This window comes from Mytilus californianus, unplaced genomic scaffold (assembly GCF_021869535.1).
Source record: "Mytilus californianus isolate M0D057914Y unplaced genomic scaffold, xbMytCali1.0.p SCAF_2, whole genome shotgun sequence".
Classification (NCBI taxonomy): Eukaryota; Metazoa; Mollusca; class Bivalvia; order Mytilida; family Mytilidae; genus Mytilus; species Mytilus californianus.
This window is the reverse complement of record NW_026262668.1, coordinates 101,831,853-101,903,138: the sequence shown is the minus strand read 5'-3', so window position 1 is coordinate 101,903,138 and position 71,286 is coordinate 101,831,853. Positions and strand designations below refer to the sequence as shown.

Genomic DNA, 71,286 nt, shown 5'->3' with positions numbered 1-71,286 from the left:
AACACAGCGAGAAAATCCCGCACCCGGAGGCGGGCTTCAACTGGCCCCTAAACAATAATGTTTACCAGTTCAGCGAAAATGGACATCGCACTAAACTCCGAAACATATAAACAAACCAAAATTACAAAACGCATGCAAGACTAACAAAGGCCAGAAGTTCCTGACTTGGGACAGGCGCAAAAAAGCGATGGGGTTAAATGTGTTTTGTGAGATCTCAACCCTCCCCTATACCTCTATCCAATGTGGAATAAACAAACACACAGCAACACGCACAGTAAAATTCAGTTTAAAACAAGTCCGAGTCTGATGTTAAAAAAGGTAACAGAAGAAACTAAGCAAAATGACAATAATAAACACAAATGACACGACAAACGTCATGATTTTGGTTTCCAAGGCAGCATGCCTACACAAGATATAATAAGCATGGTATTACAGTTTGCTTATCAACAGCCTGCATTCTGTATACAGAGTATTCTATTAACGTCTCACTTTTTCTAACTCACTTCAAACTGATATGTCTAAAAAAAATCCGACAAAATCTTAAATTTTATAATCTTAAGATATGTTATATGCTAAATCTATTCTTAAGTCATTTCGAGAACCATTACATACCAAAATTAAATTTTGCCATATTTCATTAGTTCTAAGGGTGGATGCATTTGTAAAAAAAAACAACAACATAATAAATAATGAAATGACATGCGACTCAAGAACCACTTGATTAAACATTTACCTGCTTTTAAGTACAGTTTTACAATTTATGAACAGATAATTTATCATAACTATGTTTCATATAACTTCCCCGAATACCAACTGACTGACTGATAGGAGGATTACACCGTGTGGGACCGAAGTCCACAAGCAGCAGTACCAACGAAATGATGCTATAATATACAGGTTTGATTCTAATGTTAGTGCTATTTGTTTACAGTAACAAAGTGAACATGATTTCAGTGATTTACGATAACTACGTATATGTAAGAGAATAATAATCCCTTTCTTCATGATTAAGTACGAGCGTTAGCGAGTATTTATCATGAAGTAAGGGATTATCATTCTCTTACAAACTTAGAATATTGTAAAGTGCTCAAGGCTCAAATGATCTCTAACTTGATTGGTTGTATTCAAGAATTAGTGTCTTTGTCAGTGCAATGTTTATAATTGATGCATGACTTCCCTTTTCGGCATTTCATTTATGAATTAGTTTTAGTGATGTAAGGACATTCTTATAATTTGGGAAATATTAAAAAAAAATGCGTTATAGACATTAGGTGACAACAGTCCAAAGAAAAGGTAGGAATTTTATATGTTTCCTGATTGTGAGCATGAATGTATATCATGTATTATTTTAGTGAGGAATTATCCTTTTTTTTATTTACAGTTTAAATTTAATAACTATATTGGAGTTACAACTAATTTTATTTTCACAGCCAATATTTTGGTCCGGCTTCTTAAATCAAATACTATTTCATTATAACAGGGGAATGTTCAAATAAAATGCCTTTAAAAGTTTGAAATATATTCAAAACTTAAATTAAATTCCTTTTTTTTAAATTTTAACGGAATATTGGAAATAACTATTCTTCCCAACCGCTAGTCCAGTTATCAGAGTTTTTGGAAAGCTAAAGATTTAGGTTGTTTTTTATTTTAAAACTTTTTTTCTTTTTTTTTCTTTTTTTGCATTGCTTTGATATTGTTTAATTTTTTAGTAATTTAAAGTTATTAATATTTTCATAATAACATTAAAGGTACCAGTTTTACTGCACCAGTAGACTTCAACTTATTTTGTTTTTTTTGTTTCACAATTTAACTAAGTCAGTTTCAATCACTTTGTGATAAATCCTTTCAATCTGATCAATTTGCTTAGGGACAGTTGTAAACCATTTATAGAAACTCTTTGTTTTGAACTGTAAATAGACCCAAATAATAGGATAATCCCTTACTAAGAACATGATTTACATTCATTCTTCACAATTAAGAGACATCAAATCCTACAATTTCATTGGTCGAGAGCACTTTGCTATATTCTAAAGTGAAATAGCATGGTGAATATCATTTCATCATCACTTGATTAACCATAAGGGAATATCTATGACACTGATCATTAATTGGAACATCCAATCATGATTGTTCATGATACATTTATGAATTGGTTTGTCCTTTCACAGGATAAAGCTAGTGAAATGTATTCATCAGATATTGATGTCGATGAAAATTCAAAATAGATTTCTAAAAGAGTAAATTCCAATACCTCCTGGTCATTATCCCACACTATTTACACATGAAAGAAATTACTATTAATCTAATTATCGTTATAGACATAGTTATATTAATAATAGAAGCAAGGTATCATTTAGTCAATACTGGAGTCTTAGTATATGTAAGAGAATGATAATCCCTTTCTTCATGAATAAGTACGAGCGTTAGCGAGTACTTATCATGAAGTAAGGGATTATTATTCTCTTACAAACTTAGAATATTGTAAAGTGCTCAAGGCTCAAATGATCTATCAATTAGTTTCATTGTCAGTGCAATGTTTATAATTGATGCATGACTTCCTTTTTCGGCATGTCATTTATGGATTAGTTTTAGTGATGTGAGGACTTTCTTATCATTTGGGAAATATTTTTAAAAAAAAGCGTTATAGATATTTGGTGACACAACAGTAGAAAGAAAAGGTAGGAATTGTATGTTTCCTAATTGTGAGTATGAATGTAAATCATGTAATATTTTAGTGAGGAATTATCCTTTTTTTATTTACAGTTTAAATCAACTAATACATTTGAGTTACAACTAAATTTTATTTCGCAGCCAATAATTTGGTCCGGCTTTTTACATCAAATACTGTTTCATTATGTCAGGGAAATGTTCAAAAATAATGCCCTTAAAAGTTTTTAATATGTTCAAAACTAAATTCCTGTTTTTTTTTTATCGGAATACATGTATTGGAAATAACTATTCTCCCCAACCGCTGATCAAGTAATCAAAGTTTTGGAAAGCTAAAGATTTAGGTTATTTTTTATCTGAAAGATTTTTTTCCTTTTTTTTTTTGCATTGCTTTGCAATTGTTTAATTTTATAGTAATTTGAAGTTATTAATATTTTCATAATAACATTCACGGTACCAATTTTACTGCACCAGTGAACTTCAACTTATTTTGAGATTTTTGTTTGTTTCACAATTCAACTTTTAGTCAGTTTCAATCACTCTGTGATAAATTCTTTCAATCTGATAAATGTGCTTCAGGGCAGTTGTAACTCATTTATAGAAACTCTTTGTTTTGAACTGTAAATAGACCCAAATAATAGGATAATCCCTTACTAAGAACATGATTTACATTCATTCTTCACAATTAAGAGGCATCCACTCCTACAATTTCATTGGTCGAGTGTACTTTGCTATATTCTAATGTGTGTTTTGTTATCACAAAGCAGATAAGCCAGAATGTGTAGGTGTTTTGTTTCATGACTTGCAACCATGGTCACTTGTTATCCAACATCCAACAATCTCAAACGAAAACACGTGTAAATATTTTGCCTTTTTGAGGATTGAACTCTTTGAATGAGGTTTATTCTGAAGCTTTTTTATTCTATTATTACTAGCAGCACTATGCCTACGCATCACAGTTTACTCTCTTCTCAACATCTAGTATTACAGAGAACACTAACCTATGTCAACTTGAATTTAATGATATCAAGAAACATTCCAGTCTTTGTCGAGTTTTGTATGGTTAGTCTGGAAATCCTATGCGATGCTATCTAAGTCGTCTTAGTTGTACTACTTATCATTCTGTACGCCTCTTTATTCTCATTCCAATCTATGTTTTTCTTCCTTTACGTTTCACTTTTCCTGTTCCTTTTTGAAATAAAATCCATGTCAGAGGCCCAAAGAATAAATAACCAAACTGGACCCCCTCAAAAGAAGAAAAAATTGCAAATAGCTAACAAAAAATCATAAATATCAACGCATTTCAATGCATTTCAACGTACCAGAATAAGTAGTTACTGTATTATATAAGATTGTTTTTAAATATCAAAAGAGTTTAAACTAAATGCCCTACTACGTACTTTAATGAAACCAAACAACAACTACAAATCCAAAAGAAAATGAGTCAAATAAATATAAGCGATTTCCATACATGAATTAGTCCATCACAACTTACATATATAGATTTAAGAAGATGTGGTATGAGTGCCAATGAGACAACTCTCCATCCAAGTCAAAATTTAAAAAAGTAAACCATTATAGGTCAAAGTACGGTCTTCAACACGGAGCCTTGGCTCACACCGAACAGTAAGCTATATATACATGTTAATGAATGCAAATACGCTTCGATGTGCACCGAACGGAAAAAGCACCTTACGTTTTACCTTGATTAACAATTCATGGTAATACTTATGTCAACCAGAAAAAAAAGAGGACGAACTTTTTCACTCGTCACTTGTTAACTATTTGCAGTCAACAAATGAATTCTCTTGAATTCATTTAAAATCTTCCATACCTATAAAAGCTGCACGAAAGAGGCAGTGTTCTTAAAAATCGTTATCACCAATTAATTGAAAGCTGAAGTAAAATGAAGGCTTTCTGAGATAAAAAAAAAACAGAACTAAGAGTGACGGAGCGGATATTATAATTAGCAACCAGTCTTGTTATATAGACAATTATATTTGTAATTATTGTGAAAAATACAGGAGCCCAAAAATCATAATGTCAGCAGGTATATAAAATGCAGCTGTTGTATGAACCAGCAGAAATTATGTCAAGTACTGTTTACTAGTAGTTAAAAATCTATGCAGATTGAATAACCCAAACTTTGCGAATGGTAATCTTGTATAGCTATTTATTTCGAACAATCTTGTTTACTGAAAATGACGAAAATCTCTAATAATTTGGAGAAATGGATATAAATTTATAAATGCATAGTTGACAGGTGTAAAATTGAATGGCTGTAAACATTTATGACTTTTCTATTGTCCCTCGGTATCTTCTCTACCCTTTTTTTCGAAATCTTCATCTTTATAGCAATATTTAAAATTCTGCAAACGTTTCTAAATCTTATAGCAAGTTCGATGTAAAACATAATCGACTTCCATAATAAATAAGGCATATCGACGTGTAAAATAATAAGTATAATTTCAGACGAACAGAAAGTAAGTAATGATTATATACCTTGATGAACATTATAACCTTTCAGTTTGTCACATTTTACCGGTTATATTTTTAAGGATTATTGTAATCAGAGATAAGGAGAACCTGATAATCGTGCCTTCGCACGATAAAAGAATCTATTTATAATCACCATAACACCTTTAATCAAAATTCATCACGCAAAACCAAAATTACATCTTCATCAAATATCCATTACCAAAGCATATCTTGGTATTATTACATTGTTAATTGAGGATCACACTTCAACATTTTGGTTTATTGTCCAGTCTGTCAAATTTGTGAATTGCTAGTGAATGAAAAATAACAATTAATCTGTATCTGTTATTGTTCTGAAAAAAAGAAAATACTAGTATTGAAAACCGAAAATTTATCGGTCGTCCAGAACATAAAATAAAATTGAGATTGGAAATGGGGAATATGTCAAAGAGACAACAACCAGACCAAAGAGCAGACAACAGCCGAAGGCCACCAATTGGTCTTCAACGCAGCGAGAAAATCACGCAACCGGAGGTGGTCCTCAGCTGGCCCCTAAATAAAATTGTGTACTAGTTCAGTGAAAATGGACGTCACACTAAACTCCAAAACATATAAATGAACTAAAATTAAAAAAACATACAAGACTAACAAAGGCCAGAGGCTCCTAACTTGGGACAGGCGCAAAACTGCGGCGGGGTTAAACATGTGTTATGAGATCTCAACCTTCCCCTATACCTCTAGCCAATGTAGAATAAAGAAACACATAGCAATACGCACAGTAAAACTCAGTTTAAAAGAAGTCCGAGTCCAATGTCAGAATAGGTAACAAAAGAAACTAAGCAAACTGACAATGATACATAAATAAACAAATGACTACTAGCAGTTACTGACATGCCAGCTCCAGACCTCAATTAAACTGATTGAAAGATTATGTCTTCATCATATGAAAATTAAGTACAATCCCTCACGTAAGGGGTTTAGTGTCATACCATCATAAAATACATGAGACGAACATAACCCGTATCATGCCAATAATTGGTTTTTGAATAAATGTGTTTATTTCCGATGCAAAGACCCTATGAGTGAACCAATATTAATACCAAAATATGCAATCCTGAATGACTTGACAACGGTATCGTAACTATATCCTTTCCGAATAAGTCTGTTTAAAGGTTTGGTTAGGTTTTGAGGCGAATGCCGACATTTTTGTGCTTTGTGAAGAATATTACCATAAAATATTGGATGTGAAATACCCGAACGTATAAGATGTCTGCGTGTTTATTTATATTTACGAATGATGTCATTGTACCGATGATAAAATTTAGTAAACGTTTTGACTAGTTTGTCATATCGAAAACTCTGGTGTAATAATGCATGAAATATTTGCCACTGGATGTCAAGCAACCTACAATGACTGAATGTAGATGATTGGTCATTGCTTGGTACAAAGAATTTTACCACAATCAAATTGTGCCATACCAATACTAATTTAAATCCTGTTATGATATTATCTAACTATGGTTCTGATAATACCGTAAACAATATACCATATTTGCAATTTGATTGTACACCTGTTAAAACATATACACCTTTCTTTAGTTCTAACTAACCATGTATGTTGAAACCGTCGCTTTCGATTACAAGTTGTAAGCCGATGTATGAAGAAGACCAGTTGTATTTGTGTTATCCTTTCAAGTTTAAAGGATAATGCTATCGTGTGTTCATTCTTTTTAAGAAGCCATGGTTTGAAATCTTTCTTATACGATTTAAAATGGGTCGTCGACATTGTTGTACTTATTGTTCTATTTGTCTGTAAAGTTAGAAACGTCTGTAAAGTTAGAAAAGTCTGTAAAGTTAGAAAAAGAGGTAAAAGAAACCAAGGACAGTGTCAAAAAGAAAAACAACTACCTTCCAGACACTACACAGAAAACCAATGACTAGCAAAACGACACCCCCTAAAATGAAAACAAAAAACAAAACAAAAACTAAAACATTAAATCAAAAACAAATTCAATAACAAAATAAACAAATTAAGAGAGATCTCGGAAATGGTAAGCAAATCCTGCTCCTCGTGGTGTTATTCAAGTCAAGTAAAAATTAGTCACAATCGATGATTTCATAATCGATGAAAAAAGGAAGGATTGTGGCTTCTACCATTAGAACATATTCAGGGTCCTCTGTGACACAGATGCCCATAATGATCAACCAAATTATAAAGCCGTTCTTAAATTTAAACTTTACAAATAGGAACCATTTGTCCAATAGCTTTCTTGTATCAAGGAATTCATGACATGAAATACTAAGTCTGGAATGTTGCTACATATATAAAGTTGAAAGTTAACATGAAACTAGTAAGCTGAAATCATCTCTTTTGTCTCAAAAAACTCTCATTGTCAATTTATAGATGCAAGTCATGGGATAAAGGAAACTTTAACTTGCCATAATCAAAAAGCTAATTATATCCATGGTATTTAAAGTTCAATATTATAGCTGTGTTTAACACAGTCAAAAAAAATCTTCTTTTCATTTGTCCTGAGAAGATCATGAATGAAGTCAGCCTCATATGGATACAACAAGTCAGTGGGAAGAATTAAGAGAAGCGAAAGTTACCAAAGGCACATTCAAATGTATAAGTCAAAAATAAATTGACAACGCCATGGCAAAAAAAAGAGAGAAAAAAACCAAAAGACAGACAACAGTATACAAAACACAAAATAAAAAACTAAAGACTGAGCAACACGAACCCCACCAAAAACCGGGGGTGATCTCAGGTTCTCCGGAAGGGTAAGCAGATCCTGCTCCAGGTACCCGTCGTGTTGCTCATGTAAGTATAAACCCGGTGATAAGTCTAATTCGGTAGGTCTCATTCGGAGAAAAGGAGGACGGGATTTTGGTCACGACGATTGGAACATATCCAACTCGTGATGGCGTCCGTAAAATTTTCGAAGGGATGATTTCAACTTCACCACTTGGAACTCTTGGTTTAATAGCTTCTTTGTGAGCAGCAACCCTATATCAAGGAAATCGTGATAGGAAACGCAAGCCATGGGATATCGTATCAACTGAGATATATATACTCCATATGCAGGCACTGCTGGAATGAGGTGTACAGTTCGTACTCATGTGAATGCCGTTTGTCTATCAAAAACTCGTCTTTCAATTACAGCAAAAAATATGTTTCAGTCAGTGTGTTTTTTTTTTCTTACAAAGACTGATATATTCCATGAAACAGAAGCTCCGGAATATTGCTACATAAAAATGTAAAGTTCACACTAGTAAGCTGAAACTATCTCTTTTGTGTCAACAAAGTTTTAATCCTCATTGTCAATTTCTAGATGCAGGTCAGGATAGGAGGGAAACTTTAAGTTAATTACATCTATGGCATCATTTATTTAAATTCGATAGTATAGCTGCGTTTAACATAGTCAACAAAAGTTCTTCTTTTTATTTGTCCTGAGAAGATCATGTATGAAGTCGGCCTCATATGGATAAGGCACAAAGTCGGTAAGAACAGAACAGTTCGTTGTCATGGGAATGCCGATTGTCTATTCAAAAACACGTCCTTCTTTCAGACCACTCGCCCCTTGTGTTTGAAGTTGGTATCAAAACTCTTACAAAAGACTATTTGCCTAAAGTATCCAGCTTTATAAAATGGGACAAAGATAACGTGGAAATATGTAAAATATAGTTGAATTTACACAAGAATATTTTGACGAAGATTGTTGAAAATTTGCAACAAGTTGGTGATGCAAACTCGGCGGTAAAATCATTAACAGATATTATATATGATTGTGCTTTTGAGGTGTTCGGTATTTCAAGGTTAACTCATGAAAAGGAATTTAATTCGACAGTAAAAAATAATGAGTGGATCAACAAAAAATTTGAAAATTAGAGAATATTCATTTTAATTCAGTTCGTAATACTTTTCTACGTAATGGAAATGAAGCAAACAAACAGTTATATATTCAGGCACGAACAAAATATAACAAGACTATACGTTCTGCAAAATTTCAATACAAAAAGTCGAAAGGTATTTAATTGTGTAAACTAGCAAAAACGGAGCCAAACACATTTTGGTCAAAAATCAGACGAAAAAGTAAATCATCGTGTAAAGTTGATGCGGATAGTATGTACAAACATTTTAAAGCCGTTTTAGGTGGTGACCAAAAGGAAATATTGTCAGAAATTCAAAATTTATTGAAAGATCCAAATATGAACAATTTATCTATCGATGAACTGGACTGCGCTACATGTATCACAGATTTAGAAATTAAAGACGCAATTAACAACCTTCGAATGGGTAAAAGTGCTGGATTCTATAAAATTATTGGATAAATGTTCATGTCTGATTCCGAACTTTTTGTGCCTATTCTACTGACACTTTTTAACTTTTTGTACGATAATGGTTATTACCCTGAAAATTGGAATGATAGAATTGTTTTATCTGTTATCTATTATGGTATAAGCTTTATAATTCTGTAATAAGCAGCAAAACGATTAATATGATAAAATCTATATATACAACTGTACGCTTCCGTGTGAAATCTGAAGGAGAATTTTCTGAAGTGTTTGAAAATATTACTGGCGTAAAGCAAGGAGAACCTTTATCACTTTTTCTTTTTATGTTTTTCATCAATGACATTGCTGAGGAGCTTGAAACAAATAAGAACGACGACTACGTTAGTGTAAATGGTATTTTGATTCCTCTGCTACTTTTTGCCTCCGATACAGTTTTATTCGGTGAAACATCAGCGGCACTACGGCTACTTCTTGATAAACTTCAAAAATATTATTTAAAATGGAACATTAAAGTGAATAAAGATAAAACTGAAATAATTGTATTCCGTAATGGATGGCAACAAGTTAATCATTATGATAGTTGGTATTACGACAAACACGAGCTTAATGGTGTGAACTCTTTTGTTTATCGAGGGAATCTATTTCACTACAACGGAAAAATTCAGCAAACCCAAAAGAGATCATCCCAACAAGGTGATAAAGCACTTTCGTCACTCTTTAATTTATTTAAAATGTTATATATATCAACTCAACAGAAATGTGAAATGTTCGATAGCATTGTTGGGTCGATCTTGAGCTATGGTGCTGAGATATGGAGTTTCCATCATGCCAAAGACATTAAATTGATTTATAATAAATTTTGTAGATTTGTACTTAAAGTTGGTTCACTAAAACTCAACATTGAAATTGGAAGATATAACAACGTACCTCGTACTGAAAGACTATGTCAATGTTGCAATATGAAAAATATTGAAAATGAATATCATTTTGTAATGATCTGTCCAGCCTATAGACATTTGCGGATAAGATTTTTGCCTAATAAAATTGAGAATGGAAATGGGGAATATGTCAAAGAGACAACAACCCGGCCAAAGAGCAGACAACAGCCGAAGGCCACCAATGGGTCTTCAACGCAGCGAGAAAATCCCGCACCCGGAGGTGGTCCTCAGCTGGCCCCTAAATAAAAATGTGTACTAGTTCAGTGAAAATAGACGTCATACTAAACTCCAAAACATATAAATGAACTAGAATTAAAAAAAACATACAAGACTAACAAAGGCCAGGGGTTCCTTGGGACAGGCGCAAAAATGCGGCGGGGTTAAACATGTTTTATGAGATCTCAACCCTCCCCTATACCTCTAGCCAATGTAGAATAAACAAACACACAACAATACGCACAGTAAAACTCAGTTCAAAAGAAGTCCGAGTCCAATGTCAGAATAGGTAACAAAAGAAACTAAGCAAAATGACAATGATACATAAATTAACAAAGGACTACTAGCAGTTACTGACATGCCAGCTCCAGACCTCAATTAAACTGATTGAAAGATTCTGTCTTCATCATATGAAAATCAAGTACAATCCCTCCCGTTAGGGGATAAGTATCATACCATCATAAAATATATGAGAAGAACATAACCCGTATCAATATGTTTGTTCTTGGTCTAATATGTCAAAATTTGTATCACTTATTCAAACATGTTCAAAACTTTAGTGTATAAACTTTGTTGTTTGTTAAATGAAAATTGGAAACTACGGTCACAATTGATAAAGTAGTTTGTACGGTATTAATTGTATTATATTTTTTGCTTTCTGTTTTCATTTATATTTTGTCGCTTACTATATTATATATGATATTAATGCTATAGCATTTTCTTTTGTGCTGATTGCAATAAACTTATTACAAACATAACAAATATGTTGATTATAAAAAATAAAGCATCTTTATGATGTCAATTTTAGAGAAAGGTATGTTTCAGTCAGACTTTTTTTTCTTACAAAGTATTATTTATTCCTTCCAAAAACAAGATTTTTGTATCTGCGTTGGCCCTCTTGTTATGAAACAAGATCGGGCTTATTCGGTCTATGGAAAGTGCGAATCTTATGAGGAGTCGCGATATTTTTTAATATGAAATTGTAACTATGCAGACACTCCATGAGGAAAATGATGTTTTTAGAAACAAAAAAAAAGTTGAATATTAAAAATATATAAATACGGTAAGTTTGGAATTAATTCACGCGAGAAACTGAAGAGTTTTATGTATTACCATTAATCAATAGAGCGTGAAATCGATTATAACCAGCCTTTCAAGGTCGATTTTAAGGCGAAAATCAAGTGGATCAGTCAAACGAACAACAAAGTAAGATTTTTTATGTCCATATACGCTGTTAACCTTTCATTTCAATATAAATGAAAATAAGTCAACCATTTTTGATTTGTGTTAAGGTAATTTTTTTATAAGGGGGACTACTAACGACAAGTCAATGGATATTTAGTATGCATGTGTATTAGCATTGGCATTTTTTATGGAGATTATACGACCTCGCCCTGGAACGATGGTCCATTGACTGCGAAAGTTTTGCATCGCTTGCATTTAAAGTTTGTGATTATGTCCGTTTAAGATGAACCATTAACAATAGGTCAGTTATATTTGTTATGCAGTTGTAACAGCATTATCATGTCTCATTTCCAGGGAGATTATTTCACCCTGCAACTTCAGTCATGTTTCATTGACTTTGAATGTTTTGCATAGTCTTCATGATTAAGTATTGTCTTTTTAATTTCAACAATTGCATTTGACTATTAAAATTACATATAGACATGACAGATGATCCATATATTTGTGCCAACACTTTATTATTTTAAACTGACACTAGCCAGATATTTTTTTTTTCAGCGGAAGTTTTCAAGTCGGTAAATACTGTGCAATATTGATTGGAAAACTCAAAATTGATCAACGCACAGGGGATATTGAACATCGTGTCTACTTCTTTATAAGCGTATTATTGGCTTATTGTGTATGTACATCACCTTTACGAAATTTTAGTGATATTTTGCCTGTACCATCGAACCTGTCATGAGTAATTGTCGATGTTTCTACTTTGTTTAGATATATTATCTCTTTACAAGTGATAATGGAGAAGAATGCAATCGATTAAGTTCAATGGCCATTCCATTGTTTTTGGTGCATTATTGTCAAAGTATGTGGACACCTCAAAATTATAGATCGTGCAAATAGGTTTCGATTTAACGCAAATGTATATTTACTCGTATAAAAAAACAACATATTTGGGATAAAATGTTCAAAATACGTTTCAAGTTGTATATGCGTTTGTCCTGTTGAATACGTCTATGTTTTAAAAAGAATTACCAATTACTTTCTGATGAATTTCTTTTATACCTTCAAATGTCATCATTCGTCTGAGATTTCCCCACAATGCATCTCGTTTACAAAAGAAAATATCGCTACTCCACATGTAAAACGGTTTTCTCGATTCGCACTTTCCATGGACTGTTATTCTTACAATGTTTCTTTACGTTCAAAATGAGGAATACTATAGTGTAAAACGTAGATGATTGTAATAATTATAATCGAGGAAAAAGTCTTGGATTGTATTTACTTAATTTTTTTAGATTCACTTCGTCTCTAGAGTAAGTAGTTTCGCAGTAGCTATCAAGTCCGGTTATGATTGGTGATAAAATAGATTTTAATCAACCTGAAAGAGCTTTCGTAGAGCATTTGGTAGACAAAGCAATGTTACGTTAAATGTAAGGACACTTACGTAATTTAGGGTATCCAGTACATGGAAGGAAAATCCACTTATTCATCTTCGGTTGAAATTCCAATGCAGTCGGGAATTCAAATGATTTAGTTATATGTCAGGAGGAGAGTGACTTGATAATAGTTTCTCTGACAGAGATCTTCACATCGCCCGCGAATGACTCTTAAGCGCGATTTTAATTGCTGATTGAATAAAAGTTAGTAGATCTTAGTATTTTAGAAAGAGACTCGCTAATCATTTTGCAGATAAAAAAAAAGCGATGTTTGTAAGGACTCTTGTGTCATTCGCTTTTCTGGTAGTGTAAATAAAGGTTCATTATTATTATGATTTTTGAAGATGTCCTCATTAGCCATTGTTATTTTGTATACTTTGGGTGTCAAAAAGAATTATTTTAACACCCTTTCCTTAGAGAAAAACATGTTTTGGACCTTGTTTACGATGATGACAGAATACCTTTCATGGACTTCAAACGAGAAGTATTTGTCGATATGAGGGTCTTTGAATACAGGTGTGACAGTTGAGTGATTGTTTGAAGACCCGCTAAAACTAATATTGTACATCAATGACCCCACAATTTAATTCCAGTTGGAAAATTGTTTGATTCTTTGTTCTTACGAGTTTACCCTGATTTGGAATAATTCTCGACAGAATTCAGCAAAGTTCAAAATATATGTAATCCAGTTTATGGATTAAGCCTTATTGTATTTTTTGTCCTTTGTCATTAATTACAATTACAAATGTACCAAAGTGTAAATACGAATTTCAACGAATTGACGAATTTTATATTGCCCTTTCACATTTTAGACAATCAGTACAGTAAGAACAAGAATTTATGTACGGGTGTCTTTTTTAAAAAGAAAAACTAACATTCTTTCATTGATATTATCTTGCATTTGGAGAGTCAGCCATATCGAAGATCACTTAAAAATATGATATCTAAAAGTTGTACTTTATACAAGCCTATGTCTTGGATAGAAAACCTTAAGTGTTTCAAATAATTCAACATTTTATAAACAGTAAATTTACTTAAAATGAACGAATAAATGACATGCCATGTCAACACAAAAGTGCTAACAATTGGATTGGTGAAACATCCACCAACAAGGAGATCGACCCAGGGATTGACGCGCGTTTCGTCTACATAAAACAGCGGCGCCCGATCAGACCAAGGGTTTTAAATTTCATTTGGCCCCTTAGGGCGTGGTCCACTTGAGCTCCAAAAAGCAAAAAAAAAAAAATCAATTGTTCTCAAATCCTCTTACACAATTGGAGACCGGATCATGAATATTGGGGTGTTATTAGCACAATAGGAGTTGCCTGTATCGAAGAATTCGGATTTCATATATTTGCCAGGAGTACAGATTTATTGGCGAAATACATTTTTTGGTTATTCAAGAAATTGTGCAATCTGTTTAGTTACTATGCATAGCAAGTTTAGACTCAAATCAGAAGACTCATTATCAATGTAAATTTGACAAATAGTATCGGAATTTTCATGCAACTCAGGGCATGACTCCAAGGGTGTTTAAAAGCAAAAAACACATCTTAAACAATTTGCGATAGGTTCATGCAAATTGGTATGTAATCAATCTTTACGACTATGCAAATACTGTATCAAATAGTGTTTGCATACTGTTTCGATGACAGTAAATTCCATGATGGAATGATCATAAATTCCAGAAAATTAAATCCATACTCTACAAACTGTAGAAAATATATTAATTATTTAATTTAAATAAGCAGCCATTCTAAATCTACATTTTCCATTAAAATAAATTCAGAAATTAGAAGCTTCTATATGTCAACGTTTACCACATAACCATATGCCTTTTGTTTACTGTAGTATAACGCTGATATTTGTAGTAAACAGGAACTGCTACCCATTGTTCTACTTTGTTTATTCGTCAAGAATTAAAATAAACAAGCATTCTGTGAGTATTGCTAAGCAATACATAGTCCCCTGCCTGTTAAAAATTCATTGTATTGGAACAAAATTCTAACTTGATCTATAACTTGTCATGATAAAACTATATACCAATTATCAAATCAATATCTTCAAGAATGACAAAAAAAGTGCGGAAAACTAATTATTTTAGTGAATTTTCTATGTACAAGGACCATAACTCTGCACAAAATCATCAGACCGGAACAAAATTCGAACTTGATCTGTAACTTGTCATGATATACCAATTATCAAATCAATATCTTCAAGAATGAAGAAAAAAGTGTAGAAAACTGATTTGCCGGACAGACAGACAGACAGCCAGACAGCCAGACGGACGGAGTGCAAACCTAAAGTCCCCTTCGACTTCGTCGGTAGGGGACTAAAAAATTAACACCACTATGGAAAATGCATTGTAAATAATTGCACTCTTGATACAGCATGTATGAAGTAAAGTAACTAAGTAAATACTGTTCATTATTAGTTTCAATTAAACTTCAGCATGGATGATTTCAGAAATATTATACAAAAATGTAACGTGTAATCTATTTCTATTGATAAACAATCATGTCTACTGCTTATAAGCAAAGATATGAAAAATGGGTAAATGTCAAAAATATTATATCTAAAAATATGATTAAAATAATCATTAGTCATGCTCATGATAAAAAACAGATATGTCTGTAACAATATTTATAGTAAAGTAAATCTTTGGCAACCTTGAATATTGCTATCCTGTTATTGGAATCCAATGTTTTATTCCTGAAATATTACGAACTTTGAATATTCATTGATTGTGACGTTTGACAATCAATATAGATGTGATTTATCATATTCTTGTAGTTAAACATATGACAGGAGGTAAACTTCCATAACATTGGTATCTAACGACACATTAATGTCAATCAAAATATATAGAAGTAAATCACACGACGGTCTTCAAAAATGGACAGTCGCTCATACTGTATGACAAGCTCAAATGCCATTAAGTTTTTGGTTATAATTAGTTTCCGATTAAGTCAATATGGAGCATGAAAGAATGTTTGATTTTTATTACAGCGGGTTAAGAGATATAATGCGACATTGTATATACATTTACAAGAATGCTATCTTTACCACAAAAGGGTTTTCAGCTTTCGATTGTGTATTCCCCATCTATTGCTATGTAGCAACATTCCAACAGCGTCTGCATATCGATATATATCTCCCAGTTGATAAGATATTCCTGAGCTTGCGTTTCCTATCATTATTTACTTGATAAAAGGCTGATGCTAATAAGAAAGCTATTGAACCAACGGTTCCATGTGGTAGAATGGAAGTAAATCCTTCGAAAATTAGACGGACGCCACCACGAGTTGGTTGGCCGTTTGGGAATATCTGTGTTTCAGATGACTACATATCTGTTCCAATTAAAATCACAATCCCGTTTTTTTCCCCTCAATTTTGATATCACCGAATGAGAATCGTTACAAAATTTGAACTTACCATAAGCAACACGACGGGTGTCGTGCAACCAGAGGAGCAGAATCTGCTTACCCTTAAGGATCACCTGAGATCACCCTAAGTTTTTTTATTGAGTTCGTCTTGCTCAGTCTTTTCTAGGGAATGTTTGATGAACTTGTGTGCCTTTTCATCGTCTGTCGTGTTTTGTCATGGCGTATCCTTTTCTCTCGACCGACTAAGAGTTTTCAATGTCCGATTCCTATATATCTTCCGCCTATTTGTTTTTATCAGATCTAAATTAGTAATAATTATATTTGAACATTTGTACTGTCCTATTTCTCAAGTTCTTAATTTATCTTAGACGAGTATCTAGGCGATTTCACAAAGTCTAGGGAAATACCAAAATCCTTATAACTCATCCTAATAACATAACAATGACATGAACGTACATAATAGGGGAATTCTGACAAACTTATTTTTTTCTGCTTGCAAAAAGGGGGGGGGGGGCAGAAAAAAATTGATTCTAGTATAAAGATTTGTGATTAAGAAAGTCTTTTTTCAAAAAATGGTTGTCCAATTCTAAAACAAGATATTTCTACGTTTGTTTTTCCTTCCTTTACAAGAAATCGCATGACAAGAGAACAAAATGGTGGATAAGTAGTTTTTTTTTCTAAATTGTTGTTTTTCATGGAAAAACATGGATATCGCTATTCATATTGTTTATTCAATTGACTTGCATATCAATTGCTTGATTTTACTACCAGTTATAAAACGAAAGAGACTATTTCAAAAGCCTTGTATCTTATTGTTCCAATTAGATATACGATACTTTTGATCTTAGATACTTTATTAAAAGGGCTACTAGCTTATTGATCAGAAACTATTTACCCTTTCGGAGCCTTGGTTGAAGGGGTTCGTTCTGTTCAATATTTAGTTATATTTAACACGTATATTTTTTTGTTTCTTATTTTTTTGCCATATTGTTGTCTGTCTTTCAGCGACTTTTTACTGGTATATGCCTTTGTTTTACTATCAATGGACCAATACCTTTTTAATTAACTTGACTCAACTGACTGTCATTCCTACGACTCTGCGATCATGACAGTAACATTAATTGTTTTATTCTTAAATATTTGTATTCCTTTAAAAAACAAATACTTCAGTGTTTTTATTGCGCAGGTTTACAAATGCGTGAAATTTGTGTTATTTTCATTTACTATATACCCTGCGTTTCTAAACAGAAATTTAGATGATAGATACCCTTTCATACATTTTATGCCATTTAATTATAAAAATTCACATATAACACTATAAAATCCTGTTATTATTTCTTTGGACTACATCTGATATTTTCTTTACTTACAGTATACCTATGGCGATACTGCGGTATCGCCTGTTTTGTCATATTTGGGTCACTAGAACTTGACTGTTCATGAAGGTCACTATAACTTCTAAGAGATGATTCTAAATATGGAACATTGTATATAATATTTGAGCTTTTAGAAGTAGTGTTAAAAGTTGATATCGCTGCTGCATTATGTAATTTCATATTTGTTTCACTGCTTGCCCTTTTCATGGTATTTGTATATATTCTGTCATGGATTTTATTTATATAGTCTTGATGACTAGAATGAAATTTGAAGCCATTTGTATTTTCCGGACTGGAATCATGGTCAAAACTTGAAATTTGAATATCACAATCTGATGTGTTTACAGCAATGTTATCGTCTGAATTTGATGTCACCCGAGCCATTCGTGTCAGTCGCTTCCGTGAAAAATTAGCTTTATTAGATTCAGGAATACTCGAATGGTTTTTCATGTTATGATTTTTGTCAGGTGATGTCGCAATATGACTGACATGTCCATTTCCAGTTGTCATTTGTTGACTAGTTTTGTCGTCGTTTAATAGAGGTTCAGTTTCAAAGCTCTCCTCTTTTACTTTGTTCAAAGCAGAATGATTGGAGTAAGACATTTCCATTGAATGAAGAGTCGTTTCAGAAGGAGAAGGAAGAAAAACATCGTCTTGCATTTTAGAAAAAGATGGATCGCGTCTCATTGATATGATTTTTCCATTTTTGATCATGATGATAGAACCATCTCTCCTGATGAGAGAACTACCTTTTGCTGTTTTTGAAGTGAGTTGGCGAATTAATTTATGAGAAGAAAGAGTTGTTGGTGACGTCACACTAGTTCTGCCTAACCGTAACGAATGAATAGACTCGTCTGAGTTTCGTCTGGAACCATGACGCGACCCCCGAAATGAGGCATGAATCATCGTAGACAGTCTTCTGAGAGGCCCCGGGGAGCTGTCATGAAGTGTATCTGAAATATAAATGGTTAGTTGTGAGAGAAAAAACAAATACGATATATGTAAATCAGATCAGCCACACGAATACAATAAAATATAGACAGTGTTTTATCATTCAAGCAATTACAATTGCTACCACCTTTTAAATTTGATAAACATATGCAGTATTCACGGAAAAGCATATATAGAGTACAATTTAACTTTCAAGCAAAATCGTTAAATAAAAATATTGAAAATTTCAGAAATTCAGAAAGTTGAACATCTAGGAAAAGTTAATAAAAATCTACCAAGATTTAACTACAATAAAAAACTGAGAATGCATAATAAAATAATTATCCACAACAAAGGCATGCATAGAATGGCTGGCTAATTAAATAATGAGTTTGAAAAGCTAACGCATTACAAAACAAAGCACGTAATTTATAAAAGGTATTAGTTAAACTCACATTTACAATATGGAAAACATGCAAATGTTATAAAAATCACATTTTAGAATTAATTTTATTACAAATTCTTATTTAATACATTTATTAAATATATATAAATACATGATTCGTCTAAGAATAATAAGAAGCAAAACAACTGTCGATATAAGAATCGGTATGATCCAGAGAGTACAATATAATTTGCGAGATTGCATACAGACAATCCTAGACGAGACTACCTACCATGCAAACAACTGCCTATATAGTATGAAGTCAAACAAGTCACTGACAGAAATTGATCCAGTTGGAGAATGAGTTTCTATAGTGTGAGGAATATATATATATATATATGTGTATATAGCTAGCCTAAAAAAAATGTATCGAGGAGAAGGAGGAGGAGGTTGAGAATGATACTGGTATACCTCTGAACATAAAACGGTATCCGTTTATTTCGTCATATAATACTTCTATGTTATCTGTATAGGAAATAATTTAATTTAGACATAGTGTCAAGTTTAAAAAAATATACAAAATGATTTATAATATAAACAAAATTAATTATTGACATTATAAATACATTTTCAGGGATTTTGGGATCGGCATTAAAAAAATATGTTAAGTTGACGGATTGACGACACCATCTATAGCTATTGCCAAACAGCAAATGACGAAATCACAAAAATTATTCACAAAACATTTAACATACATGTATAAGATTCAAGAATGGAGCAACATGAACCAAACACAAAAACGGTGTGAACTTATGCCCCCAATAAATTAAATAGATGCCTGCTCCACTAGTGGCATTAACTGCTAAGTGCAAAATAATACAGCTGACCAATTTCAATGTCGGTACGGATTTTAAAAAAGTCCTATAAGATACCATGCTTATACTTTAATACGATAAATTCGAATTTTGTCATCAGTGGAAGGTAAAACGAATTGCGAAGTTTAAGAAAGAAATCCAAAATCTTGTACACAATCTTTCTAAGTCGGTGAATGCTGTGCCTAAGTTGGTTTATAAGCATGAAATAAGTTCCTACTCGAATATATCCATTTATATGCATGTACGTACATATAGCATCATGACAGAATGATCTGAGAATAAATTCAGTTTCATTGAACACAAAAGTTAATACACATCAAAACAAATCAGACATCGCTATTGTTATTTATAAAGGCATATGTTGTTTTATACAAAAAATAAAATGTGTACGCAGAACTCTAATCAATCATAACAACATTCATCAATAAACTGTTGACACAGAGATATGTCTCGACTGTCGTCATAAAATTCAGAAAAGGCAATCTGATGGACAGCAACATGCTTTATTAATTCAGTCGCTGGACCATATTCTAGTAGACACGGCCTAAAAATAATCGTCAAACTAATATGTACATGTACTGATAGTAGTGCAACTTTATACAAAATATCATTGATCTATCACAAGTAGTTCTTATCAAACTGACTTAAGCAGAAAACTTAACATAGAAAATTTATAAAATAATTCAAAGACATTGGACCATGACCTAGGGGGCAGGCCTCGAAATAGTCGTGAAACTGATACGAATTGATAGTAATGCAACTTCATACAAAACATCATTGATCTATCACAAGTAGATCCTATCAAATTAACTTAAGCAGAAAACTTAACATTGAAAATTGCTAATTAAATCAAAGTCACTGGACCATGTCCTAAGGGGTAGGGCCTCAAAATAGTCTTCAAACTGATATCTACCGATAATAATGCAACTTTATATTAAATATCAATGACCTACTCACAAGTAGTTCCTATCAAACTAACTTAAGCAGAAAACTTAACAATTGTTGATGCCGCAGCCGCCGCCAGAAAAGCAATCCCTATGTCTCGCTTTCCGCGACTTTCGTCGGAGGCGAGAAAATAAAACCACCCGTCAATCGTATTACTGGTATATATTTCATCACGTTAAAAAATGTCGCAAGTAACATATAAACTCAAACCATTTTGATACAGTGCAAATATTTCTTTTCACCAATATAAACGGTCTCTCAATTGTAAGAGTTGATATTTTCTTACCAAACAATTCGTACTGAATTAGCACCTTGTAGTTAACAGCAACCACGATGATGTGGATGTAAACGCCATGATATTATAAAATTTAATTGCACCAGGAACACACTGTTAACTATTATAGCTTGCAAACAATATTACTGGCAACTTTCCTACCAACTTTTTTTAAAACAAAAATATTACTATCACAAAATACACAATCTAAAAGTGATTATAAATGATATACATTGGTTATTGACAATATACATGTTACTACATATACATAACATATTGGTATGAGCTACTTGTAAGGACACCAATTTGATTTGATTTTTTTTAAATTTTGTAATTGCAATAAAACGTGTATTAATCACACGGGGGTCCATTGGGCAAATTATTAACATACATCCATTTCATCGAAAGGCATGAGGGAAACTAAATCATGCAAGTTTCAAAAAGTTTAAGTGTAGTATTCAACAGATCACATAAAATTTTTAATTTTAGTCATATACGTTTAGAATTGGGGGAGGTTAGAGGTAAATATATTGTGTTCACTATACAATCTTTTATAAAATTAAAAAAAAAGCAAGGAGATATGGTAGGATTTGCCTGCTCGTAGTACTTGTAAATAGAACAGTCGACGAGACGCATCAAAACGTCTGAATATACAATTTGTACTTCACGACATAAACTGACGAACAATTCTAAAGCTACAGATTTATATAGCGAACACACTCTTTGTACACCTTGAAAATCTGGAAAATTATCATGCGACTTATACATACACACAAGCATTTTGGGAATTTTCTCTTGTGGATCATCTGAAGGAAAAACAGCAAGTTCAAAGTAAATGATCCAAACTCAACAAAAACTAAAATAATGACACAAAACAGTGCATTTGCTTCATTGCTAGTATATATATATATTATAAGTAGCAGTGTCAATGATGTCACCGTTATGGAGTTATTAAAACATGTGAGCATTTCACCTCTACAACATTTACAATGTAATTCCCATAACCCAAACTCCATAGGAACAAAAAGGATCTTTCTTCTGTTATCCATTATATTTTCTCCAAAACTTTGCTGTAAGAAATTCTCTTCGTATATACGTGAAGCTGCTATAATGTAATACTTTAAATTTGAAATGTTTTTGTTAAAACAAATGCACGAATGGATATATCTACATTATAACACAAAAAAAAATAAACAATAAGTCGCTCTACGTCCATTAAAGTTGGGTTTTGGTTAAGAATTTCGTTCTTATTAATTTTAAAATAAACTGTACATTTGAAAAAAAAACAATATTTGAAAACTCTGTGAAAGAAAGATTTCGTTTAAAAAAAAGGCCTTATTAAAAACTAAATTTAGTAGAAATTAGCACGATTTCCATTGTATTCCTGTATTTATACTGCAAATTTTCTTCAGTATGCAATAGAAATGTTGTGTTATGAGAATAAGTATTTGATATATTTATCAAACGCTAGCAAAAATCTGCATAAAAATTCATTTAAAAATATGTATCCGATTAAAAAAAATATTTGCAATATTTTTACTATCAACAACTTGAGAATAAATGCAATCTAGTCTATACGAAATGCCAACTACAAGTTATCAGGAAGAAAGAAACAAACTTGTCTAGCACCGAGTCGATATTGCTGTTGGTGGAATGCTTATACCTGAGGGTATCACCAGTTCTTGTTGTCCAAACGCACACATATTTGTTATAAACGGGTAATTATCATTGTTATAATGAATATAAAATAAGGAGACGACCCAACAGAGTCTCAATGCACTGGATTCAAGCACATATAGGTCTTCAATAATGATCATAACCCATACCGTATATTCAACTATAAAAGTCCCAGGCATGCCAAATATGAAACAATTCAAACGAAACAAACCAACGGCCTGATTTACGACAAAGCAATAAACGAAAAACAAATATGGCAGACAGCAAACCACTGAAGTACAGGCTCCTGATTTGTGACAGGCACATATATAATGTGGAGCGGTTAAACATTTTTGTAAGACATTCTTTAAGTCACCATGATAAATTTATTTTTACCAGAATAACTAAGCAACAGCGACGCTCAATTGCGCGATTTGTCATTTTAAGTAAAGCCAATAACCAATGATATGTGATCGTATGATTGGTGATCGTGTATCATAAACCATCCATAGTAAAGCCAATCACTAATGATATGTGATCTTATGATTGGTGATCGTGTATCATAAACCATCCATAGAATAAAACAATTAGGTAGGTTCAAAAAGATTAATGAATCGGTCGGATAAGTTGGGGAAGAGTCATCAATTTAGCTTAATAACAGAAAAAAACTACAATGAGTTGTTACAAAGGTTCTTTTACGTGCTGTTGTCACACGCTTTTAGGTCGGTATAAAAACCATACATGTAACATGATAAATTTTCAATCAGACCTTAATGGTATTTATATATTCCGATCAGCCAATATTTACCGATTATCAGGTTGTCTGTATATTGATATTGTAAAATATCAGCTGCGAGTCACAATATGAAGGTTTTTGGAGAGTGGGCGCAGCGAATGAGTTCAAAAAGGCTTCATATTGCGACGTGCAGCTGATATTTTACAATATAAATATGATGAAAATCTGATAATCGACTAATCGGATTGTATTTGTGTATTTTGCATGATCGAAACAAGTGTTTGTCTTTGTTTCACCAGCAAACCGGAAGATGACTTGATAAGTATGGGTCAAACTTATCAACGTCGTTTGGGTCAAAGTTATTTAGGCTAGGTTAACGTATTTGACGTCACAAAGCCGTGATATAAAATATATGAAAAGCTGAGCAGAGTGATACAGACAGTGGGAACCAAAATGTAAGATATTCCTTTATACAACGTACCTTTAAGGTGTTACTCTAAATAGAAAATAATTTTGACATTTTATCTACATCTATATAGGTTATGAGGATCAAAATAGATCTGAAATGGTTTTTGAGGACTCCCACCGTCTAATAGACAAATCGAGACTGCTAGACATAATCCTAACAATGTTAATTTGATTGAACTATTTTTAATGACTTTGCAAGCAAGTTTCTTGGATTGAACCATTTTTAATGACTTGGCAAGCATGTTTCTTGGATAATTGATTTTCAAACTTACATCTTATGTGAGCAGACAGTGGAACAGCTTTTACATAGGGTCTAATGGGATAGAAATTAGGCTATTTTCTTCCTTCAAAAAACTTATCAAGGGTGTTTTGTTTCAAATTATAGACGATGATCGTTTTTCCGCTGTGTAACATTGTTTAACAAAATGAGCGTAGAAATATGAATAAACGTCCTGCATAGAAGCTCGATACAGCTCATAATCAATTAAGATCAATATAAATAATGAAATTTTCGATTCTGGTAAAGTTTGACATGCACTCCTTTGAAATAATCATGTATCGTCTAAAATATTACAACGTTATACTTCTCGTCGGGGAAAAACATTTTTAGTGTCATTTACACCTTCAGTATGTGCAATAGTTGTTTTTATTGTAAACTGTTGCCAGCAAAATCTTTTCAAGATGGAGAAAAGCTTTGATCTCCTTTCTTCTTTAATCATTTTTACATCAAGTCCCGTGTTACAGTAATGATATAATGTAGGCTAGATATAAATAAGTTAGTAATGCGCCTGTGTTTGAGAAGTACATGTATTAAAGAGTGCAGCTCACTTGCATTAAATAGAAAGATTCAATTATAAATTGTTGTTGAACGGATATAGGATAAATGTTCAAGTGCATTCCAAACTTATGAAAAATCAGTCGCCTATCAACATACACGAAATATGCCTAGCTGTATTACGCGTAATTGGTGAATAAAACACTTTTTTTAACATAGCCATGATTTTTTTATCATAAGCATTTAATAATAAATAATGAACATCATAATGATGATAATTTATAGAGCATACAATGAAGGTTGGTGCGGTTTATTTTAGAGTGAGTTTCTTCTTGAATGAATATATATAAGTTACATGATTGTGGGTTACTTATGATCTTAAAAAATAACTCAAATGTAAAAGTCAACACAATGTTTAAGTCAAAGAAGTGTAAAATGTAGGTTAGAGTAAGCTACTTTTTTGTCACTAAGTAATTAAAGTAAATAAAGCGAAAAATATAGACAAGAGTGATATTCTTTATGTGGGAGATTGCTATACCCTCCAATATGCATTCATACACAAAAGTCATATGATAGTAAGTCAATTGGTATCTTAGATTTAACACGCATGTAAACCATTCTGAAGTTGACGAAAGGTAAGATTTATTTAAGTGAGAGGTTGTTCATACATGAATGAATTTCAGTTAAATTGATAGAAAACGGAAAGTTCTCGAGTGATGTAATTTGAACGGACAGACAGACATTTGTGTATCCATCGCTTTGCATTATGTATGGAGGGGGGATTCATTTCAAATAATATAACAAAAGTGAAGGTTTGTAGGCAGATGTGCAATTTCACGCCAGGCTGGACTAAAATAATATCTTGAAAATGTTCGAAACTAAGAACTTAACTGTAGACTAGACTTATGATTTCCTACAAAAAGCTTTCAGGCTTCGGAAACAGAAGTTCAGTACTAGCTAAAAGAATCAGTCGGATGTCAATGATGTATGTGTGAAATACTTGTTGAGTTGGTTTTCTTTTTATGGAAAAGCTAATAGAATGATAATTTTCAAGTGATAAATCAGAGAGCGATAATTTTAGACAATAAAAGACCAACTGACATGTATACATACTTCAATAAAAATGCTCATTATAGTCCTCAGCACAGTAAATGTATTATCATGCACATAAATCTATGTTTTATAACTGTTACATAATGATCAATAACATTGCAGGAGTATCTGCTGTAGACTGAGTCAAATAAGTCAGCTAGCTTTACTGGTCATCTACCTTTTACCTCGAAAAGAGCACCTATGTATTGTCTCTCAATATTCTTTCATTAACCCATTTCTCTGACGTCAGTCTATTGTTCTAACTGTAGATTATTTTTCAAGAATCCACTGACCACAGTATTAACTTAAGAGAACTTATACTATAACTTTAAACATTTAACTTACGATCTTTTATCCTCTCAAAAACGAGTGGCATGTGTAGGATTCGAACCCGCGCGTATTTTCTTCATAACCAATAGAGTCCTCAGTCTATGCATGATACCACTAGACCACGATGGCTGACATCAATCAATTTCTGAATAGTAATCTTAAAGCGCCTAATTGTCAATATTTATCATTTAACTGTATTTCTGTGTAATAGATTATTCGCTTTTGTAATCTAATGAAATATGTTTGTTCATGTTTATTGAATTTGTTTTATTTTGGGTGTTATATTCTTTTAAAGAAATGGGTTAAAACTACTTCTTTGACAGTAAAAACAGAAACAAAATCATCGCCATTATATGAAAATGAAATATATAATACTTCTACATGTTCTAGGATTAAAACAATATTTTGGTCTAGAAAAAAAATTACAATGAAAAGTTTCATTCCGGGTACAAGGTTCGAACTTTGCACTGTTAATATCACCGTTATGACCTTCGTTACCAACGACTAGACGATCACGGCTATGAACAGCTTGATGGTAAGTTTATGAAATCAACATAATTATTCATTGTATATCCGTAGCAAGAGCAATTCTGATGGGGATTCAGAATGCATACCACAGATAAAACTAGTTTATTGACCGGTGAACGATATATGCCAAATGCAATAACGTTAAAATAATCTTAACTTAATGAAACGGAAACAGTTTAAACAAAATTTAATTATAATTGTTCAATTTAAATCGTAAGCACATAATTTTAATATTTTAGGAAAGCAACATGAATTTGAGCTTTATGAAAATGCAGATTTATGACATCTACGCCAATAATGTCTATTTTACTATGAACGGTTTAACGGTGTCTAGTTTGTAATATACCAAATGATGTAGCTAAATATTATATATATAAATTTTAAAGGTTCTAAATTTTGGTAATTAAAATTTTTTAACTTTTCAAAACAAGATAAATAAATTCTGTATATTAATATATGTCTTTTTGAATAAATTAGATATACCAAAATCTATTCAATTTAAATAATTTGTAATGATTACACATTAAATGAAATATGTATATACAAAAATAAAATCTGGTGTTAAAAAGGGGAGCTAACACCCAATTTAAGTTATATTAAACTTATGTTAACTTGTCAAATGTCTATATATAGATGCGAACCGTGTGGATATAATCATTTCCAGCTATTATAGAATAAAAAAGACAAAATACGAAACTATTTTTATGAAATATCGTTGATTCATTGTCAAAACGTAAAACAGACAGTCGTTTTACTAGAAATGGGTTAAGCTAGAGAATTGATAAGAAGTAGTGGATTCGGAAACGAAAATCAACTTGCGACTTAAGTCGCTCGTTGATTATCGTTTACGAATCCACTACTTCTTATCAATTCTCTACTACTATACAAGTCATATTTTAAAATTTATAATTTCTGTTCAATGAGTATCTCAATGAAAACCCTTAAAAATGTTAAAAGAAGATCCCGTTATTTGATAAACTTTCACTATTATTTTGCATCATACTAGAATTTTCTTTGTAATAGTTTTCAAAATTGGTTAGAAATTTTTCTTGTTTGAAGTTTGAAGCATTATTTTATTCATCAATACGGTCAAAGGTCACGAAAATTTGACAACTTATTGAACAAACGCAATGATTCGGCAAAATTTGTCAACTGCGCCACCTCCGACTGCAAAATGTTTAGGTGGCAGTATATAAATAACACATAGCTGAGAGGGTGATAGAGCAGATTGTTACCCCGAGAAAACATTGTCAATTGAGGCGAAGCCAAGGTTGACAATGTCTTTTCGAGGGGTAACAATCTGCTCTATCACCCTCTCAGATATGTGTTATTCAATTTATTAAACTGAATGTTCTATCTTTAAATTTCAAATGCAAAGTAATAAACTATGTCGTCTTATACATAACAATCATCCATATTTATTAAAGCGCACACTTGAGCAAGCGTCTCCGTGAAGGGTAATGGAGTATTTGCCATGGGATAGAGTAAATTGTCTCCCTCGTATTAACCAATCAAAATCTGGCATTTTGACCAGAAGTATAATAATGTTAATTCACCCATACCGTATAGTCAACTATAAAAGGCCACAACATGAAAAATGTGAATCAATTCAAACGAGAAAACTAAAGGCATACTTTATAACAAAATAACTTACGAGAAACAAATATGGCAGAAATGAACCAAAAACAACCACTGAATTAATGGCTCTTCACTTGGGACAGGCACTTAAAGAATGTGGAGGAATAAACATGTTTGTTAGCGCTCAACCCTCCCCTAACCTGGGATATTGGTGTAACAACGCAACATAAGAACACACTGTAAAATCAGTTGCAAATGGCCTAACTCAATGGATCGGTACGGATTAAGCACAAAACATATTGGCTTCAATTCATAGTGTATATCAAAAGATTACCGGCGCTCATAGATACAAGAATTCTCTCTATATATACACAATTATTGATAGAAATAAAAAAAAGAAAATATGTTTTTAAGCAATTATATCGTATCTTGTCATTTAGCTCTCTCGTAAATATAAATATTTAACACCTGTGTCTTTCAAGGAGTTTTTCGTTCTCAACGTTCTTGAAAATATTTAATCCAGTAAACGCAATTCGAATATATATAGCAAATGAAACTTGTGCATAACATATAATAATCAGTTAAATTTTAGGACATTTCTGAATGACAATGTCTGAAATATTCCATACATAAATGTATATGAAGTTAACTTTAAAAACCATATTTGATTACCCGTTTCGAATACTGAAGTTTGAGTCCCGATTTTTGATACTCATGCTTTTAATGATCTACTTGACCTTCATAGAAATGATAATATATATCTCTCTAATTAACAAACGAGGCATATTTCCCTAGATGGTAATGTCTCGTTGGCTCATTCATATCTCTGTGCTCATTTTATAAAAGAGACTTGCATTTCAATTATATGGAAAAAAAGTTTATGAAAGCAATCAACTACAGATTGATGAAAGAAAACGACAATAAAAAGAAAATACAACCACATTGTTTTGCTTTGAAACTGATGGGTATTCAATCTCAAGAGGTTTTTTTTTTAAATTATTTTTGCATTGCAAGTGTCAAATTGATTTACTATATAACACGAAGGAGATATGGGATGATTGCTAATAAAACAACTATTCAACAGAGTCCAAATGAAGCGGGTTTAAGCAACAATAGGTCAGTGTACGGCCTTCAACAATGAGCCAAACCCATACCATATATTCAGTTATTAAAGGCACCGAACTTACAAAACGTCATTACAAGTTTTGTTTTTCTTCCGTTGTTTCAATAAAAGAGAAACAAAACTTTCCTAAATTAATTGTATTATAAAATGTTCTTATTGGTTTTCACTTACTTTCAATCTATTTATTGATAACACTTTCAGTGTATCCTTCAAAGAGGTAGGGTCAATTTAGCCTGGATTTATTTCACACAAGCGCCAGTTAAAAAAACCTTCCGATCTTGACTAAAATTCACAGTATAACTGATTTATGTGAGGACTTCAGGGTTCTCAAAACATCATGGCGTATTTCTTAATTAGTTATTAAAGATAGAATGTGACTAATTCAGAGTAATTATCGCAAAAATGAATGAAAAAGACTTTCTAACCCAAAAGCAATATTGTATTGGAAGTAAAACTATAATGGTTTGTTTTTCAGACACGCTTTGGCATCAATCCGTATTTGTTAAGGATGTTCTTCGATGAAAAACTTTACAAAAACATGTAGAATTAGCTATTTGTATCAGGATAACATTTCAATTTTATGAAAATATGTAAAATTGAGGCTCGTTAATATTCAAATTCCAATAAGATTTAACAATTTTCGATTTTTGACCTAAGGAGTGACAGAAATTCAGAATACAATTGGTACTACCCCTATGACTGTATGATAGCGACACTTGATCTTTAAAAATATCACCATCCCCCCAAAGACTATATATACAACGTCAGCTCAAACGTATGTTACACAGTAAGGCAAGCTTGGTGATGAGAGATCGATAGAAAAGGCGTATATTTATTGCCAGTACAAATATATATCCTTAGAACAAGTAAAACTTTGTTTATTGCTTTAAGAAATAAAACCAACAGGTTAATTACAGCTTTCGCAACGTCAGAAAGCATCTGCAAGAAACAAAGTTCTTTATAGCTGCATATTTTTTTTAGCTAAGCACAACCTCCAAAAGATAATAATTTTATACATGTAATGCATGTTATGTTAACACCAAAAAAATTAAGAAATTAAATTTCATTTAGATTTAATAAACTTAACCTCCCTGGAATAATGACATGTTTTCAAGTTAAATCGGATGATCACAAAAAACTACATAAAGTAAACTATTATAATATAGTTAGCTTTAGCTAAAACTAGATGCACACAACTAATCACCATTTATTATAAAGCACTTTATATAATTGTCTCTATCACTATCAGAAAATTTCAATAAACTATATATCTCGACTTTTCAGTTGCTTATTATGTCTGATAATCGCAAAATTATGCAATAATGTTGAAAGAATATATAAAATAACATCATTATAATGATAAAGTGTGATCAACTGATAAAACAATTTACCAGTTAAAATTTGGCAAAGCAAACATCTCCACATAACCAAAAATACATGACATAAATCATTGTTAAGGTTCTTTACTGCTGAGAATGGTCTACAATAAGTCACTTAACTAATGGGAATGGTCTCAATAAGGATGATTTTGCTTAGAAAAAAAACAAAAGTTATAGGAATGCTTTTGCTTAAAAAAACAACAAATTAAAGTCATAAGTTAGTCTTGGAGAATATGATTAATTGTTTAGTTGTTGGCTTTGAACTAGCTTCCAGTTACTGAGAGTACTAGTGCTCTTAGATCAGTCAAGCCATTTCCAACTTGATTTTTACAGTTTGTTCTCATGTTGTGCTGTTACACCACTGTACCAAGTTAGTGGAAAGTTGAGTACTCACAAATATTTCAACCCCGCAATTTTTATATTTGCCATATACGTACCTATCCAAAGTGAGGAGCCTGTAATTCAGTGGTTGTCGTTGGTTGTTCTCAGTCATTTTTGTTTGTCGTTTATTGCTTCAACATAAATAAGGCCGTTGCTATTTTCGTTTGAATTGTTTCACATTTTGTCATGTCTTGCCTTTTATAGCTGACTATGATGTAGATGTTTTATTTATTGTTCTAGGTCGTATAGTGACATATAGTTGTTCAAATCTAAGTGAATTAGATTTGGTGAATAGTTGTCTCATTGGCAAAACTTCTTTTCCACTTTATAAAATAAGGAGATGTAGGTTAATATCACATCTCTTAATTTCATAAAGTGGAAAAGATAATTTTGTTTTATAAAAGGGACATAACTCCTGAATTACAAAACTCGTCTTGATTTTTTATGTCCCATACTTAGTGCAAAATATATGCATATGATTTTGATCACAGCAAACTAAAGAGTGGCCGTCGCGAAACCTTATGTTTTGATTAGTTGGATTTTTCTAGAGACATTACACCTATGTATAATACTAACAGCTAAACCGATGTGTTTGTCATATTCTGAAAAGAAAATCATGGATATCTACCACAGGACGTTAAGCAAACAACAACCAATCAATCAATCTGTAGTTTATAGATAATACAGATGGGTTTAAATCGAACTTTACCTGCATTTTAAGCAAATTGAGTTTGTACCAAATGACAAAGATATGATCGACTCGAGCTACTGTTACATTTTCATCACCAGGTAGACCGACAGATTGATCGACATAAAACAGCATTCTACTCTTCTGATTATTTGTGGTAGGGGGGAGTTAATGCATTCATCGAGAGAAACGGAGCAGTGCCAGCATATGGATTACACTGTTTGTTTCAGTTGTAATACTTGTATTCTGACGATATACTTCATCGCCAAAAAAAAAACATATAAACAAGCCAGAAATACTTACTTATTTTTTACTTTGCATGTCAAATCATCCATGTATATATGCATTGAAGGACTTCTAGAACAATAATGATCGGAAAGAAAATAAAAAGATTGACTTTCGACTTTTTTTGTGTAATTGTTTAGAATGAAGATTGAATCATACCACACCTTCTAATTTTATACTGAACTTGAAATAAAAGCAGGAGTATATCAACATTCCTCTTTTACCGAGGACACAACCCCACTCCTGTTTGCCCCTGATTGAACTGGCTTTTGAACTGGCTTTTCCCCTTTAATCTGGGGTATTTAAATGCATGCTTAGATGGAGGAAATGTGGTTAATGATAAAGAAAATCAATTTTGGTTCTTTCCGCCATTTATTTACAATACTGATGGTTTAATGAAATTTACAATATTCAATTGCAATTCCACGCAAATCTACAATTACCTAAATTGTTTTATATAATTGACATCAAAGTAAATAATGACAGATCTGCAATACCAATTATCCTGAATTATTGACTGTAATTCTCTAATTAATGTTTGTTTCCTCTAACTAGCAGCATGCATAAAATAAGTCAATTTAGATTTTGAAGAAAACTTATCAAAGTAGAATGAACTTATTAGTCATGATTCTTATTATATATTTTATAACCAGATATATGATATGAATAATTGGATATTTGGCGTTTACGTCAATGTGACAAACCAAAGGACATCTAGAGTTCAATATACAGTCACAACTGGTGTCTGGTAGTTTATTTGCTTTTTTTGTGAGTTCTGTTACCATATGGAATTCAATGACCATAAAAAATATAGTTACACTCAGATGAGTCAATAGAATATTTTATTGAGTAAGAAATTTTCTATTTGATCATGCAATTATTTTGTAATGTCGTATACAGAGTAGGAATCGTCATATGACAAAAAATGACTCTCAAAGGAACAAAGCGTATCTAAAACTATTAAATAAAATAGTCACTATCATTATGAAATACAAATAACTTATTCAAGATCAATGGATTGTCAAGTCATATTTCTTATATCAATTCATTGATTTATTTGTAAAAGATAACGCTTTCCCCCCACCCAAATCTAAAAGATGGCTGTCTTAGGTTTTATGCATTCCTAATTTTATCTAGTCTACTATAACTATCTTGCAAAACATTGAATGGTCTTACAACTTTGTGACAATTTTAATTACACACAATGTATCGTGTAGAATCTACTTTTGATGCTATACATGCTTCCCATTCATTTCCTCATACCACTAGATTTCTACTCAAACACACATCACCGATTATTAACACTAAAAGTTTCCACACAAATGCAGTCTTCTGTTCACTGGGTAACCCTTTACATTTGATTTAAACATGCTTCTACTTAGCTATAATTGTTAAATATCCTAGGACAAGTCAAAAACTTTCATAGAAAGATTGTCATGCCAGTATTTACCCTAGTCAAGGTCCAGAAAATTTTCGATTCCGTATTTCTTTATTTATCTCTGGTGTTGGTCTTCTTGTTCTGATATTAATTGTACCTAATGGACCTTCAAAAGATACACAACTTTATTGTTCATTCTTTTAATGACAACCCATTCGGCCATAATGTGGAATATCACAAGTTCATTTATTGCAAAGTCCAATATTCAGAGCTGTTGTATAACAAAAAGAACTTGTCTTTCTAGAGAGTTTACGTGTATCGTTCAAATGGCAAAACTGCAATGTACATATAATATAAATAGAATACGGACAATTGGGACTATTATGTACTTCTTTCTATTCATCAACGGAAAATTTCCAATATATGAGCATGGCTTTGTTGAAAACTAATTAAAAGCTGCAAAGTCGCACGATGGATAACAAAACATGTATAACATAGTATTCCCTGTAGCCCAGCTACATAGACTTTGCGAAGAATGATGTTGGAGATAATTTAATCTACCAGACAATTTATAAGAAACTACATAATTTATAAGTCTTTTTCCAAAGCAGATATTCTACTGAGATAAAATTACAATCCATCTTTATTATGCAGTCTCAGTGTGTTGTGCAAATTAAACGATGGAACCCCTGTTTAAGGTGGAGTTGTCATGTGTATGTAATTTCGTATCTGTTCGACCAACTAAAAGTTCGCAGTTTAGGAACATCCGTTTAATTTTAATTGAAGGCAATGAATAAATTCTCCTTGCGATCAAAATGGAAGATTTTCCATATAAAAAGACAAAATTAAAGTTCAATTCTACTATGCCTACATGTCTTTTTTGGATCTATTTTGATTTCGTCTCACTGTCGTATACTTTAATAAATCTTCGGTTATTTTCATCAATATTGCATACTTATATATCCAAGATTTTAAAATGAATCTTGACACTACCCATGATACATATATAACATTATATAAAGCTCAAAATTTAACCTTTCTGACAAAAAGCATATCAATGATCAACAAAACCACACCAGTAATGATAACTTCAACCACAGAAAATCCATCTCTTTACTTACCCAGGTTTGTTAAAATTATTCACATCTTAATCTCATTAACATGTTTTCAGAATACATTGCAATAATGTCCCAAAAATAAACAAGTTAAAATTTCCGAATTGTAATATATTTAACAAATTGTTTTGGACCATGTCACTGAAGAACAACACATGCAGTATCAACGCATGCGTCGTTGCTGTTGTGTTTGGGGTTTGTTTTTGTTTTTTTGTTGTTTTTTTTGGGGGGGGGGGGGGGATCGGAGATAATAACAGGTGATAGCTTTGTCAATTTGAAAGCGCTAAATCTAAATTTCAACCATAACTCACACTAATATTACCTCTATGACAAATTTGAAATTCCATATAGTTGATGTTTGACATTGAAAAGTTAAAACTTATCTTTGAAGTGACATTATGAGCTTTTAATAAAACCCCTAAAATACCTGGTAAAATCTATCAACAAAAGCGTCAATTTTACTGTTGCCTTACTAACAGACATGTACGCTCACAAACATGTTTAACTACGCCACATTCTGTATGTGCCTGTCCCAAGTCAGGAGCCTGTAATTCAATGGTTGTCGTTGGTTCGTGTCTGTCATATTTGTTTTTCGTTAATTGTTTTGTTATAAATTAGGCCGTTAGTTTTCTCAATTGAATTGTTTCATTTTTTTTTATGTCGGGGCCTTTTATAGCCGACTATAAGGTATGCATTTTTCTCATTGTTAAAGGCCTTATGGTTACCTATATTTGCTTGCATCTACTTTATTTGTACTTTCGTGGATAGTTGTCTCATTGGCAATCATATCATACCTCATCTCCTTATTTTCATATTACAATATGTTACCAATTATGCCAGTTTCAACTAGTGAACTAAAGATAGGCAATGCCGTTACACGTTTGACACGTTTTTTGTCAAAAAAAAAGGTCACAAAAACTGGTATAATCATGTCAGATTTTAAAAAGGTCAGCAAAACTAGAAATGTTTACTGGAAACATAAAAAAGAATCACTTAATTCCAAAAAGGTTCAATACAGAAATCAAACTTAATCTTTGTCAATAAAACATGAATAAAGGTCTATGCACTAATTTAAGTGATTGGAGATTACGTAGTTTCTTAACGTCTACTGTTGCATTTAAACATACTAGTAATCTAGGTCAATAATACTGAAATGTAGGTCATCGTGATCTACTTTTAAATAAAGAGCAAAAAGTCGAGAAAAATTTTCAAAGATCTAATGATCAATCTAGTCAAAACAGTAAAACAAAAGAAAAAAGATTCAAATATGTGTACATAGGATACCATTCCCCGCTTATACTATCAAATGTCGATGTTCAATAAACCGTGAAATCTGGGTCAAAACCCTAATTTAGCATATATTCTAAAAAGTTTACATCTTAATGAACATATGTACAAGTTTCAAGTTGATATGACGTAACTGACCATAACCATTTACCTGAAACGGGACGGACGAACGGATACACAGACCTGAAAACAAAATGACTCTACTATCGGAGACGGGAAATAAACAAAACAATCATACTTACTGAGTTACTGTTGATTCATATTTATTTATCTATTTTAATTGTTTTTTGTGAGAAAAAAAAGAAAGTTCAAATGGGTTTTACCGACTAGGAAAACGGAACATTTCAAACGAATTAGAGGGTAAATTAACTAGGAGTAGTTTATTACAGAATTTGCACATACATTGTAAAGATATTGGTTCTTTTAAGAATATGAATAAAACGAAAATGAAGTACAGTACTAGTATGCGCAAATAAGAACACAACCCAACCCTTAAGACTTATTTGAGATCAACAACAACAGACAACTATAATTGCAGTATGTCAAGCTCTAAAACGTCCATAATCCAGAAAAGTTGAAATAAATAAACAGACTATGAAAAGATCTTTATATATTATATATAAGTTACATAAAACGAAACATTCGGAAACTAGACATCTGTCACTGACGGTAAGTGTTTTTGACTTGGCATAGGCATACAAAACCAAACTACATCTTATTGTATATAAAGTGGAACGTCCATTTGACTATGTGGGGTGTATATACACGGAGTTACGTCCAGGGTCATACTGATGGACGTTCAATTCGGATGTCCTTCGTAGGGCTTCGGAGTTCCGCGCTCTCTGCATGTTAAAGAACCAGGAGTCGGTTTCACAAAAAACTTACGACTGAGACTTATCGTAAGTCATGAACAATTCAGTATACTTACGAACAATCTTAGTCGTAAGTTTTTTTGTATACGTACGTAGGTGGCATGTTTCTGCCCTATCCAACATACCCTCATTTTCAAATTGCGGTCCGCATTTCCCGCCCTTTTGATGATAGTTGGCAAATAAGATATGTTTAAATTAAACTTCCCGCCCTTCATCCCGGTTGACATACCTTGCGGGCCCTACCTATTGTATTATTTTTTCTGTTCCTGAATATGAATGACATAATTGCCACTGGGCGTTAAGCAAGTAGCAGTCAATCAATCAATGTTATTATTCAATAGTTATAGTTCTTTGTTAGGGATTTATCTTAATTATTTCATCGTTCCTTTCCTGTTGTGATTTATTGCATTAATTGTTGAAACCATGTCTCTAAATATAATTTCCATTATATCAGAAAATTGATTGAAAATTCATCAGTCCATAGTAATTGTTGTCAGATTTCCGATATGGTTAGCAATGGGTTGATTATGAAATGGAGTATTACAATCCACCAGCGTTCATTATCTATTCCATAAAGGATTTTCGTGATTCCAAGCACGATTTCTCCATTCGAAGCTTCATCAACGTGAACGGAATAATGTTATACAAATTAGAAGAAGAAATTTCCTAATTACAGCCAAATGATATCTTGATCTTTGTTTTCCTATGAATATCTTAAAGAAATTATTCTTGATTTATTTTGGAACTACTGACCAGTTATTGTATATATTATTTACTTGGAGCAGATAGAACACATATCTATTCAAATTTTATTAATTGATTTTCGTTATTTAACGCCACTTTCAGCATACTTGGCTATAGCATGACGGTCAGATTTTATTGGTGGAGAAAGCCAGAGTATCCGAAAAGAGCCATCTACATACGAAAGAAAAACTGGCAACCCTAGTCAATAAATATATGAGTCGATCTCACAACCCCCAGTATTGACAGGCTAGTAAAATTTAAAAGGCAGAGTTAACCTCTCCAGTAATAAAACTAAAGAGGCAAATTAAACCTCCCCAGTAATAAAAAAGGCAAAATTTAAGAGACAAATAAACCTCCCAAACGGATAACATTTTAGAAAGGTAAAATTTAAGAGGACAAGTAAACCGCCCCAGTGAAGAAATTGGGGCCCCGGGCTGATTTTAATCCTTCCTGAACCTACTCCTTTAAGAAAAAGAGTAAACCGCCCCAGTGATAAATTTAAAAAGATAAAATTTAAGAGATTGGGACCCCGGGCTACTTATAACTCTCCTGAACCTACTCCTTAAAGAAACAGAGTAAACCTCCTAAGAGTTGAAAATTAAACGGTAAAATTTAAGAGACAGAGTGGTAAAAATCTTCCTACGCCACCTACGCCACATGTTCTTGTCCCAAGTCAGAAACATCGTCAATAGTTGGCTTTATATTTAGTTGTATCTTAATAATTGTTTTCCTTAAGGAATTGTTGTTAACTGTAATAGTCTCTATTTAATTTATTCACAATTTTCTAAACTTGGGAGAGATTTAGAGCTCGACATCCTGTATAGACTTTTTCTAATGGTGAAGCCTATAAGTTGACTTCTTCGTGTGTTTTCGGCTGCTTTTTGTATGTATTTCGATTGCTGTCTCATTAATGTATACCCACATCTCTGTTTATTCATACAAACTTGAAGTTTACTATCTTTGATTATTAAGTACTTGTTTATCTGGAATACACATGGTATTGTCACTGAATAAAATTAATTATGATTTTTAAGTGAATTATTATCTAACATGAAATACGTATTTTTTCTTTCTTTCCGCACATATTAACAAAATTCAAGACAAGAAAAGAAATAACAACAATATGCATAAGGTAGGTCACAAAACATGTTTTACACTCAATAAAATCATAATTATACTACACACATATCTAAGCATAACTTAAACCAATACTATCACAATTCCGGCAAACAAAAATGGTAACAAATAATACTATGAGCATGACACATACTCTGAACATACAACGTAAATACCTCATACTCTCCATTAATATGAGACTTATCTGGTCTTCTGATGTAATGTCTCGTTACAGGGGCTTGAGATAGATTTGCTGAACAGAAAGGAATTGTTAGTTAACAATCATAGACATTGTTAGTTCAATTTTGTATTTTGGCTAAGGGTACTAACCTTCAATGAAGTTAAGTATATCTTTGCCCTTATATGTACTTATTTGTATTTTATTTTTAGGTCATAGGAAATATATAATTTCTATTCATATGCATCTTTTATTGTCACACTTTAAAAAAAAAATTGTCCGAAATCTCACTCAATGGTTCGTATCTGTCAAATTAAGAAATTATAAATGTTCTTGCAAGTATTTCGAAGAGGGGTCGTTGTAATCAATCATGACCATGTGCATTGTTTTCTCAAAACCATATCCCATAAATATCCTAGTTTAGTATTTACAGAAATAATGAAATGATAATATCTCCAAAGCACTTCTTAATATGGTGAGCATATATCAAGAAAACGGAGCGTACGCATAAAATAAGAGTATATTTGAATATTCATTTCTTTCAGACCTGATTCATTTGGCCTGTAATTCTAAACAAAAGCAACCTCCAACGTGATCATTTTCTATTTTTTCACACAGACTATTGAAAGTACACTTTGTATGCCTGCAAACCATATTACAGTTTTCCAATGCTGCATGTATTTGTTCTCTGTACAGTCGATTTAATTTTCTATAACTTTTCCAAACACATCAAATATTTGAACAGGAATGTAGGAGAAAGTGCAAATATTACTGAATGACCTGGTCTTCTTAATTATGATTATTCAAACTCGTAATGTACTGAAAAAGGCGTTAAAGCAATAACATGTCAAAGCGGACAGGGCACGACTCTTTTTGCTCTGACAAATACATTTCATTAATAATTCTATAATAATATTTTAATATCTTATATTTCTTAAAATTCTTTGGCATATTTTTACTATCTTGCTTTTCGTGTGACATGCAAACTTCCGTCATGACCTGATATATAGTAATACGCCAGCAATGGTAACAGTAAATTAAGGCAATCCCTTCTAATGACAGAAGGTGTTCAAAATATGAAAATCGGCTATTAACATCCACATTTTGCTTTAGGCTATTTCTTGTATTATGCTTGTTAATATATAATAGGAGGAGGGGAGGTATGACCAAGCAAGATAATTCATTTAATGAATCAAATGTATTATTGTATAAAGTAGGTGTTGAAAAGTACTTAAAAATTTGCTTAAATCCACTTAAAATATGGACTAGTCGGGAAATTACTGCTTACACAATGATAACCTTATACATTTATGAAGTATGTTAACAGTAGTTAAAAATATTTATCGTTTATAGAAAATAAAGCCTATGAACACAACTATAAAATGGTGCCTACTGTATACTACGATTCAGTATTTCCCTTTAACTTGCAATGATTTGAGTCACTACAATATACCCCTTTTAATTTTACTTTAAAACTGACTTGCAAAGATTATGAACCTTCGTACACATATGCTACATGAACCACTAAAAATTAATTAATTATAAAGCATGTACGTTTTTCCTGTTATATATATTTGTTCAAACATTTGAATGCAAACTATGCAATAATGCTATATTTTTTTTGAGTCTATACAGAATGAATTATAACGTTCTCAGCCTTACCAGACTAGTACTAGTATGGCAAAACTCATCTAATCAGACAGCTAAAAAATGAAACCACATAAAAGATATGTTAACTGCATTTTCTGCTAAGGAGAGTGAAAATAATTCAAAAATTAAAAAGGTGTCAAAAAGGTCAATTTAACTCAAACTAATGAATATAAATGAGATTTATAAAAAAAATAATAGTAGCAAAAAACTTGCATGAAGCAAGAAACTGTTTCACTTCTCTCTCTCCCCCCCCCCCCCACCCCCCCCCTAAAAAAAAATAATTATGTGTCCATAAATCATGCCCCACTCGCACTATCTCATTTCTGCGTTCAGAAACAGCGATTTCTTCGTCATGACCCTCATATGGCATATATTCTAATATATTCACATAATAATGAGAACGTGTACTAAGTTTCAAGTGGATATGACCACTAACTTCACGGTATTTCACCTCAAACCAGAAAATTTAAACTGATAAATGCCTGTGGGACGAACGGATGGACAGACGAACGGACGGACGGACGGACGGACGGACAGACGGACAGACAGACGCACAGACCGGAAAACTTAAAGTCCCCTTTATATCGTTGTCAGGGCTTTCAAACGTTGAAAGAATGGCAAAAAAAACCCTTCTAATGCATTTCACATTTTTAACGTTCAGTTTTAGAAACTTAAAAATGGCAAAGTTAATTGGTCGTCTCCAACATTGGATTTTTTTGTTAACACTACCGTCCTTTCAGATTTTGATCCATTTGGCCCAATAATTTCATAGGAGATATTTTTTACGTTAACAGACGACGTAGACGACGCACGTGTTCTTGAATTGTATAAAAGTTAACACTTAAAGCCACTAAATAAAAAGAAAATTTTAGAGATGAATATATACATGGTATAAGCAACAGACGACTGGAAGCTATATGAATTGAGTATACGAAATCAAAAGATTCTATTCAAGTGTATTTACATTTGTCTAAATTGAGCTTTACAATTTTAAACTTGTTTCTTGTTGGCTTCTTAATAAAATACAGGAAAAGAAATCAACGAGTCGAGCTAACATGGTTATACAATAAAGTATTGATAAATTGTGATACATCTGAAACAAATAAACAATTATCTCAAGTTTGCTTTAAGTGCATTCCCGTGTTTTAAAATACAGCTACTTAGCACAAATGTGAAGTGATCAACAATTTATAAGGGACTTACCATCAGACACGACATAGGATGGTTCCTGACACAATATCTCCTTGTACCCCTCTCGAAAGGACGGACTACGCCAAGCATATATAATAGGATTACAGGCGGAATTCATATAGCCAAAACAGTAGGCCTGTTAAAAAGATTAGAAAACTAATTAAGTATTACAATATATTTCATTTATATGAACATAATCACATGCAATGCAAAACTTTCAAACCCAAAGGACTAGGATTGAAACAGCTATCATTACAGGTCTCTGTATACAGCCTTCAAAAATGAGCAAATTCTATATTGTTTGGTAATATATTTTAAAAGGCCCAAAAGAACAAATGTGAAACAATTCAAACGAGTAAATCAACTGCTAAAACAAACAAAGTAAAAAACAAATATGGCAACATCAAACAACAACAACCATCGAATTACAGTCTCCAGTTTTGGGAATTGCATATAAAGAATGTGTCGGGGTTAAACATGTTTGCGAGCGCTCGATCCTCCCAAGAACCTGGTACAGCGGTTTCACTGCACAGCATCAGAACTAACTGTATAACTCAGTTGGAAAGGACTTGACTTATTAATGTATATATTGTTTAGTTGACTGATTGATTGATTAGTTATAATTGCTTACTGTTTAATTGATCAAGTAACCAGATAGATATTCCTTTCAAAATAATGAAGTAAAGCAATGTATACAAAATGTTTTATGCTCCTTTTTGACGAGACGAAATCATCCTGACTGTCAAAGGGCCATTAGCTGTCAAATTCATGTTCTCACCGATTTGACTCAAATTCTCATATTTGATTTATAACATACTAAAACGTATATCCAAATTACAAAAGTCTAAATTAAACAATTAACAATGCATCATGCAGATGCGGATCCAGGATTTTAAAAAGGGGGGTCCCAAACTAGACAAAGTATGGAGTGGAACGGGTAAAAAGTCTGGATTAACCATAAATGTAGCTCCATAAAGGGGGCAGGATCCCCGCCCCCCTTAAATGCGCCTCTGGCATGGACTCGATAATATGCATAAGCATTTCGTGTGTGTTTTTAGTCTAGAAACCATCTTATTAACCATCGAGCTGACCTCTGAAGACTGCCGACTGTCATATAACCCGATGTATACATAAATATAAATATAAATATAAATAGATAGCAAGCACGTACAATTAAATTTTTCTAGGTCCGTTTGATTTCATATTATTGTTAAAAATATGTTAATCGTCGCTTTTACCAGTATAAGAATGATTTTTTGTGGATCTAATCAGTCAACCAAATGGTTCATCTTTGTTTCACTTCCAATCTTGACATTATTTTCCTTTGAATAGCTGAACACACCTATTATATGCGTAACCTATCTCTAGCTAAGGGGTTAAATTGAAGGTTACATTAATACGGATTCAATTAGGTTGAATTATTGACTTGCAAGTCAATAATACATTAGCGATGTTTAAGAGTTTAGTTTGATAAATTAAGGCCTCACTGACTGCTTATAACGAAATATCATTTCAAAATTCCGCTTTTATTAATACTTGAAACTAAAAAAAAATCGTATTTTAAATTTGTGTTCAAATCGTAGCTAATGTCCCCTAAAAGAAATGTAATACCATGACCCGCTTCTGTCACAAAGACAATGCTCGGTTGCCAAGATAACACTTCTTAGTCCGAAATATGAGGCAAAAACGTTTCTTCAAAAGTTATCAGAAAGATAACAAGAGTGCACACGCTGAAATGTCTCGCCTTCTTTACTAATCATTGATATTATGTTGATAGTCCTAAATATAAAGCTTTATTACAACTGTCACATAAACTTAACATTAACCAAGTAAACTAAACATTGACCAATGAACCATGAAAATGAGGTCAAGGTCAGATGAACCATGCTAGGCAGGCATGTACAGCTAACAAATCTTCCATAAAACAAATATAGTTGACCTATTGCTTATAGTTTAAGAAAAACAGACCAAAACACAAAAACTTAACACTGAGCAAAGAACCTTGAAAATGAGGTCAAGGTCAAATAAAACCTGCGTGACTGACATATAGATCATAAAATATTTCCATACACCAAATATAGTTGAACTATTGCATATAAAGTATTAGAAAAAAAGACCAAAACTCAAAAACTTAACTTTGACCACTGAACCATGAAAATGAGGTCAATGTCAGATGACACCTGCCAGCTAGACATGTACACCTTACAATCATTCCATACACCAAATATAGTAGACCTATTGCATACAGTATAGGAAAAACAGACCAAAACACAAAAACTTAACTATAACCACTGAACCATGAAAATGAGGTCAAGGTCAGATGACACCTGCCAGTTGGACATGTACACCTTACAGTCCTTCCATACACCGAATATACTAGACCTATTGCTTATAGTATCTGAGATATGGACTTGACCACCAAAACTTAACCTTGTTCACCGATCCATGAAATGAGGTCGAGGTCAAGTGAAAACTGTCTGACGGGTATGAGGACCTTGCAAGGTACGCACGTACCAAATATAGTTATCCTATTACTTATAATAAGAGAGAATTTAACATTACAAAAAATGTTAACTTTTTTTTCAAGTAGTCACTGAACCATGAAAATGAGGTCAAGGACATTGGACATGTGACTGACGGAAACTTCGTAACATGAGGCATCCATATACAAAGTATGAAGCATCCAGATCTTCTACCTTCTAAAATATAAAGCTTTTAAGAAGTTAGCTAACGCCGCCGCCGCCGCCGGATCACTATCCCTATGTCGAGCTTTCTGCGACAAAAGTCGCAGGCTCGACAAAAATGATAAAGCGGCCGATGTTAAACTCGTGAAAATGATCAAAAATTAAATTAATTCAATATTATAAATACATTGTACATGGACAACTTTATATGAACATAAAACGAGTAAAAAATGACTTGAAAAAAATCCTTCCTGTATCTTTTCGGATCGCAAAAGAACATGCGGCAAATGACAAAACAACAACCGGCACTCTATCTAAACAGGAAGAGCCCAAGTAAGCAACCCCCCTCCCCACAAAAAAAATGATAAGAATTTTAAAAAAAATCATAAATTTCAACAATAAAAAATTTTAAAACCAAAAACAAAACAACATAAAAACAAAAACACACAAATAAATATTCTTTAGAAACAACCTAACAAATAAAGCCAATCATTTTGTACCACAGCCCTTAGTTGATTTTAAACCAATTTACTATGCAAATCAATAGATGCGGCATAGATAATTTAGTGTTGTCTTACACATCTAAATTGTTTTACAATGAAATATTTATGAAGAAATTACATGTAATTCTTTACAAACAACGGTAGAAAAATGAAACCAATTAAAGTCAACTAGTATAACAGATAAAACTTATATAACTGCAATCATGTAATGTATCCATTTGGGAGGGGTTTTGATGATTTATCAAACATTTTGTTAATACAATGTTGTTAATACAATGTGTAATTAAATAGAAGAAGACACTAAACGGGCAATCAATAACAGCAAGTTAAGAAACACAGACAACACTATGGCTAAAATAAATAATAAAAAGAAAAACAAGTCTAAAAATCCTACTTTGAACAATATGAATAAAACAAAAATCGGGGGAACTTATGTGCTCCCTCAAAGTAAATAGTTCCTGCTACACTGGTTGCAACCGTCATGTTATACGTTGATGAAAAATTATGGTGATATATGTAAAAATAAAAAACGGTGTTGACTGAATAAAAAAATGTTAAATAGAAAAAAGTTGGAGTTGTAACAATCGAATCACATAAATGCTAGATATGGTGGGGTCAATGGTCAGGTCCAGTAATAAGTGTCAAGCAATTAACATAATTAACATGGAAAAACTGGTTATAATGTTAAAAGTGATCAGTAGGGAAACCCAATACATTTTAATGATTACCAAATTTACAATGGCTACCCTGATTATTTCAGTCACTTCTCCTCGCCGGGTAGATCTTAAGTTCAGTAAGATACCAATAAGCAGTAAGTAAGTAAGTAAATTTTTATTATAGTGACAGTTTAACAAAATACAAATATATTACATAAACAATAAAATACACCCGACCCATTGCGTCTAAAAGTCACTTTCAAAATCATAAAACGTATGATTGACAATGAGACAACTATCTAATAAAGGAGAAACATAATAACAACTACAGGTTCCCGCGCGACTTTCAACAATAAGCAAAGCCAATACCATATAGTCAGTATGAATGTCTTCAGAATAACAAAATGTGGAACAATTCAAAAGAGAAAACTAACGGCATGATTTAAGCTTATAGTGGTACATGCATACGAAAAAAATATATACAGATACGGGTTTCAATGACTAGCATTGGACTACGGGCTCTTGGCATGGGACAGGTATACATAATATAGTGCCTAGTTTAAACATGATTGTAAAAATTCAATCCCGCCAAAATAAAAATAGACCTATGTTGTCAATTAAGATTTATCAAAATTTCTGTGTTGTTGTATCTGTTATTGGAATCAGTATTTCTTTGTAACAAAGTAGCATTTTTCTAGACCTAGTATAAAAATACTTGTGTCTATGTTCATGATTCTAACGACCTTCCAATTTTGAATGGCAAGCATTGTAGAGGACAGAAAAGTTTTTATATATTATTATTTTAGTGACTAATTAAAGAAAACAATACAGCGTATCTTTTGAATTTATAAGTATTCACAACTGTTTGACATTACTGGAAGGGCACAACTCGTCGCAATACGATATATATGAAAGTTTTCCATCAGAGCATGGTTGCAAGAATCTTGGAAAGAGATATAGTAGAATATTTAGGAGATATGAATATCATTTCTTGTGGAATTAAGGTGTTATTGTTCAATTGGCAAATTGCGGTAATCTGACAGAGATATTCCCTTACTGTCGATCACCAAATCATGAACTACCGAAAAGATGACTTCAACTTCAGCGTTAAAAACCCTCGGTTGAATAGCTTTCATTTAAAAGGGCAACCCAATTTGCACTATGATTATCAACTTGATCAAGGAGATCCTGAAAGAAATTCAAGAACTGGATTATCGTATAAACTGGCAGAAATACACACCATATGCAAGTGATGCTTGAATGTTATTACACGGTGTACATAAAAATGGAAAATTCAATATGGGAAACTTTAAAACGTTGTATGTTTAGAATTGTACACCCAGTGAAATGTGTTCTTTCTCAATTTGAGATATAACAAAACGCTAGGCTTGCTTAGTGGTTACACATTTGAGAATTTAATTGCAAAAGACGGGGGACATGCTCTAGTTAACCTCAACATCTCACAGTTCAATGAACGTCACATTTTCTTACCAAAACCTCCTTTTGCAGCAAATAAAGATCTCATAAATTGTTCAAAACTTACTTTTTCAAATAAAGATGGAGATAGATTATCGTTTTATGATTCCATTCGTAGAAATATAATAAAACGTGGTATTTTTCACCCAGCGTTTTATGGACTATCATACATAAATATTATGTCATTGCATACGATGCTGTATCATATCTATCTCCAAGTGCAGCCAACAATATAACAGTGAATTACGGATTGATTTCATATTAGTATGCTTTCATTTGCGAGCATTCTGTGATGCGATATTTTGTGTTATTGTTTCGTTTGTACTTAAGCTTTTGTTCTCTATTATATCGTTATTAGTTATTATAAAGTTAACTGTTTTTCTTGTAATGATTTTTCTAGTAAGTTCTTTTATGTACCATCGGTTCTTCGTGTTAATGGCAGATCTTTGTTATTCACAGCTTTGTTCTACTCGGGGCGATTTAGAGCTTGATATATGGTAGAGTCAACAATCTATTGTTTATGATGGTATGTTGACCTCTAGACGTATTTGTCTTTCCTGTGTGATGCAGTAGTTAAATCTGGTTTTTAAAGTTTTTATTATAACTAATAATTTGATGCCTAACTTAGACTTTTTTCGGTTGATATCCATAAATACCGGTATTATGTATGTGTTTTGCTGTTTCACCAGTGACGGACGCTTTAACATCCTTCAAAAGTGATAACATGACAGAATTGACGATGAAATTGTGCTGTTCAATTGAAATGATATTATGCATGGGAATTTAAGATACAGTGCACAACCCACCCAATTAGAAATACGAATTTCCTATAAAAAAAAAACCAAAACAAAGCAGAAAATACTTAAAGTTCAAGAAAAATCAAATCACAGCTCGTTGGGGTGCTAACAAGACAAATTGATGATTGGAGATAAAAAGGGAAGAACATTACAAACAAATGTAACTTATTGTTTTCTATAAATAACGCATATTAAAACAATACAAACGTAAAGTATGAATCAATAGATACTTTCATTTTACAAGAATTCGAGTTTTTCATATAAAGAAATGTAGATAAAATAACTTTACTTACAATAGCATTGGCATATCTTGGTATTGTTGACTTGTCTCGTACGAATGCTGCGTAGTTAGAGTAAACACAGTACGGTATCCAACATAATACAAAGCAGGAAAGGACAATTAATAATGTAATGGTTACTCTCCTCTGTTGACTAAAAATCATATTGCGGTCTAGTGCTGTATTCTCATCTAATCTCTGCATATGCTGCTTTATCTCTGCAAACATGCGGACATAGCACCCAATCATCAGAAAAAGCGGAAGAAATATATTAGATGCTTGAATTATGAAATGGAAAGTAAGTGATTTTGTAGAATATGTCGGATATTTAGGTCCACATTGCATCGTTCCTTCTTTATATTTTGATGTACTCAGAATGAACGTTGTGAGTGATGCACATACAATAGCCCATCCCCATGCAGCACCAATCATAATTAAAATTTTACATTTTGTTATTTGGGTTAGCGGGCGAGTGATAGATAAATACTTGTGTATACTTATATACATTAAGGTTTGTATAGATGTTATAAGAAATGCTGCATTGCAAAAACTATTTATAAAGCATAGAATATCACCAAAAATCCAATCCTTCGCTATCAATGTTGTCAGAGAAAACGGTGCTAACAAAACTCCAACTAAAAAATCTGCAATGGCTAAATTCACTAAAAACATGTTAGTTCTAGTCCGCATGCCTCGATGGCGTATAACAACTGCTATGACCATGAGATTGCCAAAAATAGCAAACACCATTGAAATAGATATCCATGTGCCGAAAATAGCTGTTTCCAGAAGGGAAAAATGCTTTCGTGATAAATTTCCTAATGATGTTGAATTTCCAATTTCTTCGTATGGAAAAATCGGTGAAAGAATTTTACTTGCGGTGGTTTTATTCCATACATTTGCCATTGAAAATCTGAATTGTATGTATAAACCTTCGGCTTTAAAATCTAAAACTGTTTGATTATTTAAAACGCTAGTGCACTATTCTTTTAAAATATCTAAAAATACCAATAAATTGTCTTACGTCTTTCAGAAATTATATTCTCACCCAACCATTCGCTGCTAATCACTCCGTCATGATAAAATATATTGGCTCCACGTTTACACTTGTATCTATATTTCCAACATTTTGTGTTTGTAAACTTATGCTCAAAATAATCGAATCTGTGATAGGATTTACACTCATTAATGATTTCTCATATTTTGTAGAAACGGTGATTGCTTCATACCGACCTTTACTGACTGAACGAGCTGTATCAACTGCGTGTTTTAATTATGGCGTTCTTTATGTAGTTGCTGAAAGAGATAAATTAATATTTATAAACCAGAACAAGCAAATAACCCTTAATTTTTCTATTAGATATATTCATTAACTTTTTGAATACTTAAAAGAAAAAAGCAAATACACAACAGATGTGACAGTGGTCTAATTTCAATACAACTTTACGGTTCAAAACGAAAGTTCACAAATAACTTTTACCAGATTCAGAGTATCTTTTATCGATGATATCTTTTCATAATTTTGATTAAACCGAATATGATCTCCAGAGACTCCCAATTAAATACATATTCATATCAGTGGTGTATTTACTATATCAATATATGGTAGTGCAATTAAAGGGGAATTAATCGATCGCCATTAGGGTTAAATTGTTTGCAGAAAAATTAAGACCTGTGTATTATGCGGCATATGGTTAATTTGGTTCTTCACGGCATATATATATAAGATCCCTTTCCTACATAACATAGAAGCACGAACTCTCTATAACAACATGCACACTCTTGTTGTAAAGGCTTAAGCCCTGATATTCCCTTACGATCATCAAGGGTATCATCAGCTCAGTAGTCAATACTTCGGTAATGACGAGATTTATAACAAACTTTTCATAAACTGTCTGTTCACAACTTTATAAATTAAGAAATTATTAACAAACTAAAGTTTCAACTCCCTCAGGCAAAGCTGACCTTAGGTGGTTTTTGGTATTATGTTTAGGTTCTTTTTGGTCATATACATTGTAGCTCTTCAACTGTTTCTTAAACACCACTGGCTTTCAAATATCCGGCTTTGAGCGTTCCGAATGAAGATAAATCCAGAAAAGCGCGTCGGACGTATTAATTTATAAAGTGTTGTTTTCATTTAATACAACATAGAGGCCATATTGTATGAATCGACAAGTATAACATTCATGTTGTAAGTAAATGGAACAAGAGGCTCCCATGAACCTGAACAAATCACCTAGCAAAATAACATTTTGATTTTTTTCGGAGGATCAATTTTGTTTTCTGGAAATAAAATAATTTAGTTTATTTACAGCTTTGGATTCCATTTAAGCGAAATCCGGGGCAAGACCAATACACTTTTATTGTATTCAGTGCAAGGGTCACATTATTTATTTACGTAAAAATAAAATACTGTCAACTTCATTTTATTGCAACAAAAGAAATACGCCGCTAAATCATAATTTAAAATCAGTCATAGGACTGTAATTGCGGATAATCAATCATGGCTCGCCAATATTTCTTTTTTGCGTTATCCAATCAAAATGATTATTACAACCATTGCTGTATTAGAAAGGTTAATTATTACAATATCAACCACCAACGAAATAATATTTATTTCTCAAATTGCTTGTTCGTCAATTTTGAGGTTTAGATTTTCAGAATCCATATCAATTATTGTTTACAAAAAGATCTTAAAAATCCTAAATGGATATTAAGCATCTTAAGATCCAAGCAGTTATACCCAAGTCATATTTCATCATATCCACTACAGTTTTCAAGATGTCAAACAATTACTTGCATTTAAACTGTATGTTCTATTTCAGTGATGGCGGTCATGTTGGTTTTTAAACAACGGAATAAAATCACAAAATAAAACTTACAAAATCAAGGATCATTCATGTCCAGTTTAGTTTACATTAGAAAAATAGTTTCAGAAGTAAATATAAATTATATGCGACTTTGGTTTGTTGGCAGAGACTTAGATCATACATTTATACATGTACTAGGTATCCTGAGGATCATTCAGGCCATGTTTGGTAGAAATTTCTAAAGTGGTTTTAGAACAAAGGCTGCATAACAAAAACGGCTGACAACGACAAACCCCAAAATTGACGATAACTCGCAAGGCCTGTTTTTGGTCGGATGAGCTTATATGGAATAAAAGCGTATAACGGTAGAAAAATTCGGGATTAACAACAAACCGATAAACGGGGGTTTGAAAAGGCGGTTGGGGAGATAGGGAAGTCGAAAGAAATGAAAAGACACGTACCCATTCATGATTCAAAACACTAAACAATTAAACATAACTCGCATGTAAAATTCCTAAACTCTTATAAAATAAAAACATAATAGGTATTACTGTTTTGTTTGAAAACTCTCACTTTTTATTCCAATTTAATTTTGCAGTGCTATTTGAAAATCTTGCTCGTCTGAATAAAAGTTCAAATCTTACCTGAATACATGTACATGTAAGGTGACAACATTTCCTATCCAGGTAACTTAAGTATATTAGTATTGTAAATAATAGATAAATATTTACAAAGTGTTTTCCTTTGTACTTAACGTTTATTTAACACACATGAAATCAACATGAGGTATGGTGACCGATCATTCCATTTAGTACATGGTCATCTTTACCGACACAGCTTATCTATACAAAGTTAATCCCAATTTCAAAAAAACGGATGTAAATGTATTTTTGATATGTTGAAACAAATGATCGTATATATTAGTAATCAATGAATTTCCTTAATAACATAAGCGTCCACTTGAATAAACTGTACTATAAAAGCAAAAATGTAAACGGATAGACTGTTTCAATTGATTGATAACAATACAAATGCTTCGTCAAAAAGAGCACCGCGTGCCCTTGCAAGCTCGCATAGTTTAAATTGCTTTTTCCTGTGTAGAAAATTGTTATTTTCTTTTCAACCTACATGCATAACCCTTGCTGTAATATACTTCGATATTGTTAGTATGTATAACAGGTATCAAAAGACTCATAATGTCGTTAATTCTTATTGAGTTCACTAGGGGCCTCGAATATTGATGTCGGAAATAACTGGATATCATCTTCTCCTCACAGTGATATCGAATATAAATTTAGATGCAGATTGGCCTAATGAATGTGTGTATCGTGTTAAGGTTTATTTGAAGACTTAGTCTTATCTTGTCTTTGTTTTTGAACCTTAAATAATGGAAGAGGATTCCTTTTGCTAAGGCGAGTACGTTTACCAAATTTGATAAACGGTTTATGTTCAAAAAGATTGACTGACTTCTAACCTCTTATTTAGAAAATCATTATGAGCCATTCTTTCCTTCTAGTGGTAAAATATATAGTCTAAAGAAAAGCTTGCTGTAAGCCCAGAGTTAGCACTAAAAGTCCAATTGGGTTGACAGGGGTTTTTCACCGAAACCCTTGACCTCACCTTGACCTTCCATCATCTTGGTCTATGTGACCATCGTTCACTTTAAACAAAACAAGAAATTGCACGCGTTGTCGTGCTAATATAAAAAGAAGATGTGGTATGATTGCCAATGAGACAACTCTCCACAAGAGACCAAATGACACAGAAATTAACAACTATAGGTCACCGTACGGCCTTCAACAATGAGCAAAGCCTATACCGCATAGTCAGCTATAAAAGGCCCCGAAATGACAAATGTAAAACAATTCAAACGAGAAAACTGACGGCCTAATTTAGGAATAAAATTATGAACGAAAAACAAATATGTTACACAGCAGCAAACGACAACCAATGAATTACAGGCTCCTGACTTGGGACAGGCACATACAGAATGTGGCTGGATTAAACTCGTTTGAAGGCGCCAACCCTCCCCTGACATTGGACAGTGGTATAACAGTACAACATAAGACCAAACTATAGAATCAGTTGAAAAAGGCTTAGCTCATCAGATGGATACAAAAAGAAATACATCTAACAAAAACACAGAGTGGACGTGGATGGGAACTTACATCCCCACAACAACAAAAAAACCACTAAGTACACATCTGAGAGTACTCGAAGTTACTGACAGCTAGTTCAAAGCCCATAACAACTAATATAAAAATTCGTAAGGGTTCCGCGGAACCCAGTGTCTCGCCTTCTTTTGCTCAACAAAAATGGGGACAAAATTATTAAAAATTTTCCTCTAGATACTATCTTTTGATTGTGAGAAGCTTCTATCCAAGTTTGGTAAAAATCCAGGATGGTTTATGAATCTAATAAATGTTTTAAAAACTTTAACTGCAGACTATATGTAATGTTAACTGGAAGAAAAACTAAGTCCATTTATAAGTAAAATACGGATAAACAGGATTTTTTTTTACAAAATTTACTTCTGGATACTATCTTATGATCATAAACAAGCTTCTGTCCAAGTTTGGTAGAAATCCAGGATAGTTTAAGAAAGTTATTAAAATTTCAAAAACTTTAACCACAGAGTGAATATTTGTGGACGCCGCCGACGACGACTACGCGGACGCCGACGACGGAATGTAGGATCGCTATGTCTCGCTTTTGCGACAAAAGTCACAGGCTCGACAAAAATCATGAATCTAAGACTAATATATCAATCAGTACACATCCAACATCCAATGGATTTAGTGTAAAGACATCATAAACAATCTGAGAAAAACACGACCTTGTGCAATGCCAAGATACAGGTAGAGCCATGAATGTGCATATGTATATAAAAATAATATTTAGTATGATTTTAATTTACTGATAACAAAATCAATATTAATACCAATAAAAACAATATTCAAAGATCTAATTACAGTGTTGAACTGGTAACCTTTTAGAATAAGTTTATTTAAAGGATCGATAAGTTTACCCGGATCGTTTCTTAATTTCCGGGTTCGGTAAACAACATCTCCGTAAAAATGAGGATGTGCTATCCCGTTTTCTACAGGTCAACCAAACTTCAAAACCAAATCTTTATATCTATGGAAGAATTTGGTAAAGGTTTGAAGTAATTTGTGGTAACGACGAAACCCCGACATAATAATTTACCAGTAATACATAGATTACGTTCATTGAAATCCACAACAGACACGGGAATAGCGAACGAGTTGTGATATATAAACACCGTAAGATGGTGGCAAAGGAACATCATCGTCCAAAAATGGAAAATTAACAATAGTGAACGAAAAATCGTGCCTTTTGTCGTAAATTTTAGTGTAGAGTTTCCCGTGTAAAACTGTAATATCTAAATCTAGGAAAGGACAGTTATTGCCGTTTATATTTGATTTATTTAAAGTAAGTTCCTTTGGGAAAATTTCGGCAGTATATTTAGAAAATTCTTGATTATTTAACGAAAAAATATCATCAAGATAACGGTAAGTGTTGTTGAATTTATCAATTAAATGCAATTTACACGGGTCTTTACTGAGTTTGGTCATAAACTGTGATTCTTAACAGTACAAACACATTGACAAGTCTGCTATTAAAGGGGTGAAATGTGTGCTCATAGGGATACCTACAACCTGTCGATAAACTTTACTGCCGAAACGTACATAAATATTATCAAGGAGAAAATTAATCATCTCATCGCACCTCCAGTAAGAATATCTAGCATATTTAGCTTTCTCATTAGAGAAGAAGGCTTTAAATGAGTTGCAGCAAATATATTTGCATTCAGATTTACCAAACGACCATTTAATAAAATAGGAAAACTTTTGTTTGACAAGATTGTGTGGAAGTGTAGTGTAAAGAGTTGAAAAGTCAAAACTGTCAACAGAATCTTTGAAAGTAGTTGAGGAACTAGTTAAAAGGCACTGAAATATTAGTTGTAGAACACTTGTGCTAAGCATACCGTGACCACTCGTAATTCACGGCGTCGGAAAAAAAAGGAAGTTTGACAGTTCCGAAAATGTTCAGCAGTTTATGAGAAAAGCGACGAAATTATTTGTTTAAATTAAACATATCGATAAATTTTAATTATCGGCAAACAGGAAATATGTGTCTGGACTAAAAGCGCTCATACATTACAACTCATCACTGTCAAGCTGCTGACCAAATATTAATTGATTTTACTCAGTAGTTCCTGAGAAAAGTATTACGAAAATATTTGTTATCATTTAGTTTATTGAAAAATTCAAATTTTTGGCAAACATGGAGGAGAAATCTGACATATCCGAAAGAAGCTGCTGCACAAATATGAAGTTATTCTGTTCAGTATTTTTCTGAGATAAGTGTGACGAAATAATTTATTGTAAGAACGGACGGATGGATGGACGGTCGAGTTGATTGCAATTTGACCGGGGGTATACATTGTATAATAATTGTCATCCACTAATCGCGTTGATTATGTAAAACAAGCTTGATTTAGACTTATAAATGTGTTTGGTATGTATCTGGTTTAAAACGTTGTGATGGCCCATAGACGGGCTGACAAAAAGTGCAATTTCACGGACGGACATTATCATTGCTGTCCACAAGTTCTTTGATTGGGGATTATGATCGTTATATACTACTGAAAGAACACTCCCATTGGGATTAATGGAGGTCAAACTTTGAGGGCTCATATATTTGTAGAAAATGCTTATAATGACCTGATATTAACAGCATTCCTATTTTAAAGGATGCTGAAATGATAAAAAAAAAAAAGAAAACTGAAAAATTATGTTTCTGTTAATATGTAAAAGTAATCAATTCAGATTCACCACTTCGTCAATTTTGTCCGTTGTTTGTATTTTTTTAACTAGACCTTAATAAAAAAAATTGTAAAAATTGTGACTTTCAGTTTTGACGCCTTCCCTCAAAGTTTGCGAACAGTCTGAAATTTGACTAAAATAAACATTCTTCTTTTTCAAAATTAAAATTTCAATACAAGAAAAGAGGTAAATATTTCATGAATTAATGTAACTTATAGGTTTAAAATCCAAAAGATTGACAAAACTGACATAACCGGGAATTTGAATATTGCAAAGTCTAATGAACATAATGAAAATATTGAAAATTTTTAAAGAACACGGACACTAAATAGTTTTCTATTATGTATAAATTATTGTTGCAACTATCTGGGACTAAATCTTTCCATTTTATGTGGCTTAAGTATATAGAAAATATCTCAAAACATCGTGGTCGGATTTCTTTCGTGTGGATTTACTATAGTACAAGACATATTATGAGAACAACTGGCTCAAAATTACAGTTAGAACCTCTTATAGGACAGTTCATTAAAACTTGGATTTCAAATGTAAACAACTATTTTAAAACATTAAATTATAGAATTTATACTTTGAAAACTATTTCAATATTCTGGAAGACAATTTGAAAGATATGTTCACCCTCTGTAAGTTTAGAATGGTCAATTATAAGCTTCCAATTGAACGTTGAAGATTGTCTTACATTCCAGAAAAAAACAGGACTAGATACATGATTTTTGTATTGGCTTTGAATAAGCTTTGAGTAACTGCGAGTACTCTCAGATCTGTACTTTGTGCCTTTTGTGTTTTGTGTTGTGTGTTTTTGTTAGTTGTTTTTTTGTGCTTTGTATCAACTAAAATTGAGAATGGAAACGGGGAATGTGTCAAAGAGGCAACAACCCGACCAAAGAGCAGAAAACAGCCCAAGGGCACCAATGGGTCTTCAACACAGCGAAAAAAACCCGCACCCGGAGGCAGGCTTCAGCTGGCCCCTAAACAAAAATGTGTACTAGTTCAGAGGAAACATATTTTTTTAGTTTGGTCTTATGTTTTGTTGTTACACCACTGTCCTAGGTTAGTGTGAGGGATGGGCTTCGGCTACATGTTTAACACCGCCTCATTCTATATGTGCTGGTCCCAAGTCCGGAGTCTGTGGTTGTCGTTTATCAAATTTGTTTTTTTGGTTAATGTTTTGTTTAGTTTGTTCCTGTGTTGTGATGTTGCAACACTGTCCCAGGTTAGGAGAAGGGTTGGACGCTCGCTAACATGTTTTATCCCGCTACATTCTGTATGTTCTTATTCCAAGTCACGAGCCTGTAATTGAGTGGTTGTCGTTTGGTGTTGTATCTTAGATTTGTTTTTCGTTTATAATTGTGTACATAGATTAGGCCGTTAGTTATTTTCGTTTATTGTTTTGTACATAGATAAGGCTGTTATTTTTTTGGTTTGAATTGTTTTACATTTGTCATTTCGGGGTTTGTTATAGCTTGCTATGCGATATGAGTTTTTATCATTTTTGAAGGTCGTATAGTGACCTATAGTTGCTAACTTCTACGTCATTTGGTCTCTGGTTGAGAGTTGTCTCATTGGCAATCATACCATATCTTCTTATTTTTGTATAGTCAACTAATAACATTGAAGACGAATATAACTTGCTTCTTGAATGTCGATTTTTCTTCTGCTGATAGAAGAGACTGTTTTGATATATAATATATTTACCATTGTAATGCTTAGAAGTTTAGGGATCCTGTTCCTTTATAAAAAGAAGTCCAAACAATAAAAAAATTGGTTATCTGGGATTTGTATCGATCTGATGAGTTAAGCCATTTCAAACTGGTTTTTATAGTTTGTTCTTATGCTGTGCTGTAAAACCACTGTCCCAGGTTAGGGGGGGGGGGGGTTGAGCGCTCACAAACATGTTTAATCCCGCCAAATTCTTAATGTGTCTGTCCCAAGTCAGGAGCCTGTAGTTCAGTGGTTGTCGTTGGTTCATGTCTGTCATATTTGTTTTTTGTAAGTTGTTTTGTTATTAATTAGGCCGTTAGTTTTCTCAATTGAATTGTTTCATCTTTTTAATGTCGAGTCCTTTTATAGCCGACTATACGGTATGGGTTTTTCTCTTTGTTGAAGGCCATACATAATTACTTACAACCACTTCATTTGAACTTTGGTGGATAGCTGTTTCATTGGCAATCATACCACATCTCCTTATCTTTATATAATTAACAAATTCAATCTGACATCTACTGGTAACCTCTAAATGTACTTTCATTTAGTATATTGTTATTTTGGAATTCTATTGTATACCATCTTTCATCTTTTTACTATTTTTACTACTTTTCCTATTGCTTTTTTTACATTGTCCCCTCAACATCGCTTTTACCTTTGTGTTATTGTATTTATCATGTTTTTGTTATGTCTGTATAATTATATTGTTTCATGATCGGTTAAATCATAATAAAGCATATATATAAAGAATACAATAAATACAATTTAATAAATTTTGCATTGTTTTCTAAAACATGTATCAACGGATATTCATAACCAAAAATTTATTTATTCGTATCTGAAATCTAATTCAAACAATAGAATGTTGGTGTTTGTTTAGAATGGCCTCCTTATTCATAATTTTGATAAATGCTCAAATCTTCCGGCATCTTTCAGAATTCCAGCTTAGAGCTATCTCTACGCACTTAAGATTGGGTTACATGCTCAGAAATGCGACATAAGGGTGTTCCAGTATCAAAATATACAAATGAAACTGTAGAACTGTAAATGTATGTAAGATTTAAAAGACTTGATGAAAACTAACATTATAATAGAGAAAAATAAATTGACATCAAATTGTTCATCCCTTTTGTACATTATCTGCATGCAAGTTTAACATAGCTCGACAAGATAGTATAGCTAATATATTCTATTGACCTTTCTGGTCACAGATATGCTTGTTTAAATCGTATTTTTCATATATCTTCCAAAGCAGCAGCTCAGTAATTAGTTCGGGTTAAACAAAGGAAGGTAATTCATAGGGCGTTTTTTTTTTCAGCTGGTACGGACGCCGTTCATTTTCTGTAAATTTTCTAAACTTTATTTTACATGTTAATATTTTCCTGTAAATTGAATATTTTCAAATGAATATTTATCGCGAATTCTGTGATTATGCATGTCTGAGGAATCCTATCATTTACAGTGAAGTCTTTGTGTTTTGTTGACTTCCATGTATCTGTGATTGTGCATGTCTGAGGAATCCTATCATTTACAGTGAAGTCTTTGTGTTTTGTTAAATTCCATGTATCTGTGATTGTGCATGTCTGAGGAATCCTATCATTTACAGTGAAGTCTTTGTGTTTTGTTGACTTCCGTGTATCTGTGATTGTGCATGTCTGAGGAATCCTATCATTTACAGTGTAGTCTTTGTGTTTTGTTAAATTCCATGTATCTGTGATTGTGCATGTCTGAGGAATCCTATCATTTACAGTGAAGTCTTTGTGTTTTGTTGACTTCCATGTATCTGTGATTGTGCATGTCTGAGGAATCCTATCATTTACAATGAAGTCTTTGTGTTTTGTTGACTTCCGTGTATCTGTGATTGTGCATGTCTGAGGAATCCTATCATTTACAATGAAGTCTTCGTGTTTTGTTGACTTCCGTGTATCTGTGATTGTGCATGTCTGAGGAATCCTATCATTTACAGTGTAGTCTTTGTGTTTTGTTGACTTCCATGTATCTGTGATTGTGCATGTCTGAGGAATCCTATCATTTACAGTGAAGTCTTTATGTTTTGTTGACTTCCATGTATCTGTGATTGTGCATGTCTGAGGAATCCTATCATTTACAATGAAGTCTTTGTGTTTTGTTGACTTCCGTGTATCTTTGATTGTGCATGTCTGAGGAATCCTATCATTTACAATGAAGTCTTCGTGTTTTGTTGACTTCCGTGTATCTGTGATTGTGCATGTCTGAGGAATCGTATCATTTACAGTGTAGTCTTTGTGTTTTGTTGACTTCCATGTATCTGTGATTGTGCATGTCTGAGGAATCCTATCATTTACAGTGAAGTCTTTGTGTTTTGTTGACTTCCATGTATCTGTGATTGTGCATGTCTGAGGAATCCTATCATTTACAGTGTAGTCTTTGTGTTTTGTTGACTTCCATGTATCTGTGATTGTGCATGTCTGAGGAATCCTATCATTTACAGTGTAGTCTTTGTGTTTTGTTGACTTCCATGTATCTGTGATTGTGCATGTCTGAGGAATCCTATCATTTACAGTGTAGTCTTTGTGTTTTGTTGACTTCCATGTATCTGTGATTGTGCATGTCTGAGGAATCCTATCATTTACAGTGTAGTCTTTGTGTTTTGTTGACTTCCATGTATCTGTGATTGTCCATGTCTGAGGAATCCTATCATATACAGTGAAGTCTTTGCGGTTTGTTGACTTCCATGTATCTGTGATTATGGTGCCATGGTCATTTTTAGTTTGTGAGCTAGCCCCCATTAATATACTGTATACATTAACGTAACAGATGATTAAAAAAAACAACACTTCAAATACACAGAGCACGTTAAGGAAGGCCCAATGGTCGGAAATTTGGTCTCTACCCACTGTTTGCTTATGGATCTCATTTTTGGTGTAATACATGTTCACACACACACAGGACATCTCAACAAAGATTTAGATCTAAATATAGAAAATTTCTCTTACCTTTTCCTTTTAGTCCTAAATTCCAAATAGTTATGCAACCGCAGAACACTTGCAATGCACCTGTAACACAATATTTCAGAATTAACCTTCAAAGCCTCAATGTGAAAATCTCAAGAAAGAAAGTTTTTTGGCAAGAATTTCTTAAGATAACAACTTGTTCTATAAACCAAACTGAAATCATACCCTTGGGGATTTTATCGGATTTTGTATTTAATTGGCGTGAATATGAATAAATACTGAAATGAAACTTTAAATATGATGTACACAGCATCTCGGTTCCTGCCTCATTTACTATTATATGATAAACAATTACATAAACTGTTCTAACATCTGCAGTGAGAAATGAGACAGTTTGAAATCTGTGAGGCCATCTGCAGGTTTATAGCAGACACTACAAACATTGTGAGAAGGCAGACATATTTTCACCTAATTTACACAATGTTTAAACAAGAAAACATATCTTTCATGATAGATGAATTTTGATTAATTTTTAAGGTGCTAACGAGTCAAACACTTATACATGTTATAAGTACGAATACTTTGATATGAAGAGGAAATACCGAACACACGGCACCAAAAAGGGAATCAAAAATCGAAAATGAAGATTATAATTAACAAACGAACTATTGCGAAAAATCAAAAGGAACGAAGATATTTTATGGATGAATGGCTGTTTAACGGCCCGACCGTGCAAGGGCTGTATAGCCAGTCAAGGTCGTTAAAAACTTCCATTTGTTGTTGTTTAACGTCCAGCGGCAAATTAAATGCACATTCGGGACGAGAACATGTTAATGCAAAATGACTATTTTCCCTGCTTTGTACTATACCGATACGCTGAGCCAGATTTTTAACATGCTATTTCACAAGGTAACAGTCCGCAGGAAGACATTTCACACTACCTGGACACATTATTCTGACTCCGAGGCAACCAGTTATTTGCTCTTACTCCTTAATGCCGCGTGTTTAGAGGAGAAGCAACAAATACCAATTTTACAGTCTTTGGTTTGACCCAGCCGGGGTTCTAACCTACAACCTCCAGCACTCTAGGCGAAGACGCTACCACGAGACCAACGAAACGGTGAAATTGATTGTTAACTAACACCACTCAGTGCATGTATATCTTATTTCGTTTATTTCTCGATACAACTGATTTATCTGAAATTATATTTCATTTCCATGAAAAAGTTTACTTCATGCAACTGTCACATAAATTTTTTAAGATTTTGATTTAAAAAACTTAACTTACTTAAAAAACAATACGTTATTATCATAATTAAAAATCATCATCACACATTCTACAATCAACGGTCGGATTGACCTTTTTAAATACAAGGAACAACTGTCTTTAAGTTTGATGCAAGAGAGGCAACTAAGTGATTGACGCACATGTAAAACGATAGAACAAGCGCAACTCTATATAACTAGACGATACCAGAAAGAAACTGCAAGTCATGAACCACATCTAATATCATGTTTGGAATCCTAGCTTTTAAATCTTCAGAAATCTTCAGCTTGAATAAAAGAGGTTCTGTTCTTATCAAATATTATAACACGTCTGTACTTTTTGTGTTGGCAATGTTTACTTTTTACCTAACATAATGTTAACATTCTTTGAATTATATTCTAAATATTTGTATTAACCTGAGACCACCAAAATCTGTTAAAAATCTAAATATTTGTATTAACCTGAGACCACCAAAATCTGTTAAAAATCTAAATATTTTTATTAACCTGTGACCACCAAAATCTGTTAAAAATCTAAATATTTGTATTAACCTGTGACCACCAAAATCTGTTAAAAATCTAAATATTTGTATTAACCTGTGACCACCAAAATCTGTTAAAAATCTAAATATTTGTATTAACCTGAGACCACCAAAATCTGTTAAAAATCTAAATATTTTTATTAACCTGTGACCACCAAAATCTGTTAAAAATCTAAATATTTGTATTAACCTGTGACCACCAAAATCTGTTAAAAATCTAAATATTTGTATTAACCTGTGACCACCAAAATCTGTTAAAAATCTAAATATTTGTATTAACCTGAGACCACCAAAATCTGTTAAAAATCTAAATATTTTTATTAACCTGTGACCACCAAAATCTGTTAAAAATCTAAATATTTGTATTAACCTGTGACCACCAAAATCTGTTAAAAATCTAAATATTTGTATTAACCTGAGACCACCAAAATCTGTTAAAAATCTAAATATTTTTATTAACCTGAGACCACCAAAATCTGTTAAAAATCTAAATATTTGTATTAACCTGTGACCACCAAAATCTGTTAAAAATCTAAATATTTGTATTAACCTGTGACCACCTGTTAAAAATCTAAATATTTGTATTAACCTGAGACCACCAAAATCTGTTAAAAATCTAAATATTTTTATTAACCTGAGACCACCAAAATCTGTTAAAAATCTAAATATTTGTATTAACCTGAGACCACCAAAATCTGTTAAAAATCTAAATATTTTTATTAACCTGAGACCACCAAAATCTGTTAAAAATCTAAATATTTGTATTAACCTGAGACCACCAAAATCTGTTAAAAATCTAAATATTTGTATTAACCTGAGACCACCAAAATCTGTTAAAAATCTAAATATTTCATGGAAAAATTAAAAGTTTTGTTATTTATATGCAAAACAATTTTCAATCAATTGATTGACTCATATTACAAAAAGGAATGGATATTGTTTACCATGTTAACACTTGATTTCGCCTGATCATAAAACTTAACATTGAACAATGCAGTTACATACTTCAGATTCATTGGGTATGACTACAGACCCAATTTCTCAGAAATACAAATTAAATTTACATCTCTATAAATACCAGTTTTCTATCATAAATTATTCTTCATAAATACATATAGTTTCAACAAGTCTGTTTTGTTTTTTGAAATCGTTTTATGAGTTTGATATCAATTGAAGACTAAGATAAAATATTCCTATTGACGAACAAAATCTGTACTTTCGAAAATATATGTAAACCATTTCTTACAATCTGTACTTCTATTGAGGATTCAATAATTTAGTAAGTAGATGACGACTTTATCATGAGTTATATCGAACATTAAAATTTGTTATTTTTGATGCAGATCTTAAATGAAAGATGACCGCCTACTAAAGTAAACCAAAGTTTAACAAAGTACCAAATTTGAAATTCATGATGATATCTTGTACTTGAAACTGCTTTAAAAATTGGGGGTATATACATTGTACATGCATGCATGGTTAAAGATTTGATGGTCCTATTAAAATACATAATCACCACTTCGTTTAGGAAAATGTCTCGCATAAGACATGGTGGATGATAATAAGATACGGATGTGGCTACCTGAAGAAAAAAAAATGCTGCCGCCACGAGAAATGTTTGAACACATTATCTCCATAAATACACTTAACCAGAAAAGTACATTTTGGTAATGTCAAAGATCCCATTCCAAAGAAACAGAATACTGTAATTGGGAACAGGGAATCGTATATAATACTGTGCGCAACTGAAATACAGTAGTGCTAACACTATACAATACGTCACATATCAATCGTATTCTGAAAGGACCCTTGTCATTAAACAAACTTTTAACAACGTAGGTGGCATGTTGTAAGGCAAACTTTCTTCCATTACCCAACATTCATCATTTTCCAATGGCAGACCTATTTTCCCCGACCTTCATCCCAGTCGACCTTCCCTGCAGAACCTTCTCGTCCTGAATAGGCTCGTAATATTTGCAACTGGACGTTAAGCAAGCACCAATCAGTCAGTTAATCATAATAACGCCGTCAACTAAACGTATACACTGTATTTATAAGTTGTGTAAAAAAGACTTTCTGCAGAATCGTAGCACTATAGACAAATCAGTTCACAGATCTCACAACTGTTTATGTACAGTAGTTTTGTGCATTAAAAACTTAGGAGAGGGTGCTGTTTTAACATGATTAGAATTTAATTAAAAACCTATCGACAGCAAGAGAAAAAAAATCCTACTTCAAATCTATTGGCATAAAGGAGATGGAAGTTTTTTTTTCTGTTTTGAGAAACGTTTACAAAAAAATGCATTCTCTTATGGTTTTGAAAATATCTGTGAAATTTTAGCGGGGAGATTTATTAAAATTTGAAAAATATTTAGATCTTTTTTTAAATAGATCTATATATAGATAACGTTAATCGGCAACAAACTTACTTTTGTTATTCAAATTTATCTGGTCGTTTTAATCTGAACGACCAATCGCTTGACTCGACACATCCAAAATATTTTAAGATTAGTAGGGTTGCAGGGCTGGATTTATCTTATTGTTAATATAAGGTATATATAGTACAAATAATTAATACTCTTTAATCTATACACAATGCACTTATAACATTATGATTTTAGTCAGCATATTGTAGGAACACATAATACACCACGACTGATTAATGCTATACACTAATTATTAAAACAAGAATGTGTCCATAGTACACGGATGCCCCACTCGCACTATCATTTTCTATGTTCAGTGGACCGTGAAATTGGGGTCAAAACTCTAATTTGGCATTAAAATTAGAAAGATCATATCATAGGGAACATGTGTACTAAGTTTCAAGTTGATTGGATTTCAACTTTATCAAAAACTACCTTGACCAAAATCTTTAACCTGCAGTGACCAAAAACTTTAACCTGAAGCGGGACAGACGGACGAACGGACGAACGTACGGACGAACGGACGCACAATATATATATAACAATTTCCAAAAGACCAAAAAAAGTGAAAAAGTCTAGACTAACAGGTCGAACAACTGATGTTCTTAAACCCAAGATTTAAGAACATCAGTTGTTCGACCTGTTAGTCAAATGCGTTTTGTTAAAATAGACTTTTTCACTTTTTTTGGTCTTTTGGAAATTGTTGTTTGTGCAGTATTTAGACCCCTCTACCAAGAAATTTGTTTTACATGCACACGTATAAAAATTGCGGTTTTTATCCAACGCAATCATAGGTTTGAACGTTGTTTTCAATTTAGACTTTTATATATATATAGATTAAGCCACTGCATCAAGTGCGAATCCGATACGATATTTCTCCACTCGAGACAGTTTTTTTTTAATTTAAAACTTCTAACTTATGACAATGGACCATATGGAAAATTATTCATAATATCAACATATATATTATTAACTTACATACAATACTTGTATATAAAAGTATAAATAATCTTTCGACACACAACCCAGATTTTTCATGATTCTTAGATGGTCTAATAATTTAATGCCGTCCCTGAGTTACCTGGGATAAACAAGTTGGTCCTAGTTTCTCCGTTCGTTTGACTATGTGGGATGTATAAATACGCAGCCTCTTCCAGTCGGATAGTTTGATTCACATCCTGTGGTAATTATTTCATTCATATTCAGGACACGAACAAATTAACAATAGATGAGATAACTTCTTAATTGTGCGTCAACCGGGATTAAGGGCGGGAAATTCGGACTGAAACTGGTATTAGGGTATGTTTGGAAGGGACAGAAATTTTGCATTGAAACAGGCCACTAGGCGATCGAAATGGGTCGTGAAAGAAGTCACCATGATGTAAATTCAGCAGTATTTCAATACCACTGCCATTAGCATGTAACTTTTTCCCATGCCATTAAAGACAATTGAATTAATAACAAAGATGCAAGAGCAGGGGAGGTTTTTCTTGGACACGAACGACATGTCAGGAAGCTCTTCGACGTTTTTCTTAGACCTTATCGCTAGTTGGGAGTATGTGTCAGTGACGTCATAAAACACAATTAAACAACAATATATTTAGCATAGTAGCCTCAGAAATATTCCCTGTGATATCAAAATTTGACGGAAATTTCTTTGATGTCTAGTGCTGGTGAACAAATAGCGTATGTGTATTCATTTGTCTGTTTGGTTTCATTCAGAACTTGTCTTAACTCGGGACCATGTAGAGTTTGGCCATCAGGACTACATTCTATTGGTGAATCGTTTGTGACCTCTCCTCACTTTTTTTTGGGTAAACGTGGATGTCTTATTGATGTCTCCCCCTCTTTTATTCATGTAACAAAATGTTTAGATAAAATTATTGTGTATATAGTCTGATAGCTGTGTATTGCCTTCAATTTATGATGTCCATATAATAGTTGGCATCAGCCTTACATAGTATTGAAATAAATTAATAGAGAGTAATAGAGTAGCGAATGATGATTTTATCTTGTACAACAACCTGATTTTGAATCTAAACTGTATACGGATGTACAGAACTTGATTATAACAGTAGCAGGTGCTTTATTTTATTTGATTAACACAGAAACCATTTCTAAAGCATACAGAAAATAACCCGATTGAATTCTCGGCTATATGATTTGTTTATTTTCTCCTATATTGTCCATCATAAATAACAGTTTTAGACAGTAAACAGAAATGTGTTTACTTTGGTGAATAAACCTATTTTACTTTATCATTTATCAAGATTGAAAAAAATAGTATTATTCGAAAAAGGTGACCGTTTTATAGTTTCATTTGCCAGAGTACAAGGGTAACAACACCAGGTTGATATTTTATGTCATAAAAGTGAGTAAACAACTTAAATGTAGGTCACAAACTTACATCACATTAATGAAGTGTAAATAAACGTCATGCAGTTATCTTCTTTTTTTTTATAGGAAGCTGATATAATCCCCTATATATACGTCATCCTTAAATAAAGTTATATAATTGACAATTAACAACCCAGTATCAGACCTTTAACGTAAAACCCTAATTTAAAAGCAACGAACGGTTAAATGTAGGTCAAAGGTTTGGTAGGGTGTTTACTTTTCTCTGCCAATAAATTCCACTCAAACCTATGCTATAGGGACCTGTCAAACTTGCACTGAGGTGAGTGTTTTGCGCCGTTCCATCGCTGGAACTTTACTAAGAAAAGCAATAGAAGCATATTCCCTTTACTCTGGGTTTTGCAAAGTTAATTTTGTTTTTAATGAATTGATATAACATATCCCTTTTTCCAGGATACATTCTTGTCCCAAGTTACATGAGCGTACTATCAGGATATAACATTAAAAAGTAATGCAAACTTGTGTTCCCCTAGATGTATATCATTCATAAACCGTTCATTACAACTAGTGTCAGATTCTATTATAATCTAAAACAAAAAAATTAAAACAATAAACAATTGATTTCTTAATTCAAACAAAAAATTACATTAACCATTTTGACTCAGGAATATTATGGTTGTTCGAAAATATTTAGAATATTGCAAACAATATTAAGATACCAAAGTACAAATATAGTTTCATCAGTTACTGCTTCCACGATTAAATTGATGTAAATTGCAATCCTTAATCAAGTTCCTGCTGTTTTCATGTTGAATATGTCGACAATATTACAATGGAAGAAATTTTTATTGACATGAATGAAGAGTTTGATACTGAAAATTTATTGTTAGAAATAAAGCACAAGAACGAACTAAAGAATGTATGTTAAAGTTTATTGTTTCAATAAACAGGCCGCACGGTTGCCTATAATTGCTGTATCTACTTCATTTGAACTTTTGGTGGATAGTTGTCTCATTGGCAATCATACCACATCTCCTTATTTTTATATAAAAAGTAATTATAAATTATATGTTCCAAGTCGGTTATAGGTTAGTCTTAATGTTTGCTGTTTACACTCATATTCCTTGTTTAAAGTTCCAATGTTTTCTTGTATGTGTTTTACTGACACCGGTATGTATATATTTTATATGGAAGGAGATGATATAAGTAACAATACCTACTACATGATTAATTGCAATAAAACCTTAGTATAATAATAAACTGGCCAATATGTCATGTTGACAACAGTTCATCATATATATGAGCAATAACAATACGAAATTGGGGAATTCTAAAATGAATTTTCAAATTCGTTGCAAATATGATTCATACTTATATTACTATGAATGTATTTGTCATATATTTGATTATGTTTTGTGGATGGAAAGGGGGTTGTAGAAAATGTAGCAATCAGTTACCATTTTCAATTGGAATATTCACACTTGGGTTTTATTATTACAAATCAGTCTCTTGTGCTTTGTACATCAAATTTCTGATCATCAAAAACATCAATATCAAACTTAACAGAAGCGTGACCAGATTCTGGGTTTAAATTCTGTAATGAAATATTAAAAAACATAGACATTTAAACAAGTTAATAACATGTGTGCTTCGTAACCACAAAAACTTTTTCACAAAAATTACGTACCTTACTTAATATATTTTCTTCAAAACTTTGCCTATGTTTACACATGATAGTATTTGTTAGTGCTAACTTCCGTTATTTTGTGTAGCTGGTACACATAATTTAAAATGAATTCACACGTTTCTACCTTTGTAAACATTTTTATGTAATATCACTCAGGTGAGGGTTCATTTAAAACATATGTCTGACGGAGTGGGGTGTAAGACGTTTATATCTGGTTTCTTTAGTAATACTCCGCGTGTTATCATGTCTGTTTAAAATTTAACCAAACAAACATAGATTCTTTTTTATTTTCTGAAATGAAAATCCTGATTAACAAATTAAACCATTCCAACAACCTATAGTTCATCAGCACTTTTCTTTTGACTATCAAGATCAAGTACAACTAGTACTTTTTATAATGTACGTATTTTTGACATAAGTTTAAGTCCACATCTAGTGAACTCATTGCACAAGATCATGTTTTGACAATAACGTCTTTACACTAGATCCATTAACCGTGTACTGAGGGTATTTAAGTCTTTGATTCATCATTTTTCTATTTAGTTATTATTGGTTTTCAACTAGCTTTCGGTAATTGCAAGAACTCTCAGATCGGTACTTTGTGTCTTAAGTCTTTTTGTGAGTTTTTAAAGTGTGCTTTGTTTCGATATAATGAGGCAAACCTTTTTTCATCTGATTTTTATTTTCTGATCTAATGTTGTGCTGTTAATCCACTGTCCTAGGTTAAGGGTGGGGGAAACCAACAAAATATATATATATCCTCGCCTCATTCTGTATGTGCTGTTCCTAGAAGCCTGTAATTCAGTCGTTTGTTGCTGTATTTCATATTTGTTTTTCGTTTATTGTTTTGTACATTGTCAGGTCGTTTGTTTTCTCGTTTGAATTGTTTCACATTAGTCATTTCGGGGCCATTAGAGCTTTCTGTGCAGTATGGGTTTATCTCATTGTGTAAGGCCGTACGTATGATATTTGCTAACTTCTACATTGTACGTCATTTGGTCTCTGGTGGAAAATTGTCACATTGACAATTATACCACATCTTATTTTTACATCATTTAAATTTTGTCATTACCTTATTTAAACGATCACAAACAAGTTTTGTATATATATACTTTTTCAGAATCGTGTTGTATTTTTTCAGACTGGAGTGAAATAATCTAATTCATGTCCGCTATAGCTCATGAAATAGTGAAATCAAATATATAAAACATATGGAACAGTAAACCAAGAAGGCCTATTTCGAAAAAAGCCTATAATAATTGACTACTTACTTATTTTGTGCAGTAAGGTAAAGTATATAATGTTATGGATTTTTTATGCCACAGATGACCACGGATATGTCCCAATTGTCGTAAGCAAAATCCCGTCCTCTTTGCCTTGGTTCTGACATCGCCGAATGCGACTCATCGCCTAATTTTTACTTGCTATGAGCAACACGATGGCTGCCAAAAGTGGAACAGGATCTGCTTGTCCTTCCGGAGATCCTGAGATCACTCCGTTTGTGGAGGGGTTCGTGTTGCTCAGTCTTTTAGTTTTCTGTGGAGTGTTTTGCATACTGTTGTTTGTCTTTTTTGTCGTTTTTATTTATCGTCATGGTATTGTCTGTTTTTCTTCGACTTATGACTTTTGATTTTCTCCCTGGTATCTACTGTCTCTATTTCTAACATGTATGATATTAGATATTGATCATGAATGCTGTTGCAAAACAAATTTACAGTACATTTACGTACAAATAATACGTTTGATGTTTGATTCAAAATTTGACTGCATTATATGTAAACTACATTGATAGCTACCGAGCTGTATAAATAAATATAAATCACTTGTTATCATATAACTTTAAATTATATGAGTAGAAACACGCACATTGAATTGTATGGAAACACATACGTAATAAAGAAAGACTATATTCAAATATATATAAAAATCAGGTAATTAGAAAATAATATATTAGCATCATTGTTCTAACGTTTTGATCCTTCACGGGACTTTTCCAAGATGTTGAAAAGTCCCGTGAAGGATGAAAACGTTAGAACAATGATGCTAATATCTAATTTTCTACTTATATGATTTTTGTTTTTTTTTATGAATATACGAATCTGTACACGACTTGATTTAACATTTTATTAATATATATAAATATATGAGAATGTTACACCTCCCGAAACGAAAGCTGATTTTAATCAGCTATAGTTAGAGGAGGTAATATAAAGGCAACTGCGCAATGCTAGGCGGTGTACAGGTTCCAGCCCCGGTCGGGGAGGAAGTAAACTGATCTACTCTATCATTGTCAGGTTGATTTTCTAGGCACTTTATATATAGATATATATATATATATGTATCACCGGAGAAAATATTGTA

General features: G+C 32.5%; 1 protein-coding gene across 11 annotated transcripts; it reads right to left on the bottom strand.

The window, feature by feature from the left end:
- Window positions 1-17,765: 17,765 nt before the first annotated feature.
- LOC127730612 (octopamine receptor beta-2R-like) lies at window positions 17,766-69,081 on the bottom strand. Of its 11 annotated transcripts, XR_007995196.1 has the most exons (7): window positions 68,926-69,080; window positions 60,692-60,751; window positions 48,350-49,630; window positions 41,953-42,076; window positions 33,860-33,953; window positions 19,768-19,821; window positions 18,867-18,934 (listed from the first exon to the last, which is right to left on the bottom strand). XR_007995196.1 is itself a non-coding variant. In XM_052239077.1 (6 exons), exons 3-6 carry the CDS (start codon window positions 49,238-49,240, stop codon window positions 17,937-17,939), a joined length of 2,067 nt encoding a protein of 688 aa, XP_052095037.1. In that variant the 5' UTR covers window positions 49,241-49,630; window positions 60,692-60,751; window positions 68,931-69,070; the 3' UTR covers window positions 17,766-17,936. The 11 variants fall into 11 exon arrangements, 10 of the variants coding, with proteins under 10 accessions (XP_052095037.1, XP_052095036.1, XP_052095039.1 ...); XM_052239077.1 differs by lacking the exon at window positions 33,860-33,953 and having other exon boundaries at window positions 17,766-18,934; window positions 68,931-69,070; XM_052239076.1 differs by lacking the exon at window positions 33,860-33,953 and having other exon boundaries at window positions 17,766-18,934; window positions 68,926-69,067.
- Window positions 69,082-71,286: the final 2,205 nt, after the last annotated feature.

What these genes read in the sequence shown, in the direction of transcription:
- LOC127730612 (XM_052239077.1), bottom strand. Translation starts at nt 49,240, where the DNA reads ATGGCAAATGTATGGAATAAAACCACCGCAAGTAAAATTCTTTCACCG. An exon ending in CAAGATATGCCAATGCTATT is followed by an intron (nt 42,077 to 48,349) that starts GTAAGTAAAGTT and finishes TCTTTTTAACAG; the next exon opens with GCCTACTGTTTTGGCTATAT. An exon ending in ATCCTATGTCGTGTCTGATG is followed by an intron (nt 19,822 to 41,952) that starts GTAAGTCCCTTA and finishes TTTCCTATACAG; the next exon opens with ATAACATAGAAGTATTATAT.